The following is a 72,089-nucleotide window of genomic DNA, read 5'->3' as shown; positions in this document are numbered from 1 at the left end:
ATCCAAAATCATATCCCTCTTCTAACTGTATAACCAAAAATCTGAGTCTTTGGTCAAAGCTAAAAAGAAATTCGGGTTACTGATAATCAGGAGACAAAAATAAAATACTTTTGAGAATGATGGTAAAGCAACAAATAGTTTTGTATTTCAATAAGTTCCCAATAGTATTCCGTGTCCTTACAAATGATGATACTTCTTCCTTTTATAGGTAATTCTAGGTAAAGGAATGAAGCCTCACCTTTAATGATATAATTATGAGTAATAAATGATATTAAATAAGCCGTTATACAATCATTCCTATTAAATACCAATTTTCTAACGTATCAGGTATTTAATAATGAATTTGGACTCCTTTCTGTCATCAGATCTTTGTCTTTAATGCCTTCTAATCCGTTGGCTTTAAATGACTTGAATTGGACATGAGACTCGTATCTGCACTTCGTCTCGTGCCTATTTAAATTCCTTTTCCCGTGGCTGTCTCCATTCGTGCCTCTTAGTCAATTGTTGCGCTTTGACCATTTAACCAAACCACGTGTCATGCCACGTCATCTTTAATATAAACTCAGTTTTTTTCCAATACAGATAGTCCCCCCACTTTCCATTTATTTATCAATTAAATAATTGGGAAGTGGATCTTCATAAAAAGGAATTTTCGCCACAATTAATGCTTATGACAGTATTAACGCCTCAGTTGTCTTTTCCATTTAATGTTCTGCCCATGTGTCATTTTCTGATTGATTCTGCTATTTACACCCCTTTTCAAGACTTCTTCATTCTCACTATTCACGAAGTGATAGTTGCCTTTATTATAGGCTTTCCATCATTACACTTCTAAGTTTGATGGTTCCCATTATATACATAACTTTTTCTTCCTTTGTCTTCTTCACAAATCTTCAGCAAACATTTTCTTCTTTATTTCTACTTTCTTTCGACTTATCCTTCCTAACAATGTCATCTTCAAACCCTAACCGTAAAAAAGTTCCGATTCTAGACCAATTCCCCAACGCCCCTGTTAGACACAGAAGAGGCGGAGGAGGTAGGCTTCGAACAGGGTTAGAATCTACTCGAGGCGGCTCCTCTGGTTCTTCTTCAAGGAGTTCTATCCCAAAGGCCCCCTCTTCTAGAAGTAAGAGAAATTCTTGATTCTTCTCAAGAACCCTTAGTTGATGAGATAGTTCCCAGCGATTTGTCTTTTGAAAGTGACAAAACGTCTCTTCAAAAGCAAATTGCAAATTTGGAAAAAGCCGATACTTATCCTACAATAGTAACCGAGCTTACAATCCCCACCATAAGAAGAGATTGTAACTGGAAGGATAGTCTTCGAATGTCAATTCCTTCCCCAAATCAGAGAATTTCCTCCTTTAGAAGTGGGTATTCTTTTGTTTATACTTACCCCTTCACTTTAGGTTTTAATCCTCCGATTGACCCAGTTATTCTTGATTTTTGCCGTTTCTTTACAATTTGTTTGGCCCAAATCGGTCCCCTAGTGTGGAGAACCGTGGCTTGTTTGAGATACTTATCTTCCAAAGCCAATATCAATTTCACCTTCTCTCACCTCATTCATTTATACCACCCTAACTTAATACGCCATGGGGTTTTTACCTTAACTGCAAGGAGCAAAAAAGTTCTGGTAAATCCTGAAGATGACAAAGATCGTGGATGGTATATCCGTTACGTTGCTGTTCGTACGGTGGACTTGATTGGCGAAACAAATACTCCCTTCCCTGAGAAGTGGAATTTTGCACGTAGGTTTCCTTTTACTTACCGTACCTACTCTTGAGAATTTCAAAAGAAATTTATTTTTAACCTCGTCTCTTCTTGGTTTTTTATAGCAACCATGGGAAATGTGGAACCTATTCCCAACTTCCGTGGTTGGGTAGACTCAATTTTGAAGATTGCTTCTAGGGAGCAAAGAACTTGGAAATCGATTTCTTCCTTACATGGCTGGAATGTGAAAACACATGGTATGCCCCTTTTTATATGTTTTTTACATGTTAAGCATTTTTTCCTCAATTTTGATCATGTATATCCTTCCTTTAATCAGGATTTGGCGTTAGAGGAATGCCGGCTGAAGTAGCTATGGCCATTCGCATGTCTGCTAATGCTGCTCTTGATTTGGATAAGGCTCGAGCCTTGCTGCCAAAAAGAAAGCTATAAAAGAAAGTTCTGAGGAAGAGGAGGGTACCTCCCTAATTACCAGGCCAAGGGTCAGGAGGTGAATAATCATTGATGATGAAATTGAAGACACTCCTGCTCAAACCTCAACCACCGAGCCTGTTTTGATTCATTCTGACGAGGACACCGAACCAAGAGATAGTAATGAGTCAATTCAGCATCTTTTTGATAGTGGTTTCGAGAGTGGCGAGCTCGACCCTATTTTTGATGAAAATCCTCTTTCCTCATTCGTTCCTATTTCCTCCATTCCACTGCCAACCGTAAGTATTTCTTTACTAGTTTTGACCACTTCCGTTCTTTTGCCAGTTTCTACTGCACTTGCTTCTGTTCCTGCGTTGGTTTCTATATCTTCTCCTTCCATTCCTTCCATTGCTCCTCTTCCCTCTGTTCATCATACAGAGACGGGTTCTAGCAGTGGAAGTATGACTATGAGAAGTGTTACTCTTGAAGTTCCTGCCAACCATAGCCTCTTGAGAAAGACTGGTAGAGCCGATGTTTGGCTCGAGCCCCTAATTGGAGATATTGAGAAGAAGAAGATGGAGAGCCATAGCTGCTTGACTCTGATGAATGACATAGTTCATTCTACTTTGAAGGTATTTTTCCTCTTCTTACCAACAAGTTTTTTTATTATCTTCAATCCCTCATTTCTATGAGTTGTCTCTGTAGGCTAACCTCATTGGTACGGAATTAATGGGAAGAATTTCCCTTCTGGAAAGAAAAGCCCGTGAGTCTGAAAAAACTGTCCACGAGGCCGAAGAAATAGCCAGGAGAGCCCAGCTTGAAGCAGCCAATTGGAAAGAACAGTTTGAGAATGCTCAAGGGACCATAGAGGAATTGCAAGAAAATAAAAACTTCCTGGAGTAGCAGAACCGTGGTTTGACTTCTGAACTGGCAACTGCCAAGGCTTCTTCAAGCCAATTTAAAAGAGACAAAGAGCTTTTGGAATGCTCTTTGTCAGAACAATTATCAAAGGCTAGTGAAGAAGTTAGGGAGCTTAAGGCACTTTTGGCTAAGAAAGAAGAGTATGCAGGAGAGTTAGTGCAAAGCTTGACTCAAGCTCAAGCTGACTTACAGACCTCCTCTGACGAGATTCATGCTTTGAAGAGTTCTCATGCCTCTCTTGAAGCTTCCCTTGATTCCCATTTAGCTGAGCACCAAATCTTGAAAAACGATCTTGCTACGTGGGAAAAGGAATATGGAATTCTGGAGGAGAACTTCAACATAGAGGTGAGTTGGGCTTTCCTAAAATCTCGCCGTGATGCTTTGATGGAAGCTGCTCAGGAAGGCTTTGACTTGCAGTCTGAACTGGCCAAAGTCGTAGATACTATCGAGAAAAGTCAACAATCTACTGATACTCCTTCTCCTGTACTTGAAGCTCCTGGAACGGAAGAGCTTTTAAATGAAGAAGTGGCTACTGCAGCAATTGGGGTTGCAATTCCTGCTCCCGAGGGTGAAACTTCTGATGTTCCAAACCCTTCAATGACTAGCTGAAAATGAAATTGTTGTTTTTGTTTTTATTACTTGGTGGAGTTATCCCTTGGCAACTTTAAGGGATCTTTTGACGAAGTCCCCAGTTATCATAATGGGGCATTTGTGAAAAATAAATATTTTTCTAACTAAGTTTGTACTTAGTCTTTTATATTAAGAAGTTTTTATTGGTACTTCCATATATTTTATTCTTGCCCATTTATCTAGGACTTATAGAATAGCTTAGCATTTTTATTCTTTTAAAATGCTTTATGATTCTTCTCATGGACTATCAACATGAGGCTTATAAAAGAGGGCCCTTTTATTTTATTGACACTTAATGAAGAAGACGTCTCAACTTCATAATGGTGTTATAATACGATGAAAGAAATAGGAATACACATGTTTTGTATGAAACAACTTTGGCAAGTTCTTATTCATAAACTTTAACAAGTGTTTGACTATTACATGTATTACAATACATCTACAACTTTCTCGTAACTGTTTTTTGTGTAACAGATTTGTACATAACATAGAATAAACAAGGTTTTTCTTCATAACCTGTTTTAGTACATAGTCATGACCCTATCTTTATATATTAAGAAGGGTTTGAGAGGTGACTTTGTTTATGAGTTTTGAGAGATGATTCTGTTATTCTCATGAATGTTGAAGACTTCGTAACTTTTACTCAACACTTGTCTCTTTGTGGCCGACTTTTGTTCGATATTCGTATCTGTTTCTCTACACATATCTGTGTACAATATGTAGTCCCCCAAGTGTTTGAGCGGTGAAGTATGAAGCCTTGAGCACTTGTTTATTTCTTTTACTTTGGCCCTTTTCCTGAAACAGAAAGATATACGGGACCCGGAGGTGCGATTATAGATGAAGACTGCCTAACTTGTGTGTATTTCCATCAGATTAATTGTAACCCTGGGCTAGGAATTTAAGAATACTCCATTTTGCCTTGCAGGTCGTGACTCATCATTTGGCACGAGTTAGGGTTTTTTGCCTAGCATCTAAAATCGTTAGTAAAACATTAATAATTCAAGAGAAATTTTAACATGGTGATACCTGACCGTGGGTACTTTCTCAGAAGTAATATCTTTTTAAATGGACGGTGTAGACGCGTGATTTTTGACCCTCCCCGGGAATTTCCACATTTTTAGCGTAAATATTTAATTTAGGTCTAATATAGCTATTTTGACAATTTTTACTTTATTTCGTCGCAAAAGGAAAAAATTACAAAAAATATATATATAAATTTTAGTTTATGTATTCCTCATAAACTTGAAAAAATACAAAAATTGTACTTTATTTTTGTACTTTATATAATTTCGAAAATTACCAAAAAAAATATAGTTCTATTAATGTTTTGTAGTCATTTTAATTTTGAAAAAAATACAAAAATATTACTTTATATTTTATCTTTATATAAAAACAAAAATTACAAAAAAATAGTTTTATTAATATTTTGTAGCTATTTTAATCTTGAAAAAATATTAAAAAAAGATATAGTTTTGTTTTAAATATTAGTCTTATTTTGGTAGTTATTTTGCTTACATAGGATTAGTTGAGCAACGTCGTGTTCTTATTCTCGGGTCCGGGCAAAAGAATAATATTCGGGTTCAAACTACCCGTTTTTAGGCCTAATTTTCGGACCTAACCCATAATAATCCGAGTACACCACACATGGGGGACACGCGCGGGGAACACGGACGGAACACCGTACACGGGGAACCCCACCGCGCATGGGGGACACAAATCTTGGACCCCTACACATGTGGGGTCCATTTTTCTTAGCAAGAGCTACAAATGCACGGGGAAAACACAGGAGGAGGGGGATTGGATTTTGAAAAGGCTGAGCACTGTTCATCTTCTTCCAAAAGAAGAAGGAACAAGATAAAACCCTAACGACCCTACTGTCCAAACGCCATAACCATCATCGACCACCTGCGTCCGACTCCCTCTCCGTCTCACGACCACCATCAACAAAGCCCGCCACCAGCCCCCTCCGTAAAATCACCATTGCTGCCCGCTACGAGCTCCAGCTCCACCCAAACCAACCTGCTGCTGCGTCGCCCAACTCGCCCATCGGCTGCCTCACTAGCTGAACCCGCAAACGACCCCCCACGCCTCAGCTGCTATCAAGCAGCAGCTGCTGCTGCTTCCTCGTCGGAACCACTACAGCATCGACGACCCACAAACACTGCTCCATCTTTTCTGTCCAAATAGCCCGCCACCAGCACCCTTCATAGCTGCTACTTCCTCAAGCCAAACGACCACCGGAGCCCCGTCGAGCAGCAGTTGTTGCTGCTGCATCGTCACTGTCCCTCGACCCCACTCCCTTGCGTCCAAATGCCACCGCCAAACAGTAACTTCCGTTCAGCCCCCTCGCGTTCAAAGGACCTCTCGAAAAAACCAATAGCATCCACGATTCATCCTCAGCTCGTTCGCGTTCGAATTTCTGGCGCGAGCTGTTCCGTTTGAGTTTTGATGACTATTTCCATGGGTTCCCGTTCGAGGTTATCCGTTGAGGCCGAGGTTGAGGGCTGGTCCATGGCTCCATCCGTTTCTGTTTTGTTCAGGTTAGTAAACCTCAAGTGTTAGATAAGGAAAGGTTACGTTAAATGTTCGAAAATGTAATATAGAAATTGGTATGATAATTTTCTGCTTATGTCTTCACCGTATGCATTTTTGTCCATTTTTGCGTTATGTATTGTTGGTTATTTGATGTCATTTGATTAAGTTGTATTACGTGTTCTATGACACAGTTTGACGTTAATTGGTTCGTCCCTTCTTTTACTTAGTGCATTTAGACAAAATTAATATTAGTACATGCTGTTACTACTCCCGAAACACTCATTCGCTAAACTCCTTTTATTAAATTTCTAACAAGTTATGAGATTTTAGTTGTAAAGGGGCTGTAAGGTTTAGTATTGTTAAAGGCATAAAAATGGCATCCTTTTAAAGTAAAAAATAAAAAAAACGAGACAAGCTTCGCCAAATAAAAAATGTACAGATTGCGGAGGCCTCACAAAAATATATGTGTTAAATACTTAGATTCCGGGACGGGCCGTTTAGCGAATTTCACGGCCCTACCCAAAATAACAATACGCTAGTTGCTTTAGGCGCGCCTTTAATAATTTATTCTCCTTAACTCGGGTGCACATTTATGTGACCCAAATCCAAATCTCAACGGAATCGAAATGTGTCTCTAATCACAGGTATATTGATTGTGGCGTGGTCTGAGATGCATTTCCATGACGTTGCAAATTCCTTTTAAAAATAATGAATGAGACGAGCCTCGACAAACAAAAAATGCACAAGTTGCGGGGCCCTCTAAATGTATATATTAAAATACTTAGAATTCGGGACAGGCTGTTTAGCGAATTTCACGGCCTTTCCCAAAATAACAATACGCTAGTTGCTTTAGGCGCGTATTTAATAATGTTATCTTCCTAAACTCGGGTGCACATTTATATGACCCAAATCCCAATCTCAACAGAGTTGAAACGTAGCTCTAACCACGGGTACAGTGATTGTAACGTGGTTCGAGGTGTGTTTTCCACGATGTTGCAATTCTTGATAAAAATAACAGTAAATGATAAAAGCGGTTAAAAGATAAAATTTGCACATAAGTTCATATTTGTATAAAATCAGATAATCAAGCCAAATATAACAGTTGAGCGACCGTGCTAGAACCACGGAACTCGGGAATGCCTAACACCTTCTCCCGGGTTAACAAAATTCCTTATCCGGATTTCTGGTACGCAGACTGTAATATGGAGTCATTCTTTTCCTCGATTCGGGATTAAAATTGGTGACTTGGGACACCCTAAATCTCCCAAGTGGCGACTCTGAAATAAATAAATAAATCCCGTTTCGATTGTCCTTTAATTGGAAAAAACTCCTACGCCCTTCGCGGGGTCGGAAAAAGGAGGTGTGACAGCTCTGGCAACTCTGCTGGGGACTAATGACCCAGAACCACTGGTTCAGGGTTAGAAATTCGAGCTTAGATAAATTGTTATATTTGGTTTTATCTGAATTTTACATGTTTGAGCCTAATGTGCTAAATGCTGCTTTTACTGCTTTGATATTATTTGAACTGTACATATAAACTGTGCCGAAACCCTTCTCTTCTTACCTCCGGGGAGAAGCTCGCTGGTCGAGACTCCCTATTCTGTTAGTGTCAATACCTGAAATAAGAAAGAGGCCGGATAAGTTACAAAGCCGGACGATCCCGCGGGTCCGCGGTACGTAGCCCCCTCCTCGACTCGAGTTGTCCGCTCGGGTACACAGTCTAGAACAAATACCCATGTTTGAACCTAGAATAACTCAGCTTCATGCCAGATCCCTAGTAGGAACGTTTATTTGGATATGTGCATTTGACTTAGGGGACTCAACACAGGGGTTGGGTCCGTCTAGGACCAGCAACCTAAAAATAATAGACCATTTTTTGGCATCCTATGTGCTACCTGTTGTATTTATTCAAGGGTGAATGAGTCATTTGGCGGACCAATGATAGTTGAGGACAAAAGGCACTCCTTATCATGCTGATCACGTTAAATAAGAAAGTTGCACGATTTTTTAGATAAGCATGCTATTATGTTAATTAAGCACATGGGGAACATTGTGGAGTTCAAGAATCCTTGGTATTCCACATATCCCTCACGCCTCATTTTTGGGGAAAAGCACATGGGGACCATTTGTGGAATCCAAGAAGTCTTGGAATTCCCCATGTCCTCCACGCTTCATTTTTGGGAAAAAGCACATGGGGAACATTTGTGGAATCCAAGAAGTCTTGGAATTCCCTATGTCCCCCATGCCACATTTTTGAAAATAATAACAAAATAATAATAAATAAAAAAGAGCACTGAAAAATTCAAAAAGATTTTGTATGTTGTCATCATTTTCCACAAATTAGAAAATCGTGAAAAAGAGGAGAAATAACAGTGTAGAGATATAACTACTTATTTTTAGAAAAAAAAACCAATGTCCAAGTAGTGTCGAAACTCTACCGAAATTTTGAAAAAAAGAAAAAGGAAAAGGGTCTTCTCAAAAATAGTTTGTTTGATTGTTGTGAAAAAATAGAAAAAGGAAAAGGGTCTTCTAAAAAATAGTTTATTTGCCCGAACTACGCGGGTTTGATTCTCACCGGATGTGAGATACGTAGGCAACCCTCATCGGGTCCAACACCCCATTTTGCTAAAATAGCCAAAAACAAACAAATAATAATAAAAAGAAAAAAACATGTCAAAATTTTAATTCTGTCATAAAGAAGTCGGGTGACGTTGTTTTGTCAAAACATAGCCGAATGTTCCCGAAAGGGACGCCGGAAAGCTGACTTTGCATAAACAACCACCTTTTGGGTCATGTTTAGGATTTTTGGTCTAGTTGACCCACACAGCCTTATAAATCTTCGTCCCCGAGGCGCTGAAGGGCCGTGTTTGCAACACCAGGTTTTTATTGTAATTTAAAAAAAAAAAAAAACAAAGAGTCAGCGGTCAGGTGAATACCGCCTTTTGTCAAAATAAGCCAAGCTAGCTTCGGCCGGGTCTTAAACCGTTCTTGCCGAAATAGCCTTAGAGTATCTTTCAGTTGTCGAAAGGCTATTTTCGTAAAAGAACGGACAAGTTTGTAAAGTGTCATAAAATAATCCTCCCTGGCCTCAAAATTCATGTGGAATTTGGAAGGGGCCACGTTTGCAAAAATAACCATTTGATTGCATTTGTCGAACAGGGAAAGGGAGCTAGCCTTTTGTTTTTGAGTTTATAAATCTCTTGATTAGAATATATGGGTTGTTTGATTTTCGAGTTTGTAGGTCATCTTTAAACCTTTGAAACCCAGTTTGTTTTACTATGAAAATTGAAAAAAGGTGTTTAGTATTGTTTATCTTTTGTTGGTCCGAACTACGCAAGGTCTGATTCATGCGGGGTCATGATACGTAGGCAATCTCCATAAGATTCGACCACAACAAAAAAAAAGCAAAAAGAGAATGGAAAAGAAAAAGAAAAAAAAATGAAAAAAAAATCGAAAAAATGAAAAATGAAAAAATCGAAAAAGAAAAAAAAAAGAGAAAAAAAAAGAAAAGAAAAAATGTAATGAAAAAAAAAATCGAAAAAAGGAAAAATGAAAAAAAGAGAAGAAAAATGTTGCTAATAATGAGGACCGACTGAGTCCATTCTAACCTATTTTGTTTTGAATCGCAAGAAAGCTAAGGTGGTTGGTTTGTGGTTAGCCGGAAACACAAGATCCAGGAAACCCTGATTGTGATCCAAAACAATGACACCCAGAATATCGCGCAGAATCCTTTACCTGCACATCATGATACACACTTTGCGGGGATAAGGCCTGATAATAGAAGCACTCAAATCCTATTGGGGACTTGCTGACTAAGGTTGATGATATTGAAGTTGGCAATGGTCTGGGCAATACTGATGCGAAGCTCAGTGGCTAAGATGCCAGTTTTGATAAAGTGAGAGGACGCTCCGTTCCTTGGTTAGCAAGAGAGAAGCTTGTGGTGGCTTATTTTGTTGTCATTTCTGTTGTCCGGATTATTCTTAGGGTTGTAATCCGAATATTGTCTTGTGTCAAACCTTCTTATCTTTCCATTTTTGTCGTATCAGTTTGTTTAAGTCTCGTTGATGTTGTGTTAAGATTTTATTCTGGTTGTTTTGTTTGTTTTTCTAACCATTTCGCCGGAAGTCTAATACAAAAGCCGGTCTTTTATTATTTCCAGTCATCTTTTTATTTAGTCCTTTTGTCATTTTCGTTCAATGCCGATTCTAGGGACATGACATGCGCACACAGTTTGGGCCTAGTCTATAAAGTTAATCATAAAACCCTGGGAAGGTGATCAAAGCATTTAAAGGAAATAAGAACGGTTTGAGATTATTTGAAGCCCGAGTCATGTGGAACTGGGGCAAGTAAAACATAAAGAAAACCGTTAAATGCAAGATTCGCCAAATTGGCATGAGGGTCGTTCATGAGAGTGAGAGTGTCGCCCAGCAGTGCTTTAGAAATGACAAATGAAAAAGCAAGTGTTTAACATAATTGTCAAGTCCAGCACCATCGGAAGAGACTATAAATCTATGTTCAATTGTGTTGTTTGCACTTGGCATGTTTTGAAGACTGGAATGACGAAGGCATTTTGTTCTGCTACCTAAACACTTTATCCTTCGTTACCCCTTTTGAGCCTTATTTATTTTCTTTCATACCCCTCGTTCGGAATCAGTAGCAACGACTGGAAAACGCAAGCATGGCAGGTAAACAAAAAGAAAAAAAAAGAAAAGAAAACAACAAAACGAAAAAAAAAACGAAAAAAGAAAAGAAAAATGATAACAAAAACAAAAGAAAGTCAGAAGAAAAAGAGGAATTGGGAACTACGTTTGACCTGATTCCTCAAAGAGGATACGTAGGCGCTTCACGGCTCGGTCATAGTTTTGAAAAATGAAAAAAAATCAATTAATTAAAATATCCCCAAGCAAGAAACTAGGTCATATGTTGCGTTTGTTGTAAATAAATCTAGTTCTGAAGGTTGTAATTAATAACCCAAAATCGATGCATTTTTGAGCCTTTAATACCCTTCTTTCTAGCCCTATCCAAAACCCACATTACGGTCCAAAGAAAGACCTTCTGATCAGTCTTCAAAAGATGCCAAGTCAGACAAATGGAGAGTCTTACCGGTGAACATAACATTCTGTTCCACAGCAGAAAGGACTCTAATCCCCAGCAGAAAGAGTCATACCGGCGACACTCCAAATCCCCAGCTGGAAAGTGATACAAATGAGAGAGTCTTATCGGTGAAAACCTTCACAGGCACCATAAGGCGATGAAAGCTGAGAGAAAAACCAAAATGAGAGAGGCTTGATAGTGAAAACCCTTCGGGCACTACAAGTCGAATAAGATTGTGAATCAGATGGGGAATCGTCAAGGGAAGGTCTTGAAAGACGATTGACGGCAGAGGATAGGCCACACGTGCATGTCATGATTATTAGAGTCGGTATCGGCGTTTGATAGGTCCCCCTTTTTGTTTATCTTTTTCCTTTCATAGGAAAATTCCCTAGTAGAGTCTGTTTGGTCGGAACCAGTGGGAAATGACTTCAAAATAGGCCATCAACTAGTACATCCAAGTGGTACAAGGAACAGGCGCAAAACCCGTGTCAAGAAGGGTATCCCTATCAAGATGAGATTGATAAAAGGGATGGGCCAGTGTCAGCAATTAATATCATCCCCAGCAAGTTTGATAGCATAATGGAACACAAAGCTGGGAAAGGAGAAAGAGGAAACCATCCCCAACAAGAGTGGCATGACCGCTTACCATGTTTTAAACTAACAAAATTTTCTTTGATTTAGAAACAGGGAAAATGAACGTTATTGATGGCGGAAAGACAAGCCATAAAGAAAATCATCAAACCGGGGCAGAAAATTTTCTCATTGTGAAAATTTTCTTGAAGGCAGGTACCTATTTGGGGAAAAAGAAAGATAAAGGGAGCTGATCTTTGAACCAGTGTTATCCCCAAGTTTTAATAAAGGAAGCTGAATCCCCAACGGACCGAACAAAAAGATTGAAACTTGTGCCTCGAATAGGATATGTCGGGTTCATCCGCCCTCGAATAGGATATGTCGGGTTCATCCGCCCTCGAATAGGATATGTCGGGTTCATCCGCCCTCGAATAGGATATGTCGGGTTCATCCGCCCTCGAATAGGATATGTCGGGTTCATCCGCCCTCGAATAGGATATGTCGGGTTCATCCGCCCTCGAATAGGATATGTCGGGTTCATCCGCCCTCGAATAGGATATGTCGGGTTCATCCGCCCTCGAATAGGATATGTCGGGTTCATCCGCCCTCGAATAGGATATGTCGGGTTCATCCGCCCTCGAATAGGATATGTCGGGTTCATCCGCCCTCGAATAGGATATGTCGGGTTCATCCGCCCTCAAATAGGATATGTCGGGTTCATCCGCCCTCAAATAGGATAGTTCGGGTTCATCCGCCCTCAAACAGGATATGTCGGGCTCATCCGCCCTCAAACAGGATATGTTGGGTTCATCCGTCCTAGAATAGGATATGTTGGGTTCATCCGCCCTCGAATAGGATATGTCGGGTTCATCCGCCCTCGAATAGGATATGTCGGGTTCATCCGCCCTCAAATAGGATAGCTTGGGTTCATCCGCCCTCAAATAGGATAGTTTGGGTTCATCCGCCCTCAAATAGGATATGTTGGGTTCATTCGCCCTCAAATAGGATTTTATTTTGAAAAGTTGATGAAGACAGGCACCCACCTGAATAACGAGAGGAATACTTTTTGTCTGTTCATTTCATATTTCAGTCACCCACCTGTATAACAAGGGAATACATTTCATGTCTTTACCATTAGGCGCCCACCTGTATAACAAGGGAATACATTCCACGCCTTTACCAATAGGAGACGCACTTCCTAAGTCTAGTTTTGCCAATAGGAGACGCACTTCCTAAGTTTATTTTTACCCATAGGAGATGCATTTCCTCCTAAGTTTAGTTTCACCCATAGGAGATGCATTTCCTCCTAAAGTTTATTTTTACCAATAGGAGACGCACTTCCTAAGTTAAGTTTTACCAATAGGAGACGCACTTCCTAAGAATAGTTTCACCAATAGGAGACGCACTTCCTAAGTTAAGTTTCACGAAGAGGAGACGCACGTCCTAAATTAAGTTTCACCAAGAGGAGACGCACTTCCTAAGAATAGTTTCACCAACAGGAGACGCATTTCCTAAGTTAAGTTTCACCAAGAGGAGACGCACTTCCTAAGAATAGTTTCACCAATAGGAGACGCACTTCCTAAGTTTATTTCACCCAATAGGAGACACACTTCCTAAGTATAGTTGTACCCATAGGAGACGCACTTCCTAAGTTTAGTCTTACCAATAGGAGACGCACTTCCTAAATTATTTTCATTCGTAGGAGACGCACTTCCTAGTTCAAAATCGTTAAAATTTCGCCCATAGGAGACGCACTTCCTAAGTTTATTTTACCCCTAGGAGACGCACTTCCTAAGTTTAATTTCATGCATAGGAAACACACTTCCTGAATTGAGATTTTATTCATAGGAGACGCACTTCCTAGTTCGAAATCATTAGAATTCCACCCATAGGAGATGCACTTCCTAGTTTGGGTCGTTCAGGTTATATTTATGCTTTAGGAGACGCACTTCCTAGTCTGGTTCATTTAAGATTTCATTCGTAGGAGACACATTTCCTAGTTTGAGTCATTGAGATTTTACCCATAGGCACACTTCCTAGGATTGATAGTTCATTTATAGGAGACGCACTTCCTAGTTTGGCTTTTTCAGGTTATATTTTATTTCAGGAGACGCACTTCCGGAATTGAGATTTCACCCTTAGGAGATGCACTTCCTAGTTTGATCCATTTTAAGTTCGACCATAGGAGACGAACTTCCTAGTCTAGTTTATTGAAGTTTTACCTGTAGGAGACGCACCTCCCAATCAAGGTCTTTCAAGTTTTTTAGGAGACGCACTTCCTAAATTGAGATTTTATTCATAGGAGACACACTTCCTAGTTTTAGTCACCAAAGTTTTCACCCCTAGGAGACGCACTTCCTAGTTTAGTTCATTCCGATTCAACCATAGGAGACGCACCTCCTAGTTTGAGTCATTGAGGTTTTAGTTTAGCAGACACATTTGCTAGCAAGAGTTTTTGGTTTTACTCGTAGGAGATGCACATCCTAGTCTAGTCTTTAGTTTACTCTCATCATTGCATCAGTAGTATAAGTGTGTTACAGTTTTGCTAACGACTCACAAATCTTCCCAGTGCAAACTGGGTTAGGAAATTTTCGTTTGTTTTGTTTGTTTTGGTTGTCAGGAGCCTGCCTGTAGAGCGGAGGTTGTTGTATGTCGAAGATTGAAGAAGTCAGGAGTCCGCCTGTAGAACAGAGGATAAAGCAGTAACCCACTGGAAGGCAGAAGGCTACAACAGAAATCTCCAGCATTCAATCCAAGTTGTAAACGGTAGAAGCTCACCTCAAGAATGCGAGTCAACAATCTAAGATGATCAACAGAAGCTAGTCACGAAAAAAAAAGAAAAAAAGAAAAGGAATCCAAAGTATGGAAGTGGAGAACATATGTGGTCTGCTCAAGAACTAGCGCCTACAACTATCAAGTATTAAGGTTCAAATCCAAAGTCTGTATGAAGCACCATTCAAGACTCAAGATCAAGTTTCAGAAGACTTATAGATAAGAATCCTTGTAACTAGTGGCTGATATGCTTAGTTAGTCTTTTTCAGTTTTCATTTTTGATGTAATGACAGGACCGCGGACCGGAACCTCAACGGATTGGCACCTCGATCGGCTCTTCACCTCGGTACACTCTACCATCTCTCTCAGCTTCGAACTACACGTGGCCTGATTCCTTTATAACCAAGGATATGTAGGCAGCTCAGATACCAGGGCTCGGTCACATTCCCTTCCTTTCCTTAGTGTAGTCCCTCCAAATAATGGTCGGGTCAAAAACATGTCTAGTCGTTCTTTGTCGGAAAACTCTTCGTGTTTCCAGTCAAAGAGGGGCAGCTGTAGACGCGTGATTTTTGACCCTCCCCGGGAATTTCCACATTTTTAGCGTAAATATTTAATTTAGGTCTAATATAACTATTTTGACTATTTTTACTTTATTTCGTCGCAAAAGAAAAAAATTACAAAAAATATATATATAAATTTTAGTTTATGTATTCCTCATAAACTTGAAAAAATACAAAAATTGTACTTTATTTTTGTACTTTATATAATTTCGAAAATTACCAAAAAAAAATAAAGTTCTATTAATGTTTTGTAGTCATTTTAATTTTGAAAAAAATACAAAAATATTACTTTATATTTTATCTTTATATAAAAACGAAAATTACAAAAAAATAGTTTTATTAATATTTTGTAGCTATTTTAATCTTGAAAAAATATTTAAAAAGATATAGTTTTGTCTTAAATATTAGTCTTATTTTGGTAGTTATTTTGCTTACATAGGATTAGTTGAGCAACGTCGTGTTCTTATTCTCGGGTTCGGGCAAAAGAATAATATTCGGGTTCAAACTACCCGTTTTTAGGCCTAATTTTTGGACCTAGCCCATAATAATCCGAGTACACCACACATGGGGGACACGCGCGGGGAACACGGACGGAACACCGTACACGGGGAACCCCACCGCGCATGGGGGACACAAATCTTGGACCCCTACACACGTGGGGTCCATTTTTCTTAGCAAGAGCTACAAATGCACGGGGAAAACACAGGAGGAGGGGGATTGGATTTTGAAAAGGCTGAGCACTGTTCATCTTCTTCCAAAAGAAGAAGGAACAAGAGAAAACCCTAACGACCCTACTGTCCAAACGCCATAACCATCGTCGACCACCTGCGTCCGACTCCCTCTCCGTCTCACGACCACCATCAACAAAGCCCGCCACCAGCTCCCTCCGTGAAATCACCATTGCTGCCCGCTACGAGCTCCAGCTCCACCCAAACCAACCTGCTGCTGCGTCGCCCAACTCCCCCATCGGCTGCCTCACTAGCTGAACCCGCAAACGACCCCCCACGCCTCAGCTGCTATCAAACAGCAGCTGCTGCTGCTTCCTCGTCGGAACCACTACAGCATCGACGACCCACAAACACTGCTCCATCTTTTCTTTCCAAATAGCCCGCCACCAGCACCCTCCATAGCTGCTACTTCCTCAAGCCAAACGACCACCGGAGCCCCGTCGAGCAGCAGCTGTTGCTGCTGCGTCGTCACTGTCCCTCGACCCCACTCCCTTGCGTCCAAACGCCACCGCCAAACAGTAACTTCCGTTCAGCCCCCTCGCGTTCAAAGGACCTCTCGAAAAAACCAATAGCATCCACGATTCATCCTCAGCCCGTTCGCGTTCGAATTTCTGGCGCGAGCTGTTCCGTTTGAGTTTTGATGACTATTTCCATGGGTTCCCGTTCGAGGTTATCCATTGAGGCCGAGGTTGAGGGTTGGTCCATGGCTCCATCCGTTTCTGTTTTGTTCAGGTTAGTAAACCTCAAGTGTTAGATAAGGAAATGTTACGTTAAATGTTCGAAAATGTAATATAGAAATTGGTATGATAATTTTCTGCTTATGTCTTCACCGTATGCATTTTTGTCCATTTTTGCATTATGTATTGTTGTTTATTTGATGTCATTTGATTAAGTTGTATTACGTGTTCTATGATACAGTTTGACGTTAATTGGTTCGTCCCTTCTTTTACTTAGTGCATTTAGACAAAATTAATATTAGTACATGCTGTTACTACTCCCGAAACACTCATTCGCTAAACTCCTTTTATTAAATTTCTAACAAGTTATGAGATTTTAGTTGTAAAGGGGCTGTAAGGTTTAGTATTGTTAAAGGCATAAAAATGGCATCCTTTTAAAGTAAAAAATAAAAAAAACGAGACAAGCTTCGCCAAATAAAAAATGTACAGATTGCGGAGGCCTCACAAAAATATATGTGTTAAATACTTAGATTCCGGGACGGGCCGTTTAGCGAATTTCACGGCCCTACCCAAAATAACAATACGCTAGTTGCTTTAGGCGCGCCTTTAATAATTTATTCTCCTTAACTCGGGTGCACATTTATGTGACCCAAATCCAAATCTCAACGGAATCGAAATGTGTCTCTAATCACGGGTATATTGATTGTGGCGTGGTCTGAGATGCATTTCCATGACGTTGCAAATTCCTTTTAAAAATAATGAATGAGACGAGCCTCGACAAACAAAAAATGCACAAGCTGCGGGGCCCTCTAAATGTATATATTAAAATACTTAGAATTCGGGACATGCTGTTTAGCGAATTTCACGGCCTTTCCCAAAATAACAATACGCTAGTTGCTTTAGGCGCGTATTTAATAATGTTATCTTCCTAAACTCGGGTGCACATTTATATGACCCAAATCCCAATCTCAACATAGTTGAAACGTAGCTCTAACCACGGGTACAGTGATTGTAACGTGGTTCGAGGTGTGTTTTCCACGATGTTGCAATTCTTGATAAAAATAACAGTAAATGATAAAAGCGGTTAAAAGATAAAATTTGCACATAAGTTCATATTTGTATAAAATCAGATAATCAAGCCGAATATAACAGTTGAGCGACCGTGCTAGAACCACGGAACTCGGGAATGCCTAACACCTTCTCCCGGGTTAACAGAATTCCTTATCCGGATTTCTGGTACGCAGACTGTAATATGGAGTCATTCTTTTCCTCGATTCGGGATTAAAATTGGTGACTTGGGACACCCTAAAACCTCCCAAGTGGCGACTCTGAAATAATTAAACAAATCCCGTTTTGATTGTCCTTTATTTGGAAAAAACTCCCTACGCCCCTCGCGGGGGCGGAAAAAGGAGGTGTGACAGACAGCATTCCAATGTGAGGGTAAAACTTTGCCGTCCATTGTCTCCAACTGGTATGCTCCTTTTCCCGTAATGTTACGGACTTTGTACGGTCCTTCCCATGTTGGACTTAGCTTTCCTGAGTTAGCAGCCTTTGCAGATTGGAACACCTTTTTAAGCACGAAGTCCCCAATTTTGAAAAATCTAAGGCGTGCTTTCCTATTGTAATATTGTTCAATTACTTGCTTTTGTACTGCCATCCTTATCAATGCAGCTTCTCTTCTTCCTTCAAGTAAATCAAGGTTGACCCGCATCTCTTCATCATTAGATTCCTCCATTGCTTGATCGTACCGTGTGCTTGGCTCACCTATTTCAACTGGAATTAAGGCTTCCGCACCATAAACCATTGAAAATGGTGTTTCTCCAGTGCCTGTTTTGGTCGTTGTACGATAAGCCCATAATACTCCAGGTAACACCTCAGGCCAATTACCTTTTGAACCCTGTAACCTCTTCTTCAAGTTGTTGATAATAACTTTGTTAATAGATTCCGCTTGTCCATTACCTACTGGATGGTATGGCGTAGACGTTATCCTTTTGATCTGCCAACTTTGAAGAAATTTTGTGATTTGAGCTCCAATGAATTGTGGTCCATTGTCACACACGATCTCCTTTGGTGCTCCAAAGCGGCATATTATATTTCGCCATATGAAGTCTTTAACTTCCTTCTCTCGTACCTGTTTAAATGCCCCTGCTTCTACCCATTTAGTGAAATAATCTGTAAGTACAAGTAGAAACTTTACCTGACCTTTTGCTTGTGGAAGTGGACCTACGATATCCATTCCCTATTTCATAAAGGGCCACGGGGCTATAACAGGATGTAGTAACTCAGCTGGTCTGTGCATATTGTTGCCGTACCTTTGACATTTATCACATTTGGACACGAAACTGGTTGCTTCTTCTTCCATCTTAGGCCAATAATATCCTGTGCGAATTAATGTTCTTACCAATGACCGTCCCCCTGCGTGATTCCCACAATGTCCTCGTGCACTTCTCTCATCACATATTCTGTTTGAGAGGGTCCGAGACACCTTGCTAGTGGTCCATCGAACATCTTTCGATAAAGATTTCCTTGATATAAACAATATCGAGCAGTTTTTTTGCGAAGCGCGTGAGCCTTTCCTTTGTCATTAGGCACGGTACCATGCTGTAAAAAGGCAACAATTTTGTTTCTCCAATCCCATGTTAAATGATTAAAATTTACCTCGTTTTTATCAGATTCGAGAATGGAATGAAATAAATGTATGACTGAAGCATTTGTATCATTTGCTACGTCTGCTGCAGATGCGAGATTTGCTAAAGCATCTGCCTCTACATTCTCATCTCTTGGGATCTGCACTACTTTCCAAGTTTGGAATTGCTTTATTAACTCCCGTACCTTTGCGAGGTATTCTTGCATTCGTGTCTCTCTGGCTGTATAAGTCCCCAGCATTTGATTGACCACGAGTTGAGAATCACTCTTGATTATAATCTGTGTTATGCCGAGTTCTCGTGCCAATTCTAAACCTGCAATTACAGCCTCATACTCTGCTTCATTGTTAGTTATAGAATGACATTTTATAGCCTGTCTAATAGTCTCACCCGCAGGTGGTACGAGGACTATCCCTAGGCCTGCCCCTTTTACATTAGATGAACCATCAGTGAATAAAACCCAAGTCCCCGGGTTTGCACCATTAAAAACTAGTAATTCTTTTTCTGCTTCTAAATGCATCCCCTGGCTAAAATCAGTCACGAAATCAGCTAGTACTTGAGATTTTATAGCGGTCCTGGGTTGATAAACAACTTCATATTCACTTAGTTCTATAGCCCATTTTGCTAATCTTCCTGAAAGTTCGTGTTTATGCAAAATATTTCGAAGCGGAAAAGCAGTAACTACATTAATGGGATGACATTGAAAATAAGGTCTTAATTTTCTAGATGCCATGATCAAAGCTAATGCTAATTTTTCTAGCTGTGGGTATCGTGTCTCAGCTTCCAATAAGGACTTACTTACATAATAAATAGGAGATTGTTTACCTTGTTCCTCACGGACTAAAACAGCACTCACCGCGACTTCAGATATGGCCAAATAGATGAGAAATATGATCATGAGATCGCTGGGTTTTGACGAGCATATCGTCTATATATACCTCCATTGTTTTCCCTAAATGTTCTTGGAACATTTTGGTGACCAACCTTTGATAGGTTGCCCCAGCATTTTTGAGACCAAAGGGCATTACTTTATAACAGTAAGTCCCCCTGTCTGTGATGAAAGAAGTTTTTTCTTCATCACCAGGATCCATTTTAATTTGATTATATCCCGAGTATGCATCTAAAAAACTTAAAAGTTCATGACCTGCGGTTGCATCAATTAGTTGGTCTATATGCGGTAAGGGAAAGGAATCTTTTGGACAGGCTTTATTTAAATCGGTATAATCCACACAAACACGCCACTTACCATTTTTCTTGGGTACGACCACCGTGTTAGCTAACCAATTAGGATACTTTACCTCACGGATCGATCCGATTTTTAATAATTTTTGGACCTCATCCTGAATCACCTGGTTCTTGAAAGCACCTTGCTTTCTTTTCTTTTGCTTTATTGGTGTGAAAGAAGGGTCCTCATTGAGTTTGTGAGTCATCACATCCGGTGGTATCCCTGTCATATCAGCGTGGGACCAAGCAAAGCAGTCTAAGTTAGCTTTTAAAAATTCGATTATCATACCTCGCATGTTTAAGCTTAAATTGGCCCCGACATAAACCTTCCGTTCAGGCCATTGCTCAAATAATATCACTGCCTCGAGCTCTTCAATTGTCGTTTTGATGCTTTCATTTTCTTCAGGTTCCTGAATTGTGTCAGGCCTTGAGTCCAAATCTGTCTTTTCTTGTTCAGCTGAAGTTTGATCTTTTTTACCTTCAACTGTTTCCTGTAATTGCTATTTTTCTTTATTTACGGTGCTTGTACTTGTTACAGCATTGACACTTCTAGCCATCTGCTGATCCCCACGAATTTGGAAAATTCCCCATGGTGATGGGAATTTAATAACTTGATGTAAAGTTGATGGACAGCATCCATATCGTGTATCCATAGTCTCCCCATGATCATATTGTAGGCCATTTCCATATCAACTACCTGAAATTTAGTTTCTTTAACAACACCCGTAGCAAAAGTTGTTAGAATTACCTCTTCTTTTGTTACTACACTTGAATTGTCGAAGCCTGACAAGGTGTGCACTTTGGGTATCATTTTGTCTTCAGCTTGCATTTCACGTAATACCCTTAGTAATATAATATTTACAGAACTCCCTGGATCAATCAAAACTCGTTTTACATTAGTATCATGTACAAGTAAAGATATTACTAGTGCGTCATTATGTGGAGTTGTCACTCATTCGGTATCTGCGTCATCGAACAAAATACTTTCATTTTCTAGGACCTGCCGCACCCGTTTCCCGTGTGTAATTGTTACCTTAGAAACCTTGTTGGAGGCTGTGTAGGTTATGCCGTGAATATCTTCTCCCCCGCTTATGACATTCACTGTCCTCTTGGGTGAAGGAGGTTGTGGTGGCTCTTGCCTGTTTTTCATATAAGCTTGTTTGCCTTTCTCGCTAAATAACTCAGTGAGGTACCCTTGCTTTAATAGATGATCCATTTCACTCTGCAAGAATCTACATTCTGAAGTTTTGTGCCCGTGATCATTGTGGAATTCGCACCAATGATCTAGATTGCGTCTATTTGGATTTGACCGCATCTTTTTTGGCCACCGTACCTTATCTCCCATGCTTCTTAAAACAACTACGAGCTCGGAGGTAGAGACATTAAAATTATATCCGCCGAATCGTGCCTTTAAACTTCTGTCATCATCTCGTGATTCTTGTCTGTTCCGATCATTCCTGAACTTTGAAGAAGAACCAGAGTCCCTGTTCCTCGATTTTTGATCATATTGCTGGCTATCTTGTTTCGACCGTGGGTCTTTTCCTGCAGGTCCCATATATGGATCGTACCTGTTTTTACCTGATCTTTTTTCGGTTTCTGATCTTCGGGGACCACCCCTTTCTTCATGATGAAACTTAGGTACGGTATCTTCTTCAATTCGCAAGCTTCGTACTATACCTGTTGTAAACATCATTCCACGTGGTTGCAGGAAATTCTCGAAGGCTTTCTTTGAGTCGTCTCGTGGCTTCAGAACTTTTGTCATTTAAATTACTTGCAAAGGCTATTGCAGCCCAATTGTCAGGCACACGAGGTAGAGTCATTCTTTCCACGCTGGAATCTATCAACAAAATTTCTAAGCAACTCCGAATCCCCTTGTTTGATTTTGAAAATATCTTCCATTCTTTTCTCAACCTTTTGTGCTCCCGAATGTGCTTTAATAAAAGAATCTGCAAGCTCAGCAAAAGAATTAATAGAATTTTCAGATAAAAGAGAATACCAGGTTAATGCACCCTTGGTGAGTGTTTCTCCAAATTTCTTGACCAGTACTGATTCAATTTCTTGTTTGGTCAAGTCGTTGCCTTTCACGCCTGTTGTAAATGCAGTCACGTGGTCACGTGGGTCTGTAGTACCATCATATTTCGGGATGTCAGGCATTTTGAACTTTTTCGGAATTGGAAGGGGAGCAGCACTTGGCTTCCATGGTTGTTGTGAGTATTTGTCCATGTCTACTCCTTTTATTACAGGCGGAACTCCAGGGATTTGTTCAATACGCTCAATTTGTTCCTTAATCTATTTCTGCAAGGTTAGTACTAAATTTTGCAAATATGAATTATTTGAATTACCTGGTCCCCCTTCCTGTGGTTCACTGGGGGTTGCTCCGTTTCCAGAATTATCAAGACCAGAACGGGGATTCTCCAATGTATTATTATTAGGAGTTGGTGTGGGTGGTGCAGCAGGCAATCGACTAACAAGTGCCTGAAGAGCTTTGCCGACCTGTGCATCAATTAGCTTTTGTAAAGCTTCAGTTGTAACTCCTTCAAAGTGTTCAGATTGTTCTTGTTGATCAGCACGGGATTCAGTAACAGGAGTGCCTTCACGAGATTGACGTGGTGAATCTGGAGGGGAGGGAACCACGTCATCTTGATTTTGATGTATTTGATTCTCATGGTTTCCCAATGTGTTATTACTATTATTGTCGGTGTTGTTGTTTGACATGGTGACGACAATGGACAAGATATAGCTTAAAAGAAAAGATTATCAGATTCCCGGTAACGGAACCAATTTGTATAACCAAAAATCTGAGTCTTTGGTCAAAGCTAAAAAGAAATTTGGGTTACTGATAATCAGGAGACGAAAATAAAATACTTTTGAGAATGATGGTAAAGCAGCAAATAGTTTTGTATTTCAATAAGTTCCCAATAGTATTCCGTGTCCTTACAAATGATGATACTTCTTCCTTTTATAGGTAATTCTAGGTAAAGGAATGAAGCCTCAGCTTTAATGATATAATTATGAGTAATAAATGATATTAAATAAGCCGTTATACAATCATTCCTATTAAATACCAATTTTCTAACGTATCAGGTATTTAATAATGAATTTGGACTCCTTTCTGTCATCAGATCTTTGTCTTTAATGCCTTCTAATCCGTTGGCTTTAAATGACTTGAATTGGTACGAGACTCGTATCTGCACTTCGTCTCGTGCCTATTTAAATTTCTCTTCCCGTGGCTGTCTCCATCCGTGCCTCTTAGTCAATTATTGCGCTTTGACCATTTAACCAAACCACGTGTCATGCCACGTCATCTTTAATATAAACTCAGTTTTTTCCCAATAGACTAACCATGAAGTGATTCTATAAACCAAGTATTGAATCTGTTTCTTCTATAAGTTCCCCTTTACATCAAAATTAAAAGGACAAAGTACACTAGAACTTGATATTTTGGATAGAGTTGAACTTAATCTTCAAAGCATCTAGCATTTCTTTCACATCAAACAGTCCACCAGAATGCATGCAGGAGCAGTGTACCACCACTTAGTTCTTCATTTTTCCTTGCCAACATCTCAAACGGGCAATGATTGTCCCAGGAATGGCCCATTTGGTGCCAGCAAACTTTAGAAACAACTGGCACATTTATGCGACAGAGCAGAGCAAAAACAAGTAGTCGGGGGCCTCTGTAATCCACAAAGGTAAATCTACTGCATTACCTCATTCCTCTCTTCTGAAGATTATCATGAGTTAGGCAAGCCTCTTTGGCTACTATCTCTGAGAATGCACGGAAGAATTATATTATTGATTAATATTGACAATGATACAATGAACCCTATATATATATATAAGTCTTAGAGTACGCGTTTTGCGCGCGTTTCCTATATCAATAAATATACCGTCTTAAAAAACTAAAATAAATAGCAAACAAAGTGTTTGAGATACAAAAAAAAAAGTGAAAACCTAAAAATTGATAGAATATTAGTTACGCTTTAGCTAGTTCAATAAAAGAAGTTATTATGCATCATAGAAGTCTTTAAAATTATGTGTATCTTATAAAAAATGTTATTATTTTTGTATCTAATATCGGGGGGGGGGGGGGGATGGTAACACAAAAATACTTACCACAATTCATCAAAGATTTTGGCAAATAACACAAATATATAAATATAAGCTCTTGGTCTTTTTGAGATTTGGGAATGATAGATTTGCCCAATAACTCTTAAGAAAAAAAGGTAGATATGACTAAAATTTAAGAATGATTAATTTTAAATTAATATTTTACAACAAACAATTAAATGCATTAAAAATATACAGGGATTTCAATTTGTAGGAATATTTTTTTTGGGTAACTAACAATTTTATTAATCACCAGTAAAGCTTTACATATCCATAGCATGCTTATGCCTCGGCAACTATAATCTTACAAGTTCCAAAAACCTACATAACTATTTCTATGAAAACATGAAATGTTGTACCAAACTACTAATCCCAGTGGTGGCTCTCACGTTACAAATGTAGGCTACTTCTCGTGCAATACTATCGGCTCCTCTGCTTCTCTTTTCAAATAGCCTCAGGTTCCTTTCAATCCAAATGACATGAGTTATCTCAGCATATGCCATCCTGTAGAGTTGAGCTCTCTGTGTCCTGCCCTTAGCCCATTTTGTCACCCATTGCATATGTTGGTCCCAGTTATCTTTCACAACATCCTGTCTTTGCATCCAATGAAGGATTCTCTACCATACTTCCTTTGTAAAGCGACAGTTCACAAACAAATGTTCCATGGTCTCATCGTGATTTTGATTTTGTAAGAATGTTTTAAAAAATTTAACAATTATTATTGGCAACTCATATAGAATATAATTTAGCTTTTACGTTTTCATCTTTATTGTTTCAAATTTGTATTTTACCGATTTGACTCTTAATATTACAAAATAACTGATTTTACTTAATTTTTTTATTTTTCACTGTTAATGCACTTCTTATGGAACAAATATATGTATCCTAGGAGTTTTTTCCATTTGAAAAATACTTTTACTTATACGATATTTTTTTGGGAAAATTGAATTGCATTCTTTTGCTACTTAGCTAATTTAATTATTTAATTATTTATTTTAAGATTAAAGAAAGTGATTCTATTTATAACACAAACTTCTATTGTGGTTGAAAATTACGCTTACCTCTCTTATTTTTATTTTTTATAATGAAACAAAATTCACATGACAATATATAATAACATCTATGTAATGTTTCAAATTGCCCTTCAACGGCATTATATATTAAATACTAAATTTAGTAACACAAAAGTCTTTACAAGAGTACAAAATAAAAGTATGTGCATTTCCAAAAATGATAAAAACATGGATTACAGCTCTTTCATCTCACGCTTGAATTTTAACCTATTACATGGTTCATGTTGCATATTTATTTACCTAAACTGAATATTGATCTTTAGAAATGAGATAAAATTAATCTTTATATTCGGTTATTCCTATAAATTTATTTATTAATATTATAAAATTATTAAGGCAGAATACATAAAATGACACCTGAACTTGTACTCCAAATCCCTGTTACACACCTGTTGACCACGAAAATATTTTCAAACACTCAATCTTTCAAAAGTGTATCAATTACACACCACTTTCATGCTTTACCAGCTTCACAAAATGTGTGTGTATCACGCACCAATATGCTCCTGACATGTGTCATTAATTTTAAAAAAATAAAAATACACTTAAAATTACATATATACCCCCTTCATCTTTCCCACCATGTCTTCCACTATCATTGTTCGTGAGAAAAATTTCCAGCAAGACCCAAAAAAACAATAATTTAGAATCAAAGGACAAAAAAAAGAACTTTAAAACCCTTTGTAATTACTATTCCTTTCTGGATCGAGTCACAAACGGGAAGAAATTATCAAGTAGCGTTTTAATTGGATTTTCAACATTCTGCCACAAATTGGAAGAGATTGCCAAGTAACCTTAACTAGTCAATCAAAATTGAGTTACAAGTTCAGTTCAAAAATCCAAAATTGACAAGATCCAGTTGAATTTTCAAGCTTTTTCAATAGCTCAACAATGGTGTTTTCTGAATTTTTCACCCAGCTTTCGCAAAACCTGTGATAAACTTTAAAATCTAGCACAATTAAATAATTTTAAAAAACCCAGTTGGGTATGGCTGCTGCATTACTTCGACGATGGAAGACGAGATGGGCGAGGGGGTTAGCTATAGGACGGGCTCTCGCGAGTTGTGTGTATGTGATTGAGGATGTTTTTGGGTAAGAGACCCATGTCCTTTTTGTATATATTTCATAGCTGAATTGATGCAATTAGATAGAGTTAGACAATTTGGGGGGGGGGGGGGGTATGGTTTGGGACAGGGAAGAAGACGAGAGTGAGAGGGGTTTTTTTTCCTTCTTAAATTGGTGTAAAATGGAAATAGTAAAAAGAGAAAAAAATAAATTTTTTTGTAAAGCTTCTACATTATATTTTTTGCATTCACGAGCCTATGGTATGTGAAGAACACGTGGGTGCCACGTAGTTAAAATGGTGTGTAATAGACACACTTTTAAAAGATTTAGTGTATAAAATTATTTTCATAATGAACATGTGTGTAACAGGGTTTTGACTACAAGGTCAGGTGGCATTTTATGTATTTTGCCAATTATTAATGTATGATGAAAATTTATACTCCTAATTTTACTGTGGTAATGTATATTAAAAATCTAAATACCTAAACCGTGTCATGTTATAAAAGACATTAGAAGGAAAATAGGCCAAAATAGTTAAAAAGAAACGAAAGCAAATATTTCAAACTCAATTTTAAAATTGGCTCCTTCGTTTTACGTATAACATGTAAAAAAATTACTTAGACAAACTTGGCCAAAAAATAAATTAGATAATATATCATTTAAGTATTCTAGAGAAAATTCAATTAACGAAAAAAATTATAACTATTGTTCTTTAACTTTTATTAATAATTTGATGTTGCTTTTAATTTTGCCAAATATAATGAGTATTTTATTTTATGTTATATATATAGCTTACGTGTGCCTTCTTTTAGTAGCTTCAAAAGTAGGGGTAATCTGAGTATTTGACGGAAAAAAGGTAGTATAGGTACGTTTTTTTAATCTCTAAGTTTTGAATGATAAAAAAATATTATAGTTTACTACAACTTCAATATTGATGGGCTTTAAATTAAAAATATTTATATTAAATAAAAATTTAATTGCTTTTAGAATCCTGAATATTAGGATTCTCTACATAATTCAAATATAGAAAAATTTAATAATCAGGACTATAGTTGATTTTAATGTCCCATCTATTAGGAAAATAATTAAATGACTATTCTTACATATTAGGAAAATATTTAAATTACTATTTTGTCCAATATGAACTCTATTTTTAAAGGACAAAAAAGGCGAACGACATTTCGCTAAGGGCCTTCGTGCTTTTAATATAGTATATATATATATATATATATAATACATGTCCTACTCCTAATACATATATGATTAGGGTTATTTACTACTATTTAACTATCAAACTAACACTCTCCTCAAGTTGGTGCATATAAATCATATGTACCGAGCTTGTTACATATATAACTAATACGAGGACCAGTGAGGGACTTGGTGAAAATATCAGTAAGCTGATCATTCGACTTCACAAATTTTGTTGCAATATCTCCTGAGAGTATCTTTTCTCTAACAAAACGACAGTCAATCTCGATGTGTTTAGCTCTCTCATGGAACACTGGATTTGACGCAATATGAAGAGCAGCTTGATTATCACACATAAGTCCCATCTGACTAATCTCACCAAATTTCAACTTCTTGAGCAACTGTTTGATCCAAATTAGCTCACATGTCGCCACAACCATTGCTCGATATTCTGCTTCTACACTAGACCGAGCAACCACATTTTGTTTCTTGCTCTTCCAAGACGCCAAATTTCCTCCTTACTAAGACACAATATCTAGATGTAAAACGTCTATCAGAAGGTGATCCTGCCCAATCAACATCTGAGTATCCAACGATCTGCTCATGGCCTCGATCCTCAAACAATAAGCCTTTGTCTGGAGCTGATTTTATATACCGAATTATGCGGACAACTGCATCCCAATGACTATCACATGGAGAATCCATAAACTGACTCACAACACTCACAGGAAAGGAAATGTCAGGTCTAGTCACTGTGAGACTATTTAATTTACCAACCAACCGCCTATATCTTGCAGGATCGCTAAGATGCTCCCCTATCCTGTCAGAAGTTTAGAATTCGGATCCATCGGAGTGTCAACAGGTCTACAACCTGTCATTCCTGTCTCCTCAAGAATGTCTAAGGTATAATTCCGTTGTGAGATCACAATACCTGAGCTAGACTGAGCGACCTCAATACCTAGAAAATACTTTAATCTGCCCAGATCCTTATTCTGAAAGTGCTGAAAGAGATGTTGCTTCAACTTACTAATACCATCCTGATCATTGCCGGTAATAACAATATCGTCAACATAAACAACCAGATAAATATAGAGATTTGAAGCAGAATGTCGATAAAATACAGAGTGATCAGCTTCACTACGAGTCATGCCAAACTCCTAAATAACTGTGCTGAACTTACCAAACCAGGCTTGAGGAGACTGCTTTAGACCATAGAAGGACCAGCGCAACCGACATACAAGGTCACTAGACTCCCCCTGAGCAACAAAACCAAGTGATTTCTCCATATAAACCTCATCCTCAAGGTCACCGTGAAGAAAAGCATTCTTAATGTCAACTGATAGAGAGGCCAATGGCGAACATGAGCCATAGATAGAAAAAGGCAGACTGATGCAATTTTAGCCACGGGAGAGAAAATATAACTGTAATCGAGTCCAAATATCTGAGTATATCCTTTGGCAATCAACCTGGCCATCTGGACCAACTTTGACTGCATACACCCAACGACAACCAACCGTCGATTTACCCGAAGGAAGAGGAACAAGCTCCCAAGTACCACTCATATGTAAAGCAGACATCTCATCAATCATAGCATGTCTCCATCCGGGATGAAATAGTGCTTCATCTGTAGACTTAGAGATGGAAATAGAGGATAAAGATGACATAAATGCACAATGGGATGATGACAAACGATGGTAGCTTAAACTGACATAATAAGGATTAGGATTAAATGTGGACCGTGTACCTTTTCGTAGTGCAATTGGTTGATTAAGGGGAGACAAGTCCGCAGTATTAGCAGGGTCAGGTGAAGGACGTGAATCAGATGAGTCTAATGTTGGGCGCGGACGACGATGATAAGTCAGGAGTAGTGGAGCTGTAGAAGGTTGAACTGGACTAGGTAGTGGCACTGGAGCTATAGTTGGTGGAACTAGACTCGGTGGTGGCACTGGAACTATAGGTAGTGGAGCTGCAACTGGAACTGTAGGTGGTGGAGCTGCAACTGGAACTGTAGGTGGTGAAGCTATGGAGGAAGATGAATAGGAGATAGAGACTAAATTTCCAAAAGAAGGAACTGGTAGCACCTCAGAAATATCTAAGTGATTAACTGGACCTGTGAAGTATGATTGAGTTTCAAAGAAGGTAACATCAGCAGACATAAGAAATCGCTAAAGGTCAGGAGAATAACATCGATATTCCTTTTGCGTTCTCGAGTAACCCAGAAATATGCACTCAAGAGCACGGGGAACTAACTTATCTTTTCCTGGAGTAAGGTCATGAACAAAGCACGTACTCCCAAAGACACGGGGTGGAAGAGAGAACAAAGGTAAGTGGTGAAACAGGACAGAAAATGGAACTTTATTTTGGATAGCTGAAGATGACATACGATTAATAAGATAACAAAATGTAAGAACTGATCCCCCAAAAACGCAGCAGAACATGAGATTGTATGAGTAGGGTACGAGCAATTTCAATAAGATGTCTATTCTTTCTTTCAGCTACCCCATTTTGTTGAGATGTGTATGGACAAGATGTTTGATGAATAATCCCATGGGAGTTCATAAAATGCTGAAATGGGGAAGACAAATACTCTAGTAGTATTATCACTACGAAATGTGCGGATAGAAACCCCAAATTGATTTTGAATTTCAACGTGGAAAGTCTGGAAAATAGAAAACAACTCAGATCGATTTTTCATCAAAAATATCCAAATGCTTCTGGAATAATCATCAATGAAACTGACAAAGTAGCGAAATCCCAAGGTAGAACTAACCCGACTAGGACCTCAAACATCTGAATGGACTAAAGTAAAAGGTGACTCTGCTCGATTATCAAGACACCGGGGGAAATGGGAGCGGGTATACTTACCGAGCTGATATGACTCACACTCTAGAGTGGACAAGTGAGATAAGCCAAATACTATTTTTTGAAGTTTTGACAAACTGAGATGCCCTAACCGTTTATGTAATAAATCTGGTGAATCAGTAACATAACAAGTTATTGGAGGAAGACAAGATGCGAGTCCATGTGATTTTGCAAGGATAAGGTAATACAATCCATCTGATTCACGTCTGGTACTAATGATCCGCCCTGCGTTCCTGTATAAAAACAAGGTCATCAAGAAATAAAACAACAGATTTAAGTGATTTGGCTAAGCGACTAACGGTTATAAGATTAAAAGGACTATCAGGAACATAAAGAACTGAGTCTAAAGGTAAGGAAGGAAGTGAACTTGCTTGACCTATTGCAGTTGCCATGGCTTGAGACCCATTAGCCATTGTGACTGTTGGAAGAGATTGAGAATATGAAATACTAGTGAAAAGAAATTTGTTACCAGAAATATGATCAGATGCACCTGAATCAATGACCCAAGACTCAGAGGTTGAAGGTTGGGAGACACAAGTCACGCTACTATCTGTTTGAACAACGGAAGCTATCCCTGAAGATGTCTGTTTACATGCTTTGTACTGAAGGAACTCAACATAATCCGGAAAAGAAACCATCTGGATTGGATTCAATGCATTGGATCCAACGGATTGTGAGTTAAAAGCTTCAAATACGAATGCCATTATAATGTTGCACCGGAAAAAACAGTTTTTTTCTTCTGAAAATTACTGTTCACGCCGGAAAAATCACTATTCACAACGAAAAAAATATAAAAGTGGTCTTAAATTGATTTAAATTGGATGGGTAGACTCGGATTTGCGAGGAGAATATACTGCCCTGAAGAGGTTTCTACAAAAATTGGCCGGAAACACTTACGTGCCGGCGCGTGGGCGTTAGAGCTTTGCCGGAAAATTTCTTCCGGCAGCGCGTGGGGGTGACGGAGAATTTTTTATGGGTTGGTCGTCGAGACCGATCTACTTCGTGGTGGTGTTGGTTTTTGCACAACACTGACGAAAAGTGGCTTTTTCTTGCGGCAGACCTGTGTTTGCCGGAAAAAGATCTCCGGTTAACTCATTTTTTTCTTCCCGAAGTCGCTGGAATTTATGCACAGCGATAAATCTCTCACGATTGCTCTGATACCATGTGAGAATGCACGGGAGAGTTATATTATTAATTAATATTGACAATGATACAATAAACCTTATATATATATATATATATATATATATATATATATATATAATACATGTCCTACTCCTAATACATATGATATTAGGGTTATTTACTACTATTTAACTATCAAACTAACACTATCCAAGAAAAACATGCCATGTTTTACGGTTTGTTTTCCAGATCTGCTTCCAGGGCCAAGGCTTCAAGTGTAATTCTTTTCGTGATATCTATAGCATGACTTGACTGAAAACATCCCTTTGCTACTCTTCTTCCTGTCACCATGGATCTTTCGAGAGTGCAGATTGCCTAGGATTGAATGATTATCAAATAGATTAAAGGCACTGAGCAAAAAAATTAAGAGCAACTGTTTTTTCTTTTTCAATAAGCTCCTTTGCACCCTCAACCCCAACCACAAGAAAGAAGTCACTAGAGATATTGGAACTCAAATGTACATTTGTGAACTGAAAACCTGGGAATGTAATGTTCTAAACACGGTCTCGACAGAAGTAAAATCAATGTCAAAACCATAACTATTCCCTCCATACTGCAAATAAAGGTAACCTTTGGAAGACAAAGGTGGAGGTAAAATTTGAGATATCTCTAAAAACTCTACTGTTGTAGGAGGCATAGGTGTCTCTATCTTCTTCGAGTAATAAACATCAGCTAGAAGGAGCCAAATAAGATCAGGATCGATCGAAGCGAGTCCAGCAAGGGCATTCACAGATGCATCTCGAAGGCCTACAACACCGCTACATGCTATCCCAACAACGAGACCGCTGATCTTCTTCAGAACTGCTTCCAGTGCTGAAGCACTATGTTTATTCCGAGCCAGATCCGCAAGCATGCTGAGCACTGCGGCCTGGACTTTTAGATCAGAAATCTCAGCTACTGGATCTCCTGAAGATGCAGAATCACCTCGGTATGGAAGCTTCAAGTGAGCCTCCTCTAAATGTGGAGCCCTCTTTTGAAATGGGGAAGTACTTAAAAGGCTCCAGAAGTGTTTCCCATCTGTATGGAAACGCCGAGTAAAGAAGTCACCTCCACATATTTGCACAATATTACTAATTGTATGCGCACATCTTCGAACAGCCTGCTTATTATTGAACAGAAAAACCAATAGTCAGAAAGCTGATTTACTGACGATACTACTACCTTTGAAACAAACTTATAAGTTCAATTTTGCTCGACAAGTTCTTTTTCCTTCATGGGTGAGGGTCGGCAAGGGAAGCAAAGACCAAACAATGGTAAAACCAGGAAAAAGAAATGGTAGGGATGTTTCTCAAGTCCCTCCCAATCAGACAAAATTCTCTTTACCTTGTCCTACTAAAGATTTCATTGTCAGAATGATAACCAAGTTTCACCTCCAGATATCTTAAGGACTCTAATGGTAATCATTAAAGAATGTAAAAGTACTCATGAAACAAAGATAACAGTGAAATCATGAGTTTTTGGTCAATTACATCCCTAAATATATCTGTAATTTAACTACATCCTTAAAATATCTCAGCACACATTTTAAACATCCTTCAAGTTTATCGAAATGAGCAGGTTTCATTCTTCTGTTATTCATGGTTACAGAACTAACAGAATCCCTCAAAATCACGTGCAGCACATGTCATATACTCCAAACACCCTGCTTTACAACCCCCTTGCCCAACTCTGAAGTAAAAACAAAAAGTTATGGTACAAACAGAGTTGTTTGAAGTCTGTACTCATAACACTGGTAGAACCACTTAGACAGTGGCGGAGGCAGGATCTCCACGAAGGGGGTTCAAAAAAAAAATTGTATCTAGTGGGAATTGAACTCATGACCTTATGTAGATTTTGATCCCCCTTGACCACTAAACTACACTTTTGGATTGTGTTAAGGGGGTTCAAAACTAAATATATAGAGGTAAAAAACAGATTTTGCCTTATATATACAGTGTATTTTTTCGGCGAAGGGGGTTCGGGAACCCCCTTGCGCCCCCCTAAATCCGCCCCTGCACTTAGACATGCTTCTGGGTGATGCTTATCACTAGTTATAAGTTGTAAGACGAAGCATGATCAAGAGGAGATTTCAAGGAATTAATTTTTCAAATTGTTTTGTAGAACCATCCAATCATCCTTTTCCACTCTAGACATGTACAATTAGAACATGAAGCATAACTGCAGCATAACCAGGAAAAGATTTCCATCTTTTTTCATCCTTTTCCCCATATTCATCAAAGGAAAAAAAAAATGTTAAAACCCAATTCATCGTCTCACCATTATTGTTCACCAATAAAGATTCGCGGTTAAACCAGAAACACTAATTTTGGAAGTTCTGTCACAAGCTTCCACCAGATCCCATCCTAAAAACAATCAATTGGTACTCCAGAAGTGAAAAAGTGCAGCAGAAGTGCAAAACTAGAAATGCATAAAATGCTAAAAAAACATGCAGTTTTAGAAAACAGAAATGCTGAAACTCCAGAGACCCGAATATGGAGAAATCAAAAACTCCAAAAACAAGAAAATCTGAGATATCACAGAAACGAGAAAATTACCCGAAATACTATTTCATATATACAACTGTATTTCCTTCAGTACAAAAAGTGTGCCTTGACGATCAGGGATGGAGAAGCAGGAGATGTTTTGGGCAGATGTCATGTCACGTGTGGTTTTGTAGGGGTCCGTTAGTTTGTAACAATGGGTAACAGAAGGATGAAACTTGCTCACTTTGGAAAACATTAAGGATATTTTTATTCGCAAAGATACTTCAAGGATGTAATTTAAGTTATAAAATAAACTTTAGGGATGTTTTTGGCCCAAAATTCGTGAAATCTTAGCCACTGACCACTGGACACAGATTTGGCTATTGCTTCCAGTGTCCAATCTATTGCATGATCGCTCAAACTGGACATGCATGTTCTCGTCCCGCTCACTATGGATTCAGTTATTTCACGGTAACTGCTTATTATCAGCATCCTAGAATCCAAACCATATATTAGGAACTTCTAAATTCTATTAGTTTCCAATCGTACTTCCCCCAGCACATCTCATAATTATAGTTGCCATAAAATTGAAAATAGTCAAATATCTATTTAAATTTAAAAAGATACAGAAATGATTAGCAAGTTTCCAAAAAAATGTTAAAAAGCCACTCACCAATGGACTCTTATTTCGAATACAAGCAACCAAAAAAGGCCATACTTTATTGGCTGCAGGGAGCAGTCTGTTCTCAGTAGATTCATCAGCATCAGCATCTAAAGCATCCTTAAGACTATAGAATGAACACATTTCAGCCACATGTTCAATTGCCTCTTTGATTTCCTTCTCATGCTTGTAGGCCTCCTCCACTTTGGCAATTGTCAAAAATCCATCCTAAAGACGTTTGAAAATAAGTGAATCAAAGCAATCTTCCAGGTGCAATATTTCAGTAAGTAAATAAGTTTGTTCCTTCAAGGAATTTGCATAGATGCAGCATTTAATAAATATGAGGGTGGATAAATGATCAACCATAGCAAAAAGAGACAAAAGTGTATGATGGATCCTCAACTTAGATTTTTTCTTTTTTTGATTAGGAATCCTCAACTTACATCTTCTGTCAGAAGAATAAAACGTATCTACAAAAACAAGACTGGCCGACTAAGACAAGCTTTTACATGAGAAAAGGAAAGTGGTATATAAGAGGGACTGCGGCAGTAAGGTGATCCTATCATGAATAGGCATGAACTTATTTTTACTGAGCAGGAACAAAATGAAGTTAGGGATTTCCAAAGACCCATGCTATCCTAACTGCGTATGCATATAATTTATTTTGTATTAGGATAGAAGGTTCAGCATTTAAACACTTTAATTTCATTGTGAAATTACTTAATTGCGACAGAATAAAGCTCAAAACCATACATCAACTATATCAAGTGCTACCAGGGATGCTGCTTGTTTTGCTGAAGCAAGTAATGGAGTTGCAGCTGTTAAACATGAACCTGCAATAGATCCAACTGTTCGTCTAATCCTTCTGAAGTCACTCATTTTGAACATCATAGTCTCCCACTCCATTTGCGTATGAACATCATTGGCGAAGATCCGCATCCCTATTAATAGAAGAATACCATCAGATGGCCAATGCAATCAATCGGGTATGATACTCAATATTATATACGAGTGTTCCTTAAAATATGATTCAACACCAAAAGAAAATTTGATACTCAAGAATAAGATATCACCATACTTCATGTCAGCATCATGGAGTTGAACACAAATTTCTAATATTATTATGTTGTCAGTGCTTGCAATTGGTATTTTCATGAGTAACTCTTTAAGAGTGTCTCCCAAGGTGGAACTAGTGAAAGCATCTTTATCCCAATGATCTCAAAATTTTATTATACATGCAACTGTTTAAGCCTTCCACCAATAAGCATTATTCTAAAATATTTTTCTAGATGCAACAAACTAAAACCTTTTATTATCTCCTTTTTCAGTATACTTTTGTGACAGCAGAAAACTTTGTGTTATCTTTTCTCAAAGTTCCCCTTGTTGTCATCGAGTGCCTGATCTGCATGATTCCTGGAGCCACAAACAGAGCTGTGAAGACAATCTGGCCAGACAAGCACAACTAGACACCCAGTGCACCAGAAAGTTGACTGAGCCAGAGTGATAATTGGAATGGACAGGATAAAATCATGTTGGAGTTAATAAAAAAGACCATCTTACACTGGAAACAGAAAATTGTGAGCACCACAGCCACGAAAGCAAGCTATTGTCTTTGTGATATTGTCCTAATTATATTCATACAAACAGCACATAGCATGATTGACATTTAATATTGCATATAAAAACATCTCTACTATGTTTTTTTTACGGTTTTCTACTGGCATGCTTTCAAGCTATAAAGAAGCTTTCATATTGCCTAAGCTTTTAAGCTTAAAAAAAGAACACTATTGAAAGGTTCAAAAGTAGTTGATGCATACTGACTATGAAAATGTACTGTACTTGGTTTCTTTAAAGAGATTCGACTTAATAACTAGAAACAATAATTGTGCATAATATGCAGGATGATAAATCAAAATAGTAATGTTATTAAAGCTCGGCTGAGGTGCACTTAAACCCTAAAGTTAGATGCCGCACTAGCGGTGCACTGTGCCTCACATACATAGCACTTCAATTCAAGCATAAATGTGCTTATGGTGTGTGCCTCATCGCCCATGGCTGTATCTTGAACAGCGGGAGATAAACAATATGTAGTAATAACCATCTAAGGATAAAATGATACCATACCAACACTAGTACTACTGAACTAAGGGAGACAAAGGGAAAACACTCGACTACCTACTAATGTTCTACCCTAATTCTCAACCTCCACACCTTCCTATCAAGGGTCATGTCCTCGGATAGCTCAAAGCTGCGATATGTCCCACCTAATCACCTCTCCCTAAGACAGCTTGCGCACACCTCGAGTAATTCCATACATGCTACCTCCCACTGATTTTGCAACTATATTTTGTTTCTTAATCTTCTAAGATACCAGATTGCCTCCAACCAGAACACAGCATCCATAAGTAGATCATTTGTCAGAGAGTGAACCTGCCCAATCTGCATCTATATACCCAACAATCTGATGTCGTCAATCCTCATAAAGCAATCCTTCCTGGACCTGCCACAATAGGTCTACAATCTTTCGTCCCTATCTCCTCAAGAATATACTTCCTTTAATACATCACAATACCTGATGCGGATTGAGCAACTTCAATACCTAGGAAGTTGATACTTGGTCTCGAAATGAAGTGTTTCCTCTTATTAACACCCTCTTAATCATTACAATATGATAACTATATCATCAATGTAAACCATCATATACATGCACAGTTTTGAAGCAGAATGTAGATCGAACACAAATAATCAATTCCATAGTGGATCATGCCAAATTCCTGAACAACTTTGTTTAACTTACCAAACCATGCACAAGGTGAACTATTTCAAGACCACGAAGTGATCGATGTAATCGCCATTCCTAGCAACTGGACTCCCCTGGCAACAAAGCCTAGTGGTTACTCTATAGGCATATATACCTAACTAGTCCTATAAATTCATGTGTAGTCAAGCCCAATGTATTACATCCAGAAAGCACTTCTAAGCTGGGATTTAGAGGATGAGGTATGCATGGAGCAATTGCTAGGCTTTGTTGCCCTGAAGGACTCCAATAGTCTGGTATGCCAATTACATTGATCCCTATATGGATTGAAGTAGTCCTCTCGAGCATGCTTTGATAAGTTCCAAGAGATGATACAAGATTTTGCATGACCAGAAGTGAAGTATGATCAATGTGTTTACCACCAGGGATTGCCAGAAAAAGCCATCGGAAACATCCAACATTAACCAGAAAGTTCTAACTTGCTAGAAAAACGCAAACGTAGTTGGAGAAAATATTAATAATAGATAGGTAGGGTAGCGCTGCTCGACTCCCAATATTCTAAAGACACCAAACAGAGCTTGTTGTAAGTCAGAAATTCACTCATCAGCAATAACTGTTTCTTCAGAATGTAAGGTTAACTCGTCACTCATCACTAGAAAAAAATTGGAACCAAGATGGGTTGATTCAGAACACCACTATTGAAGTGTGTGACCATCTCATCTAAAAGCTTAAGCGGTTAGAGAGAGCACACTTTTGTTTACTTAATTATGTTTTCAACACGCCCTCTCACACGCGGCTTTATTCTTTTTGATGAGTCAAACACATGCAAATTCTTTTTCATATTAGGTGGCAGTGAGACTCGAACCCAGGACCTCTGCGTGCTCTGATACCATGTTTTCAACACGCCCTCTCACACGAGGCTTTATTCTTTTTGATGAGTCAAACACATGCAAATTCTTTTTCACATTAGGTGGCAGTGAGACTCGAACCCAGGACCTCTGCCTGCTCTGATACCATGTTGAAGTGTATGATCATCTCATCTAAAAGTTTAAGTTGTTAGAGAGAGCACACTTTTATTTACTTAATTACGTCTTCAACAACCACATTGTCCCAAATGGACTTAAAGCGGACAACTACGATGTGCCATGTGTTGTGGTACACGAGTCGAATAAATAGGTTTGAATCATTAAGATCTTATATATTAAAATCATTAAACGTCAACCTAAAGAATTCCGTGAATGTGAGTTATTATCATTACTCTATCCATTACAACAGCACCACCACCACCGCCAGCCACCACCCCCACCACCAACCACCACTGCGACCACTATCAATCATGTTCACCATCAACCTCCACTGCAAAATCACCAACTCTCCACCATGAAAAAAACTTTCACTACAATAACCAACTATCTCTACCACCAACCGCCACCGTTGCCGCCAACCTACACCACTTGCCACAACCGTTAACCACCTCTATTTCTAGCCACCACTTCATAACCATCACTTCAGACCACCGTTGCACAACCACCACCGAATAACCATCACTTGCACAACCACCGCTACTAGCCACCTCCACCATCAATAGCCACCAACTCGCAACTACCATCGTCGTTGCCATCACCTAGACTTTTGAATGTGCCTTCATTGAAAAAACAGTTTTCACAACACCATATAAATTCAGATTTTTTTAAAATACTTTTTGATATCATATTTATTTACTCCCTCCATTTCAATTTATGTGACATAGTTTAACTCGATAGGGGGGTGTGGAGGTCGAGGATTAGGGTTGTGGGTTGACAGGTAGTCGAGAGTCTCTTCTAGTCATACTAGTAGTATTAGTACTAGTCTTGTATTCTCCTATTCCGAGTTACTTCTTGTTAGATGATGTGGCATTATTTTCGGTCTTTTACCATGTCAGCCACATCTCATTTAGTCGATCTTGATAGTCCGAATACTCTAGTGTCTTAATCTAGACACTCTCCAAGTTGATAGGATCCAAATGGAAAAAGGAAATACAATGGTAGGATTTGCCATCTTTCTTATTAAGTAATTAAAAACCAATTGATCGGGAAAGGTGTTGTTCATGGTGGTAAGCAAGGAGGGATTGAGTAAAGGGATAATGCGGCTTTTTACTAATATAGTCCCGAGTTGGTAATTAGAGTTAGAAGCTTCACAACTTCCTCCACTCTCCTCCACGGGCGAAGATAGTCTACTAGACTCCTTCTTGGCTAGTCTAGTAGACTATATTCTAGGTCATTCGGAAGGGCTCCGTATAGTTTTGGGGTGTAACGTTGTGGTTGTTCCCTCTCCTTTCAGTCGAGAAGTTTTCGCACTTCTCTTATAGCTTCGTATTCCTAGTTTCTTTGCTATCGCATGCTGTGCTATTTGTTTCTGTTCTCTTATTTCCTTGACATTGTTACTGTTTGTTTATTGTGTGCTTTTCATTGTTCTTGAATCGAGGGTCTATCGGAAACAACATCTCTTCCTTCATAGGGTAGGGGTAATATCTGTGTACACATTACCCTCCCCAGACCCCACGTGTGGGATTGCACTGGGTTTGTTGTTGTTGTTGTTTAGTTTGACTCGGCATGGAATTTAGAAAAGAAAGGAAGACTTTTGAAACTTGTGGCCTCCGTCCCAATATATATGGCGGTGTTTGACTCGACATGAAGTTTAAGACAAAAATGAAGATTTTTGAAAACTTGTGATCTAAAATTAGACATATATATTTATGTGGCAATAAATCATCTCATTAAGGGTAAAGTGAAAAGTTCAATGTTAAATTATTTCTAAATAAGCATGACATTCTTTCTAGGGCTGATTAAAAAGGAAAGAGTGCCACATAAATTGGGATGGAGTAAGTATAACATTTGTGTGATTATAAGTGGGCGTTTGGACATAAGAATTGTAAAATTTCAAAATAGGGTGAAAAAGTTTTTCAAGTGAAAATGGTATTTGAAATTTAGAGTTATGTTTGACATGAATATAATTTTAGGTTGTGTTTGAAGTTTTATGAGTGCAAATTTTGAAAAACAACTTTTTGGAGTTTTTCAAATTTTCGAAAATTTCCAAAATGCATCTTCAAGTGAAAATTGGAAATTTTATGAACAAACGCTGATTTCGAAAAAAAGTGAAACATTTTTGGAAAAAAGGAAAAAATTTCTTCCAAACGGGCCCTAAGACATTTGAAACTTGTGGCCTTTAACATGCCATAACATTTGTGTGATTATAAGACTTTTGAAACTTGTAATTTTACACATGTCATACAGTGTGTGGTTATAAAAGCTTCTCAATAAGGATAAAGCGGAAAATTTAAAGTTAAATTAATTCCAAATACAGAAATGTGTCGTTCTTTCTTAAATTAACTAATAAGGAAATAGTGTACCATAAATTGAAATTGAGGGAGTTTTAGTTTTTCTTTTTTAAATCTCAATATTTTATTTCTAGATCAAGAAAAATTATAGACATTCGAATGTTGAGGAAACATAAGCCTTAACTTCTCATTGTTCACATTTAGAGACAAGAATCTTAACAATCAGATATTTATTTGAATTTGAACATCTTACTATTAAAAAAATAAACGAGGCTTTGACATCTTTAACACTTCTTATTCCTGTTTCCAACTCGGAGCTACTAGGTCTATATCACTGAATATAATAACAGAGGAAGCATGAGAGAACTTTTGCTTGAAAAAAAGATTGACTTATGTGACAGACTTATGCAGCCAAAATTAGAGCACAAGACAAGAAAGCCTACTACTTAATAAAGCCTATGTCAAATAAAATAAAGTCCAACTCACCAAAAGGAAAAGCCTAGAATAACTACTTCATTTTTAGGTGAAATAAAACACACACACACACTCTCTCTCTCTATATATATATAGAGAAATATATTTAGGATACGTGCGATGCGCGTGTACCCTATAGCAATGAGTGTAAAATTTCAAAAATTATACAAATATTCAAACAATGTGTTTGAGTTTTAAAAATAAAATTTTAAAATATAAACTCTTGAAAATGATGAATATTGAACTTATTTAGTCAACAAAGTTGCAGATGATTTAGCTAAGCATGAAAACAACCTAGAAATTTTTGAAGGCTTAGTGGTCTGTGTATCTCTTTCTTTTGTTTTAACTTTGTTTGAAAATGATTATCATGGTACAATGAAATCTAAACATGTCAATTACAAAAAATAAGAAATTAGCGATGGTAAATTATGTAGCTAAACATTAAAAACTCATCGCTACTCCTATTTAGCAACAAATTAGTGACAGATTACCAAAAAATCCTACTAAGAATTTCTTAGATAATTCTTAATTTTTAGTCAAATGATGTAATAAACTTTCTTAATAATATTAATTTCTTTTATATCAAAAAATTAAAGTCCTTTTCCATTTAGTTAACTGGATTATGCAACAGTAATTTAGGTATTGCATAGAAAACAACGTGTTTAATACAATATTTTTGAATAATGTGTTCTTTTCTTACTATATTTTAACATGGTGAATTAATTCCAATTAACTTCTTTCCAGAATAAAATAAAAATTCGATTGTACAAGGTCACAAAATTCTTGGAAATAAGTGAAAATCACCGTTAAGATCAAGATTTAAAAATATTAGTTTATATAAAATTTAAATATTAAATTCTTAATCGATTTCGAGGTATATATATATATACTAACCAAATATAGAAAAATTAGAGATTTTATTTTGAATAACTTGTAACAATATTGCTAAATTTACTTATTATCGCCATTAATTTGTAACATGAAATAAGAATTAAAAAAATTGGTAAAAGTTGGTTAGTTTAAACAGGAGCAAAAAAGTAGAAATGTCGCGAAAGAAATTATTTTGGAGACTTTTCCGGTTTTCCAACACTACCTTACGTTTTTAGATGCTTGGTATAGTTCATTTAATGTAGGAAAAAAAGAAGAAGCAATCCTAAATATCTTAGGCTTATTAGATAGTAGTATATGATTATATATATATATATATATATATATATATATATATGACAAGATACGGGAAGCAAGGCTCAGGTGGTTCGGGCACGTTCAGCGGAGAAGCCCAGATGCTCCGGTAAGGAGCTGCGAACGGCTGGTTGCAGAGGGCCTGAGAAGAGGTAGAGGGCGGCCTAAGAAGTATTGGGGGGAGGTGATTAGGCAGGATATGGCGATGCTTCATATTTCCGAGGACATGGCACTCGATAGGAACATGTGGAGGTCGAGTATTAGGGTTGTAGGTTAAGAGGTAGTTGAGTCTTGTCTTATGCCATAACTTTGTGAGACTAGTTTGGTAGGGACATTATTTTGCTTTTGCTTTGTATCATTCTTCTTGATTTTATGTTGTTCTTATTTTTCATATATATATATATATATATTCTTCCATATTATTTCTGCGGTGTTACTAATATTGTCTTCTTTTGTCTTTTTGAGCCGAGGGTCTTTCGGAAACAGTCTCTCTACTCCTTCCGGGTAGGGGTAAGGTCTGCGTACACAATATCCTCCCCAGACCCCACTAGTGGGATTTCACTGGGTTGTTGTTGTTGTTGTTGTTGTATATATATATATATATATATATATATATTAGGCCTATTAATAATGATTTATGCAGGTGGTATCCTAATTGATCTTATGTTAGTAATATATAGTGTAAATAAGTAAAGATTCAATAGTTAAAATTTTATTTATATTTGAAAAACAATTGAATGACAATTCCGTAGACCCCGAGGGATTACTCAAAATTCACATTCCACCACTTGTAATTTGACCACAATTGAAAAAGAATTCTAGAAGTGAATTCTAATTTTTTAAATTTGGGTTAGTCAAGTTGTAAAGCCCCAGAAAATTTTGCTTAGTAATTTAAGATTTCGTGGTGCCAAGGTAGGCCAAATATTTTACCTTGCGTGCAAATGAGGATTAAGGAGATTATGGATATCAATTGGATATGTTAATAAGTGTATAAGTCATAGTAGAAGTGAATTGGGGTCTAAAGAGAGGCCTAAGTCTAAGCCAAGTTGGAAAATTTCATAAGAGACGAAAGTTGCAAATGAGTGCGCACAAGACCTCACTTTGGACAATCATATCTCTAGTTATATAAGGATTTGTGTGATGCACAACCTATCAAATAAAAGGTCTTTGAGTCTAGTTTCCAACGCTTCAAACCGTTCGTCATTCGGACACTCCTATCAAAAGTTATGACCAAATTACCAAAAGCAGCGCAGAATTTTACACTACTGGGGCGGCGCGGCTGTGTAAATTATCAGAGCACCTCCAGTTTCGTTTCTAAACACATTTTTCATTACCACGCCGCCCCATGCGGCGCGGCTGTGCAAAAATCGGGTTTTTGTTATAAAACGACCTCATTTCGTCAAATAGATTCAAGGGACCATTTCTTGAGCAAAAATCAGATATTTTTAGAGTGAGAGAGTGCCCTAGAGTGAGAAAGTACCCCTCATCAATTCTTCTACAACTCTTGCTCAAATCTTAAAGGATTAACAAGGAAAACCACACTAACCCTTCATCCTTGAGGTAAGATTCTATACCTTAACCTTTAATTTTGAATCTAGCTAAAGATGGGTAATTATAAAGAATGTTTGTGGGTATTGGAGTTGTTATCTTGCTTGCATGTGTTGTCAAAGGTTGTAAAAACATTGTTGAGCTAAAGATGGTAAAGTATGGGTTGTGGGTTGATGAAATCCTCTATAAAAGGACCATAAAGATTTAACGCACATATGGTGTTTGATAAAATGCTCGAATGAGCTATAATTATGAATATCTTCCTAATTTGTGTTCAATTTTGTTATGTCTCGAAGTAGATTGGCATTGCTAGAATTTCCGGAACGTTGTAGTAACTTAAGGAAAAGCTCTTTGAGGTATGTATGACTCACTTTAACTCTTGTAGAATCCCCTTGTTGTGACGAGCATACGGTATGTGTACCTTGTATGAAAATATGTGTATTTGTCTTAGTTGATTTCCACACCACCGTGTTATATGTGATTGTGAAAAGTGATTTAATGTGCCTACCTTATTATGTGCTAAGCTTGTAAATGCTTGAGGATGACGATATGGGAGTATGTGTTAACGAATGAAAGAACGTTAATGTGTCCAAATGTGGGAATGTGTATAATGGCCCTGCGTGGTAAGTAATGAAAGATGGTATTGGGAAATGACGTAAATGAGTTGAACGATTACGACAACACCTTGCACATGAATTACTGCTTGGTGACATCTATGAATTGTTGATATGAACTTGTGCTTCCTTGAAATGATGATTCTTGTGATTAATATGCTTTGAACGTTGTTGGTTAAGTCTCGCGATATAATGGTGTAAGTAAATGGCAACAAACCAAGTGTGTGTGTGTGAATGTGTTCATATGGTAAGAACTGTGTAACAAATGATGGAAAGAAATCGTAATTGATGCAATTGAAACAACTGTGGTAATATCATACGTGACTTGTCGCGGGCAATTATCGTTGTGACTTAAATTGTATACGGGTTGTTGCATATGATGGAAATGGTACTGATGCTATGAAAATTCTTTGTGAATTATTGTTGTTGTCGTGTGAAATTTGATTGTCCGGTGGGATCGGGTTGCGCGCCGCAACACGAAGTTATAAGGTGTGGGTTGTGGTGATAAGGGTGGCCGAGGTAATAAGGGTGGAAAAGTGATCGAAATCACTATTGAAATGAAAATATGTGAAAGTTGTGAAACCATTGATGTGATGAAATAATGTTGAAAGGGGAAAAGGAGAGATTGTGGAACTTGTTTGGCTTTGGTTGTTCCTTTCATGTGCATTGGATTGTTGATTCTATTACTGTTTGTTACCTGTGTATTTCTTGATTTTACTTGGGGTAAAGTTAGTTCATACATACCAGTACAATTCAAATGTACTGACGTCCCTTTTGCCGGGGGCGCTACATTCGTGTTATGATTGTAGGTGGTTCTATAGTAGGTACTCCAGTCCACCAACAGTAGCACTCCTTCACTTTCCGTTAGCTGTATTGGTGAGCCACTTTTTCCTCTCGGGGCCCTGCGTGGCTCATGCCGCTTTTCCTCCCGGAAATCTTATTTTGGTATTTGCGTAAGGTATAGCCGGAGCCTTGTTACCGGCAAGTATTGTAACACTCTTTTGTATCCCTAGACGCTCCGTAGACAGGAAATGTGGGTTATGTACTTATGTATTTTGTATTTGGGCAGTGTAACTCGTAAACTACGCTAAGTAACCATGTATATTATGTAAATCTCGTAGGAATGTTTTTAAATCATAAATGGCTATTTCACTTGGTTAACGGATAATGAAAACGCGGGGTAACACGTGGGATAGGAAAGGCACCCAGGTCCGCTCGACTGGGGCTACCCGGTAGAGCGCCGGTCGCGCCCCTCGGTTTTGGGGTGTGACACAAGTGCTCCTTAATAGGCGTATCAGGTAAAAAAAGTTCAGGAGTTTTCGTTATGGTCAATTTATTTATTTATGTTAGAATTAACATAATATAAATATTAAAAAATTATTATAAAAGATATTGTAGTTATGATATGTAGAACCAATAAAAAATTATATAAGGTAAAGTTTTAATGAACCTCAAAATCCTAAATCATTGGACTTCCTACGCAAAACGAATAGGAAAAGATTTAATAACCATAATTTTAGCTAATTTAAAACTCCTAAATATTACAAGATCAATTAAATGACTATTTTGTTCGGTGTGAACTCTATTATAAAAAGGTAAAAACGGCGAACAACATTTCGCTAAGGGCCTTCGTGCTTTTAATATAATATATAAATATATATTCAATTGTCGCATGATTTAATGGATACATACCAGATTCAGACCACTCCTTGCCAACATTGTCATCATTATATGAACCTGAATCATCAATAATCTTTGCTGTCCCCTTCTGCAGATTCAGCTTTCTAGATTCCACATCCTCATAATATGACTTTGCTTGATCCACCAGAGCACTAGCCTCATGCTTTGATGCCTTAACTATTTCTGCCATTGCCTGAAGAGTGGAGGAAGATTATAACCAAGTAACTGAATAGAGAAGAGCACCACATCCAATAGTCAGAATCTAAAGAAATTTAACGATAGCTCAATAAATCACAACAAAAGGTCTGATGCAGAGATACATGAATTAAGTGAGCTTTCTTTCCAGGCAAGACATAACAGACAGAGAAATGCACTTTCTAATTTTAAGACACAGAATATGACTAAGAGAACTGATTGTTCTCCTCCAGCTATATCTATCAGTAAGTGCATATCAAATTAGACTACAGTAAGCAAATGTCAGAAATCACCTTCAAGAAGGGAATGGTCAAGCCAGGGTTTTGATGCCTGCCAAGAATTTCAAGCTCCATGGAAACAGAACGCATCTGCAGAAATCACAAAATCATTCTGAACATATCGCAACTTAAACTAAAAACTATACATACACACACACACACACACACATAGAGGCAGACATAATAAAACAGACGACAGGACCTACAACAACATATGCCTCATTTCCAAACTAGTTGCATTTGGAGACAACAAAACAGAACGAGAAGTTAGAAAAAAGTTTTTTGTTGATTCCAATTTTCAGGATATCAAAGTTGAGACATACTGGCTCCTCCAACAGAGGAAATATACTGTGTGCCACTCCTATGTACGAAAGCATGGCAGCAAGTACATTTGGTACATCAGGGTTAAGCTCAAGAGAGCGCAGCTGCCTGCATATTGAATCAATTATATAATCTGAATTTGCTATAACCAAGTGTCCAACCTGCAAGAAGTTTTATAATTAGTGTCAGTAACCTTCAAAGACACAGCAAGAAAGAAATCCATAGCTGCTGCTTACTGTTGGATAGTCATGCATAGCAGCAACAATGTGCAATACAGCATCAGATGCACTACTGATTTGGAAGCAAGAGCAACTAAGATTGTGAAGCAACATATAAAGAGATGTATGAAGAAATCCCGACGAAGAAAAATCTTTCCCAAGGCACATTGAAAAGATGCCAGTTCCATCAATAATAACCTGTTTGATAATAGCAAAACTAACATCAATATGACAAGCATTATTTGAGCCGCTAGAAAAGACATTGATAAGATTGAAACCACAATCACAACAAGAGATGGAAAAGAAAATTTCCTGCTGCAACATCACGTTGTCATTAAAGAAATGCGAGCTAATGTTCGTATCCTCACAATCAGATTGTTGTAAAGCAGTCGTAAGTTCAACGGGCAGACTCCATATTTCAGGGGCTAGGTATTCATGTAATATGCTGCCAATGCAGTCAACTAAATGATTCCTTTCTCCCTTAACTTGGCAAATCTTCCAAATAGATCCCTCTGGTGCAGATTGTTCAATTTTGCAATGTTGACTCTCATCTTCTTGACACTTCTTATTTTCTTGCGGTGCCATTACATATGCTCTAAACATTCTGGTAAAGTCATCAATTGCTTGATCTGACAAACCAAATATCAACTCATTCAGGACACACACAGCTGTACTGGCCTGTCGTACTAATTGTCCTGAAGTAATCCTGTTGTACCAAGATTGCCAACTTTCTTCACTGTATTCCTTCATCCGTATTTCAGAAATCAATTTCCGCAGGTTCTCCAATGGAAGGTCAATGATAACAGAGAGAGACCCCTCAGTTCGAGAATCTAGTCAAAGCAACAAAAGGAAAATGTCATAACGTTAGGTCAGGAAAGAAGTAAATATACGGTTAAAAAGTTCAGAAGGGAAAAACAACCTGCAAATAAAGATAAACCTACAAGTCGAAGGATCCCAGCTAGAGAATGGTACAGCTTCTGACTGCCAACATAAACAAACCAAGGTGGCATGCGCGGCAGCTGATGCTCATTTTTTACACTTTCTGTGGCATGTACTCTTCTATTTTGATTCTCTCTACTTCCCAGATTGTCAAAGCCAGCAGCTCTAACAGCTCTTATCTCTGCTAGGGAATGCATGAACCCTGATGAGGAAGGCTTTGCTATAACATTCTTCTCAAGGGAACCAGAAAAAACTGAATTTTGACTCAGACAGAGGGCTAAAACATCCAAGAATTGAGCAGATCTCACCTACACATTCCACTGAAAGGCATTAAAAAGATGAAAGGCGTTGCACTTTAAGTAGTGTGACCTGAATGAGGTATGATGCTAAGGAAAAAGAAAAAAGAATAAATTCTGTAACAATTAAATATATGTAAGAAATAGCAGCTCCACAAGTGTCCAGTGGCAAGTAAGCAAGCAGGTGGGAGAGTTTACGTTCATCCACTCAACCCCGCCTCTCCAAGCAAAAGAGAACCATAAAAGAAAAGAACAATGACCCCAAAGTTAAGAATTGATAGCTCAGAATTGCTTAAAAGGATACAAACAAAGAAAACGCTAGGCCTGTTGCACCTACAGGAGACTGAAGGAGGTAGTCTGCCACGAGCCAAGGCCCTGAAAAATAGATCAGTACGAGTAGTTTCTGGGCATGTGCAATTGCATATGATTCATCAGCTCCAAGGACCACCTTTGGAAGCTTTTCAACAAGCCTGTGAAGAGGATGTAAAGTCCATTAGATCACTTCTAGTGCATAGGCCGCTACCAAATATATATGTTTCAACAGAGAAAAGATTAGGACTACAAAGACCTGTTAAAAACTTCCCTAACATCATCTTTTATTTGATGCTTTCCATGTGAAGTGAGCAGATACCCAAAGAACAACTGTGAAGCTGAAGACACCTCCTCGGAGTCATCACATGCCAAGACACATAGACTTTCCTGCATTTTACAAGAGCCAAGAATAGATTCAGAATAAAATATTTGGTTAGTGAAAAATGAAAAATACCTGTACCAAAATCTTGCACTTCAAAGAAGCTTCAAGACTGCTAATAAAGGACCCAATAGCACCAAAAAGAAAAAAAAAAAGAAATGCAATTCACTTATATACAAGAGTATGTCAATAAATTCCGACTTTCATATTTACAATTGTACCAATTCATCGAAAACCATGGCATCGCAAGCTTGCAAGTATTACCGAACGAAGATTTAAAAAGGGGCAGATATTTATCAGAAAACTAAACTAAGTGTCAAGTGCCAATTACAGTCTCCTCACACAGTCAAAGTCTAAGGTAAAGAAATGTGTTTGTTGCAATAGTGGTTTATGCACCCTTTTGACAGACTGTAGCAGCAATCACTAGAAACATTATGGAGTATTGAGTTCCATGAAAGGAAAGCACAAGAGAAACAGGTATAGCACAATAGATTATGCAAGTGGCTCAGCCACACGGATACAATCCACAGCATCTGTTAGAATATTATGTCTTAATATTAGAATGTTATAACTGTTTTGTTAAGTTAGAGTTGGTCAACTCAGATATTTGTCCCACAATGTAAAAATAATGAGTATTCCAGACCTATGAATAACTGTGGCTTGTATTCAATTCTAATCAAGTCACTAATACATATCTTCTTTTTCGTATTTTTGACATGGTGTCAGAACCTCTATGATCTTGGAAAAAATCAACTTCCAAATATCGAAGGTCGGCCCTATGCTGCCCACCTGAACAAGTGTTTCACTTTTCATAATTTTACTATTCTTGCATCATTTCGATGATCATTCAGTAGTATCTCTCCTATTTTAGTGCTCATTCCAACAGCACCATGCCCAGTTCTAATAATCGTTCCAAGGTACCATGCCTCTTTTCCAGTACTCCTTCCTGTGGCACTATGACTAGTTTGTAACTTTTCAAGTGGCATCGCGCCTCTTTTCCCGTGACCATTCTGGCAGCACAGCCTCTATCTGGCCAATATTCCAACCATTTCTCCAGCACCATATCTGACAAGATTCCAGCAACTTCCAGCAAGTTTTCCCACAACTGTTCCCGCAACAATAATAGCAATTTTACAGTACATTCACTAATCTGAAAATTGTTCACTTTTTTGTATTTTCAAAATAAATAAAGTTAGTGGTTCTTCCCATTTGAGTTTGAGAAGGCCTGTTATATTAAGTGTTAGTATTAAAAGTAAAGGGAAAATGTAAGAAATGTTTAGTAAGTTAGAAATTGTCCCACAGCGGAAAATTTCCAGATGTGTAGTGTGTGTCTTTTAATTGATATTAATTGTAAATACATCTCTTATTCTTGCCGCATGCCACGGGTTCGAACCCTCCCACAGATAAAGCCTAGTATTTAAGCCGAGAAAAGTGGAGGGACGGGCCAATTATCTAGCGAGTTTCAAACCTTGTGCCACTAGTCCTCGGGCATTTGGTTATAAGAAAGAAAAAATATTTCATCCCTACTCTCCGATATGTCTTACAATGTCAATATTTGTGAATCAATATGGCTATGAGCTAGCCCTTCTCAAAAAAAAAATATGGCTATGAGCCAGCAGCGTATGGACATGCCAACAAGAATTTGGAAGTCCGGATAATTTCATAATATTGGAATGGCTACTGGATGTTTGATATCTCAATGTATAGCACTATGAAATTCCACTTCCAAGGGCAATATGACAGAAAGAGCCAGTTTAAACCTACTACATAAGACCAAAGTGCTAATAGAATGGGTCCACAACGCCAGCTAATAAACAAGTCTTGCTTTAATTTTATTTTCTCTTTTAAGACATGTGATGTCTGAATGGTATGCAACAGATTTCTACATACTAATAGGCAGAATATAACATGAAAGCATATTACTTCTCAAAAGAATAAAATATGGAAGCATATTAGCAGGAACTTTATTTCACAATTAATAATCTCATCCAGCCAAATCAGCTAGAGCAACAACAACAACAACAAAAAACCCAATGTAATCCCGCAAGTGGGGTCTGGGTAGGGTAGTGTGTACTCAGGCCTTACCCTCACCTTGAAGGTAGAGAAATTTGTTCCGATAGACCCTCGGCTCACGAAAGACGAGAAGAAAAACAATAGCACCAAGCAATAACAACAACAAGATACTAAAAAAACGAAATGAGAGGAACAACAAGTAATAAATCTAACAGTAACAAAATACAGGTCTAACACTAATACTCTCGACTACCTACTAGCCGTCTATCTTGATTCTCGACTTCCACATCTTCCTATCAAGGGTCATGTCCTCGGTAAGTTGAAGTAACGTCATGTCCTGCCTAATCACATCTCCTCAACACTTCTTCCGCCTACCTCTACCTCTTCTCAACCCATCCCGCGTCAACCTCTCACACCTCCTTACCGGGGCATCTCTGTTTCTCCTTTTCACATGACCAAACCATCTAAGCCTAGCTTCCCGCATCTTATCCTCCACCGGAAAGGTGGAGACACTCCCACTCTGGCCCGCATATCTTCATTCGTAATCCTATCCATCCTGCTATGCCCACACATCCATCTCAACATCCTCATCTCTGCTACTTTCATCTTCTGGACATGCAAGTTCTTGACTAGCCAACACTCAGTCCCATACAACATAGTCGGTCTAACTACCACTCTGCAAAACTTGCCTTTAAGTTTAGGCGGCACATTCTTATCACATAAAACACGGATGCTAGCCTCCACTTCACCCACCCCACTCCAATACGATGTGTAACATCCTCGTCTATCTTTCCATTTCATTGGATAATAGACCCAAGGTACTTCAAACTCTCTCCCTTAGGGATAACTTGTATATCAAGCCTCACATCTCTATCCGCTTCACTGAACCGATCACTAAACTTGCACTCCAAGTATTCTGTCTTGGTCCTACTCAACTTGAACCCTTTAGATTCTAGGGTCTGTCTTCAAACCTTCAGTCTCTAATTTACACTGCCTCGCGTCTCGTCAACCAGTACAATTTCATGTGCAAATAACATACACCATGACATCTCCCCTTGAATGTGGCGCATCAGTGTGTCCATAAACGGGCTGAGAGCTGAACCCTGGTGCAACCCCATCACAACTAGGAAGTGGTCTGAAAGAGCCAGTTTAAATCTCAAGGTATAGCACTATGAAATTCCACTTCCAAGGGCAATATGACAGAAAGAGCCAGTTTAAACCTACTACATAAGACCAAAGTGCTAATAGAATGGGTCCACAACGCCAGCTAATAAACAAGTCTTGCTTTAATCTTATTTTCTCTTTTAAGACATGTGATGTCTGAATGGTATGCAACAGATTTCTACATACTAATAGGCAGAATATAACATGAAAGCATATTACTTCTCAAAAGAATAAAATATGGAAGCATATTAGCAGGAACTTTATTTCACAATTAATAATCTCATCCAGCCAAATCAGCTAGAGCAACAACAACAACAAAAAACCCAATATAATCCCGCAAGTGGGGTCTGGGGAGGGTAGTGTGTACTCAGGCCTTACCCTCACCTTGAAGGTAGAGAAATTTGTTCCGATAGACCCTCGGCTCACGAAAGACGAGAAGAAAAACAATAGCACCAAGCAATAACAACAACAAGATACTAAAAAAGCGAAATGAGAGGAACAACAAGTAATAAATCTAACAGTAACAGAATACAGGTCTAACACTAATACTCCTAGCCGTTTATCTTGATTCTCGACTTCCACATCTTCCTATCAAGGGTCATGTCCTCGGTAAGCTGAAGTAATGTCATGTCCTGCCTAATCACATCTCCTCAACACTTCTTCCGCCTACCTCTACCTCTTCTCAACCCATCCCGTGTCAACCTCTCACACCTCCTTACCGGGGCATCTCTGTTTCTCCTTTTCACATGACCAAACCATCTAAGCCTAGCTTCCCGCATCTTATCCTCCACCGGAAAGGCGGAGACACTCCCACTCTGGCCCGCATATCTTCATTCCTAATCCTATCCATCCTGCTATGCCCACACATCCATCTCAACATCCTCATCTCTGCTACTTTCATCTTCTGGACATGCAAGTTCTTGACTAGCCAGCACTCAGTCCCATACAACATAGTCGGTCTAACCACCACTCTGCAAAACTTGCCTTTAAGTTTAGGCGGCACATTCTTATCACATAAAACACGGATGCTAGCCTCCACTTCACCCACCCCACTCCAATACGATGTGTAACATCCTCGTCTATCTTTCCATTTCATTGGATAATAGACCCAAGGTACTTCAAACTCTCTCCCTTAGGGATAACTTGTATATCAAGCCTCACATCTCTATCCGCTTCACTGAACCTATCACTAAACTTGCACTCCAAGTATTCTGTCTTGGTCCTACTCAACTTGAACCCTTTAGATTCTAGGGTCTGTCTTCAAACCTTTAGTCTCGCATTTACACCGCCTCGCGTCTTGTCAACCAGTACAATTTCATGTGCAAATAACATACACCATGGCATTTCCCCTTGAATGTGGCGCATCAGTGTGTCCATAAACGGGCTGAGAGCTGAACCCTGGTGCAACCCCATCACAACTAGGAAGTGGTCTGAACCCCCCCCCCCCAACTATCGTCACCCGAGTCTTGACTGGAGCAACTGCAATTTAAAAAAGCACTACCATAGGCACAATAACTTTGACTCCCTCAATCCCAAAATGGACAGTCTTACTTTACTTTTGTTTTTCTGTTTGAAAATGGTATACTTCTCTTAAGAGGGAATTCTCTTCACTACTCGAAAGCCCATTGATCCTATGTCTATTCTCATAAATGTTGATCTTATCAAACGGAGATCTCTCTACCTACATTGACCCACTATTTAAGCTACAGTTCAAAATCAATGCTACTCTGAGAGTTCGAGCAGACATAGAGCATCTTAGTTTTGACACAATTTTTTTTTTTAAAAAAAAAAAGAGGAATAAGGAAAGAGAAAAGGAAACTTGTTATGAAAGAGAAATCTTTCTTGGGCTGATCAAATCCCATTGTACATTAACTATTAGATATACAAATATTATAGGATATAAGTTCCAGTTTGGACCTCACCAAAAGTATCAAGCTGCTTCCCTTCAACACACAACTGGTTTTTAATAAGAGTCCCTGTATTGCCGCCAAGAGTCCTTGTCTTACTTTTCTGCTTGGATGCATGCAAAGCTGAGAACACAAATGCAATTATTAATTTAAACTGTTTGTCAAAAAACATGGAACTATCAATTTTAATTGACTTGATAAAAAATCTTCTAAACTCAAGTGCCAGTGAGAAACTTGTTATAACCTACATGGGGATAAGTTGCGCATAACAGCTTATCAACATGCGACGAGGTATCAACAATCCAGTCTTTTGTACGAATTACACGCAAAGATCCATTCACGTTTCTAGGACTGACACTTTCCCTCTCTGTAGAGCTAAGTACAAGGGTGCCTCTGTCAACAGCCTCACTCAAATTTTGATCATGCATAGTGGAGGGCAAATGACGAAGTGCCTCCAGAAACGCCAATGGTGATTTCTCTTTCTTGACATCGTCAAGTGACGGATCAAGAAAAGGCAAGTTAGAATCGTCATCGAGAACTATCATAAGAAATTCTGCCAAGCTTCTAATCGCTTGGTCCAAAGCTTCTGCATTCCCAGCAGCCCCACTAATGAACGTTTTCGACATATGCAAAACTTTGCCAATTTGACTAACAACTCCAGGCAAAAAAAAGGCTAAAGCATCTGCAGTGCCAACCTGCCAGACATCATACAAAATCGTAAAGATGTGACTTATATGAACAATGCTGCCTAGGACTGAGCACTAGAATAACAAACTGATAGTAGTAAAATTAACAAAATCTGACAAGATTCTAGGTAATGAACATGTATATTTTGATAAACAACACCTGGAGATATACTATTGTATCACGAAGAGAAGAGACACCTTGTCTACAATGAATCTTAATCATAATTTTCATGTATTTCTACTTTGCTTGACGACTTCTCAGTCATTTTATGGGAAAAATTCTAGCATTAAATGGAGTAAAGAAGTTAAATCATGTTAAAGGCATGGTCTCGCATGAGTAAACTCCATTGAACCTATGAAGGAATAACTGAGAATTCGAAAAGCCAATAATAAAGCTTACAAGAGAGGAAAAGCAGCTTGGAAAGGAGAAAAAAGGAACCTTAGCAACAAGTATTTGCAGAGTGGAAAAAGCTTCTATCCGAAGGCTTGCGCTGCCTTGCTGCCCCCGTGCTGCCTCAGCATCTGCTGCCTGAGAAAGCCATAAATACTCTCAAAAGTAATACTAGAGAAATACTATGAAGAATGGCTAAAGAATATATTTTCCTCGAGGTGACCAAAATTATACCTTCAGCAGAAGTGATAGCCAATTTCCAACAGCAATTGAAGCAGTTTCAGACTGTAGAAATGCAACTAAACACTCTTCATCCTTGAATTTAAGTTTTGAGACAGGTGGAGAATCCAAATTTTTTCTTTCCAGAAGCAAAGGCCAACCACTGATTTGTTTGCATGAGCAGGACTCACTGGAACAGCAACGCAGATTAAGCAACAGTGCTTTGAAACACCTTATCACTCCTTCACGGAACTCTTCTGAAGCCTCCAGAGGAGAAAGTGACGCCCCGCGACTCAATTTCTTTGTTAGTTCAATGAACTGCAAAAGCAAATTATGGATTCTTGAGAACAGTACCAATCAAACATCAACGGCTATATTTTTTACTTCTGCACAGGTAGGTTATCAAACCCAAGTGTTAAAATCTTAGACAAAGGAGATGTGAACCCTCAAATAGTTCATCCACTACTGGTACTTCTCGAAAGAAGATAAAAGTTTATCTACTATTGGTAGTGCGAATTTCGAATTGACGTTATAACCAAAGGTTTTTCAAGCTTAGAAATAATGCTAAAAGCATGGCATGGCATGAAAGGTAGCAAAAATTTTCTTCAATTATCAGTAATCATGCTACTGCACTTAAACAGAAAGTCTAAATACCTGATCCACGGACCCCAAACAACACTTCTTCAGAAGTTCCTCTAGACAATGAAGAGCATCTTCCATCACGATATCACTCACTGTCTGTGGTATCACGTTAGAATCAATGTGTGATGATCTGCTATCAACGGCGGCATTCAGTAGAAGCAGCAACGGTAACAATGTAAAGCTGAAAAAAAAAAATCAATCAGAAATCTGCCTGTCACTGAATTAAGAGACTAAAAAATGAAAGAGAAAAATGTATATCAAACATCAAAAGCAATTTTCTCCAGAGTCTGTTCTTCATGCAGTCTTACAAGCAGACCAATAGTTGGCACATCGCTAAACATCTTTTTTTCTTCCTTTTCTTTTCTTATGTAACAACATGAGACAGAAATGGATAACACACATCCGCTTTATTTTCAATAAAAAAAATAAAGAATCTATTGTAAAAATTTGAGCTTAAGTGCACCCAAAGGTGTAACCTAGTGATCAATGAGGTGAGCTGAGAACCATAAGTTGTCAGGGAAAAAAGACTAGGTGATTTCTTCCTAGCTGTTCAAGCCAGTTACCTGATACATGTGCTCTGGTGTAAGACAGCAGGTATCCAGGTTCGGGCAGGCTGGCCCAGACACCACGTTTATAAAATAAAATTGAGTTATAAGTTTTGTGCTCTGACACTGTATAAGCGTTTTAAACTATCAAGTAAAATTGACCAACAACAATAGGTAACTCAGTATGGTACCCTGGAAAATAGAGTGATAACCTGCTATAATCAGTTAAATTGAACTAATAGTGTAAGAATTCTTTGTATTTTCACGATATAAAACTTAAATCCAAAAAAGTTAAGCTTACATAGTAAAATTTAAGGATTGAGATAGCAGGGGGAAAAAGTTGATTAAATAGAAAGGAACATACTCGAAGAAGGGCTGGAGAGAAACAGGAGAGGAGCGGCGAAGAAGTTGAAGCAGATGAGAGAGAGTTGAGGAGTTTTTCTTAGGGTTTAAGCGGAGTTCCAGTAGTTCTATGCAGTAATGTTTGAGTTCAGAAAATATGGCGCTGCTTCCACCTTCTTCGTCGTCATTACGTCCTTCCATTTTCTTCCTACCAATTGCAGCAAACACACCAGTTTTACAGGTATATACTTTGGTCAAATAAAGGGTCGGAGCGGGTCGGATTGTTTCCAACGCAAACATCCGTAAGTAGTACCACAAAAGTACATTCCTCAAATATACGTGTTTACAGAAACTATCCTTAAACTTTGAAATACCTGACAGGTTTAGTCCACTAATACCATATGTATTTATTTTTAATCCACTGTTTAAAATATCTTTAGTCTTTAACTACTGCTTTAATAAACTTTAACTTCCCGGACGAAAATACTCTTCTGCTCATGTCCTTAACTTTTGAACTTAACTTCAGGACATTAGGATTACATGTCTTAACTTTTGAACTTGTAACCCTAAGTTCAAGACTTCAGGATTACATGTCCTTAACTTTTGAATTTGGAACTCTAAGTTAAGGACTTCAGGACTACATGTCCTTAACTTTTGAACTTAACTTCAGGACTTCAAGACTACATGTCCTTAACTTTTGAACTTAACTTCAGGACTTTAGCACTACATGTCCTTAACTTTTCAACTTGTAACTGTAAGTTCTAGATGAAGTGTCCTTAACTTTTGAGCTTGTTAGTCTAAGTTCAGGATCTATTGTCCTTAACTTTTGGGCTTCTTAGCCTAACTTCAGGATCTATTGTCCTCAACTTTTGAGCTTGTTAGTCTAAGTTTAGGACTTCAGGACCTATTGTCCTTAATTTTTTAACTTGTAACTGTAAGTTCAGGACTTATTGTCCTTAGCTTTTGGGCTTCTTAGCCTAAGTTTAGGACCTATTGTCCTTAACTTTTGAGCTTGTTAGTCTAAGTTCAGGACTTTAGGACCTATTGTCCTTAACTTTTGAACTTGTAACTGTAAGTTCAGGACCTATTGTCCTTAACTTTTGAACTTTTGAACATATAACCCTAAGTTCAGGACTACATGTCCTTAACTTTTGAACTTGATTTGTGTTGGTGCTCCAAGCAAAGCCCTACCAGCACCAGCAGCCATTTGTCTTCTACCCAAACCAAAAATTTAAAAATCCCCCAAAAATTGAGACAGAGATCAAACAAGCCTTAGGATAAACCAAAAGTTAGGTTGAAACCAACTTACCCTACGAGACGGAAAGCCATTAGCGACACGACAATCTTCCTTTGAAACAAAACGAACAAACTCTAAACAGCCATTGTCGGGGCTCCGGTTCTATGGAAGAAAGGGTAAAAATGTCTTTTCATATTAATTTTAGTAGAGTAGTGGCTATTTTTGCTCAACATTAGAATTGCTGGATAAAAAATAAATATCACCTTAAATAGTAGTTATCTCACGCCATTTTCACTCGAATTAGCTAGATGTAGAAGAAAATTAAAACTTAAATAGAAAAAGCTCATTCGGTCCTTTCCTTGAAATTAGTTAATTTATCCGCGATTCACGTATTCGTAAAAAGAGAATCAAAATATGGATAATTAATTATTGCTAGAATTTTTATAATAAAATTTCTTTGTATACTAATCAAAAAGGTATTCTAGGAGAGATAAATATAATTTTTAACCTCATGGTATTGAGATAGTCCATCCAGTGTCTCAAAGACAACATATTAAAACAACATAAATAAAAAAAAAGAATTTACCTCCAAAACAAAAGCCAGAAGTAAAATCGCATCTCATGAAAGTTTTACCATGGAGGCTGAATTTATAGCCTTAGATAAAGTCGGTGAAGAAGTTGAATGGCTCCGGAATTTTTTGGAAGATATTCTATTTTGGCCTAAATCGTTGGCACCAGTATGCATACATTGCGATAGTCAAGCGGCAATTGGAAGAGCTGGGAGCATTATGTATAACGGTAAATATTGTCATACACGACGAAGACATAAAACCGTTAGGCAACTATTTTCTAGGGGGATCATCACAATTGACTATGTAAAGTCAAGTGACAATCTGTCGGATCCACTTATAAAAGGCCTAACTAGAGAGGTAATTGAAAGATCATCGAAGGAATCGGACTATGGTAGAGGACAAGTCATTGTGGCGGTAACTCTACCTAGAAAACTGGAGATCCTAAGATCTAGGTTCAAGGAGATCAAATAAAGTCATTAATGACGATTCAACATTGTCAATTAAAACATTTGGTTCATTCTCGTGATGAGACAATGTTCAGTACCAAGGATAAAACATTAAGGCTTTTTAATGGTTTCTAAATTTGATACAGGAAGAGTGTATCTACGGGATGACACATTTAGGAATCACCTATGTAAGTGTGAATTGTTAGCCGCTTCAAGGAGAATTTTGCAAGGTCAGTTCTCTACGCATTTATGAAACCAGACAGTGTTCATGGCTGAAACAAATACAACAATGAGAACAAAAGACGGTTAAGGGTTGATTGTGTGACTTATGGTTGTCTAGGTATACACACAAGTTTGAAGGTTCAAAGATATCCAATCTACCGATTGATCGAGTATATCCGACATAAGTTCACTATGAAAAGTTCAAAAGGAAACCTACTTATCTAGATGCAATTAATTCTTGCTTGTAAATCATACAGTTTTTCATACATAGTTCTATGATTAGCTATTTCCCATTCATGTGGGGGATTGTTGGGTTTAAGCTTCTTAGAGCTTAAAATATAGTGAATGAGAAAAGACGAAAAATGAAATTTTTTGAATTTGCCTCTTTGACAAAGGGACATTCTCCCATATTGGAGGAGGAAAAGAGTTTTGATGGGTATATATACAATTGCACTTCTTCTAGCTTTTAAAGAGTTGAGAAGAAAGCAAGCCTCGCATCGTCGTTATCGTTGCTCACTCGGCTCGGCTTCAGCTTCTGATTCGAATTTGGTCAAATGATTTGATTGATTAAATGTTTGGACCAAATTTATTTGTTAATATTAATGCAATATTAATTAATCCAAATTAGACCGTTTCTATAACGATAATTCAATTTTCCTCTGTTTTAATTTTTCCGTTATAATTTGAATTTGGCACTTTGCATAAATGGTCGTTTTGTAAAATAGCCATTTTGAGTTGCAACTTTACATGAAGAGTTGTAACTCTTCAATATTACCCAACGTTTTAGCTATAATACATGAAGTACCGCTACACTAGTGAAGGTAATCTGTTCTATCCTAGGAGGAAATAATCCTAAACCTCGGGTACTAGTAGGGGATTAAATCACAATTGTTCTTTGAGTTTGTTGTCACTGGGGTTTGAAGTACCACTACACTAGTGAGGGCAATCCGTTCTATCCTGAGAGGAAATAATCTTATATCTCGGGTAATAGAAGCGGATTAAGTTCCTTAAGGAAACACTGTGAATTCAGTGGGCTCGGAAAAATTCTGTTCTTCTACATTTCTGGTTTTATATCATTTTTATTTTTGAATATATTTTTGAATACAAGAATATAACAAGCTTAAGGAACTAAATTTGTTTTAGCTTTCTGTAGTCATCTTATAATCGGTTTGTGGGAGACTAGATCCTAGTGATTTCTACTCTAAGTTTGGAGACTAAAATCTTCAGATTTTCTACTCCTTGGTTGACATTATGAGATTAAAATCTTTGTGATTTTCTATTTATTTTGTATTTTGTTTGAAGAAATAAAATCTTCACCGTGGTATTTAATGTGTTTATGTTAAAGTTATTCGGTTTGGAGATTTTAAATACTTCATCGTTAATTAATTTTGTTTGTGTTTTGTGATTAACAGAAATGACAGAAACAGGAACCCCCGTGGTTGGCTCTACGAGTAATGTTGCTACTTCCAGTCGTTCTGTGCCACCACCAGCTCCGACGAAAAAGCCCGAAAATTTTCCAGAATTGATTTCAAACGTTGGCAACAAAAGATGTTTTTCTATTTGACTACTTTGAGTCTATAGAAGTTCATCAAGGAGGACGTTCCGGTTCTGCCGAAATCAACTCCTGATAATGAACGTTTTGTTGTGATTGAGGCATGGAAGCACTTAGATTTCTTGTGCAAGAATTACATTCTTAGCAGACTGGAGGATGATCTTTGCAACGTCTATAGTAATGCAGAAACTTCTAAAGAACTATGGAATGAGTTGGAAAGAAGTATAAAACCGAGGATGCCGGTTTGAAGAAGTTTGTTGCAGCCAAATTTTTGGACTACAAGATGGTAGACAACAAGCCTATCATTATCCAAGTTCAAGAGCTGCAAGTTATAATCCATGATCTCCTTGCTGAAGGTATAATTCGAATTAATGTTTCTGTTGAAAGTATTAATTTAGTTATTAATTACGAATTTTTTATTGAAGGTTTGGTCATCAATGAGGCATTTCAAATTGTAGCAATGATTGAGAAGTTGCCTCCTTTATGGAGAAACTTTAAGAACTACTTGAAACATAAGCTCAAGGAGATGAAACTCGAAGGTCTCATTGTTCGATTGAGGATCGAAGAGGACAATAAAGCTGCAGAAAAGAAGACACATGGGAACTCAACAATTATAGGAGCAAATATTGTTGAGACTGCTCCAACTAATCCAAAAAAGAGGAAGAAGTCTTCTGGACCAAACAGCTATCCCAGCAAGAAGAAATTCAAAGGAAACTGCCACAACTATGGAAAGGTTGGACACAAAGCTGCAGAATGTCGTGCTCCAAAGAAAAAGAAGAAAAAGGGTCAAGCAAGTATGGTTGAAACAAATGATAATATTGATGACTTGTGCGCTATGCTGTATGAATGAAACTTAGTGGGAAATCCTTAGGAGTGGTAGATTGATTCTAGAGCCACCTGCCATATTTGTGCTATTAGAGAAGCATTTGCTTCATATGCTCCTGCTAGACCCGATGAACAATTTTTATGAGAAATTCTGCAACAGTTAAAATTGAGTGTTATGGAAAAATATTCTTGAAGATGACCTCTGGTAAAGTGGTGACTTTGAACAACGTTTGTCATGTTCTTGAAATAAGGAAGAACTTAGTTTCTATTTCACTTCTCGTCAAGAACGGGTTTAAGTGTGTTTTTGTTTCTGACAAAGTTGTAATAAGTAAGAACATGGTGTACTTAGGAAAAGATTATCTTACTGAAGGACTTTTTAAGCTGAATGTAATGGTTGTTGACAATAATAAAATTTCAGCTTCTTCATACTTACTTGAGTCAAATGATTTATGGCATATACGTTTGGGACATGTCAATTATAAAACCTTGCGAAAAATAATTAATTTGGAACTATTCCCTAAGTTTGAATGCGGCAAATCAAAATGTCAAATATGTGCAGAATCTAAGTATGTTAAACATCCTTATAAGTCAGTTGAAAGGAATTCAAATCCTTTAGACTTAATTCACACAGATATTTGCGACATAAAATCAATACCATCTCACGATGGAAAGAAGTATTTCATAACTTTTATTGATGACAATACTCGATATTGCTATGTTTACTTACTTAATAGTAAAGATAAAGCAATAGATGCATTCAAGCAATATAAAAATAAAGTTGAAATGCAACTTAACAAGAAAATCAAAATGATAAGAAGTGATAGGGTGGTGAATATGAATCTCCTTTTGAACAGATATGTTTAGAATCTGGAATTATTCATCAAACAACGGCCCCTTACATGGCCCAATCCAATGGGATTGCGAAAAGAAAGAATCGATCATTAAAGGAAATGATGAACACTCTATTGATAAGTTCTAGTTTGCCACAGAATTGTGGGGGGGGGGGGGAAGCCATTCTTACAGGTAACCGGATATTAAACCGAGTACCCCATTGCAAAGCGTAGTCCATTCTATATGAAAAATAGAAATGAAAGAAACCCAACTTGAATTATTTTAAAATGTGGGGGTGTTTGACGAAAGTGCAAGTTCCTAAACCCCAAAGGGTAAAGATAAGACCAAAAACCGTTGATTGTGTTTTCATAGGATATGCAACAAATAGTAAAGCATATCGATTTGTAGTTCATAAGTCAGAAAATCCCGACAGTCATAATAATACGGTTATAGAATCAGATAATGCTGAATTTTTCGAAAATATATATCACCTATAAATAAAATGTGAGTCGATTGGTGAAGGATATAAACGACTTCGAGAAGAAAAAAAAAGAAAGCACGTATAATCAGGAGGATCCAAGACGTAGTAAACGTCAAAGAACGTCTACTTCATTTGGACCAGATTTTATGACTTTCTTATTGAAAAATGAGCCTCGAACATTTAAAGAAGCTATGACTTCTTCCGAATCATTATTTTGGAAAGAGGCAGTCAATAGTGAAATAGAATCCATACTGAACAAGCATACATGAGAATTGGTTGATCTTAGGGTTCTAAATGGATTTTTAAGAGAAAAATGAAAGATGATGGTACTATTGACAAATATAAGGCAAGACTTGTGGTAAAAGGATACATACAACGAGAAGTTCTTGACTATTTTGATACATACTCTCCAATTACAAGAATTACATCCATACGACCACTAGTAGCATTAGTTGCGGTATATGGTCTTGAAATTCATCAAATAGACGTTAAAACGGTCTTCTTAAATGGAGATTTGGAGAAATATATTTACATGGAACAACCCAGAGGGCTTGTGGTTCCAGGTAAAGAAAAGAAGGTATGTAGACTTATTAAGTTGTTTTACGGACTAAAATAGTACCCAAATAATGACATGCGAAATTTGACCAAACAATGTTGTCAAATGGTTTTAAGATAAATGAATGTGATAAATATGTGTACATTAAAAATATTACAAATTACATAGTGATTGTTTGCCTATATATGGATGATATGCTGATAATGAGTAATGACATTGCCAACATAAATGTGACCAAGCATATGTTAACTAGCAAGCTTGATATGAAAGACTTTGGAGTTGGCGATTTAATTCTGGGTATTAAGATCCATAAGACTCCTCAAGGTCTGGCTTTGTCGCAATCTCATTACATACAAAAAGTACTTAAAAAATTCAAGTACTTAGATTTTAAAGTTGCAAAGACTCCAATTGACGTGAATCTTGCACTTGCAAAGAACAAAGGTCAAAACATATCACAATTGGATTATGATCGTATGTTGGGATGTTTAATGTATATCATAAATTGTACTCGACTAGATATAGCTTGTGCTATAAGTAAATTGAATCGATACACAAATAATCTAGGTCAATCGCATTGGATGGGGATGAAACGAGTTTTGGGATATTTAAATCATACCCAAGACTTTGCTTTGCACTATAGTAATTATCTTGTAGTGATTGAGGGATACTGTGATGCAAGTTTGATCACCGGTTCAACTGATTCTAAGTCCACAGGTGGATATGTATTCACTATTGGTGGAGGAGCAGTATCTTGGAAGTCACCCAAACAAATGAGTATGGCCTGCTCTACAATGGAGGCTGAATTTATAGCCTTAGATAAAGCCGGTGAAGAATCTGAATGACTCCGGAATTTCTTGGAAGATATTCCATTTTAGCCCAAACTGTTGGCACCAATATGCATACATTGCGATAGTCAAGCGGTAATTGGAAGGGCTGGGAGCATTATGCATAATGGTAAATCTCGTCATATACGACAAAGACATAAAACCGTTAGGCAACTACTCTCTAGGGGGATCATCACAATTGACTACGTAAAGTCAAGAGACAATATGTTGGATCCACTTACAAAAGGCCTAACTAAAGAGGTAGTTGAAAGATCATCGAGGGGAATTGGACTATGGATGAGGACAAGTCACTGTGGCGGTAACTCCACCTAGAAGACTGGATATCCCAAGATCTAGGTTCGTGGAGATCAAACAAAGTCATTAATGACGATTCAACATTGTCAACTAAAATTTTTGGTCCATTCTCGTGATGAGACAATGTTCAGTACCAAGGATAAAACATTAAGGCTTTTTAATGGTTTCTAAATTTGATACCGGGTATATAAAAGAGTGTATCTACGGAATGACACATTTAGGAATCACCTATGTAAGTGTGAAGTGTTAACCGCTTCAAGGAGAATTTTGCAAGGCCAGAATTCTACGCACTTATGAAACCAGGTGGCGTTCATGGCTGAAACGAACACAACACTGAGAACCAAAGACGATCAAGGGTTAGTTTTATGACTTATGGTTGTCTAGGTATACACCAAAGTTCGACGGTTCAAAGATATCAAATCTACCAATTGATCGAGTATATCCGACATAAGTCACTACAGAAAGTTCAAAGAGAAACATACTTATCTAGATGCGATTAATCCTTACTTGTAAATCACATAGTTTTTCATGCATATTTAAGTTATATAGCCATTCCCCATTCATGTGTGGGATTGTTGTGTTTAAGCTTCTTAGAGTTTAAAATAGAATGAATAGGAAATGGAGGAAAAATAAAAAATTTTGAATTTCCCTCTTTGACAAAGGGACATTCTCCCATATTGGGGGAGGAAAAGAGTTTTGATGGGTATATATATAATTGTACTTATTCTAGCTCTTAAAGAGTTGAGAAGAAGACAAGCCTCGCGCCATCATCTTCGCTCACTCGCTCGGCTCAGCTTCAGCTTCGGCTTTGGAGTTTGAGTTGATTTTGGATTTGGATTTGGTCAAATGATTTGATTGATTGATTAATTTTTTGGACCAAATTTATTTGTTAATATTAACACAATATTAATTAATCTAAATCAGACCATTTTTGTAACGGTAAATTTTCCTCCGTCTTAATTTTTTCGTTATAGTTTGAATTTGGCACTTTGCATAAATGGCCGTTTTATAAAACAACCATTTTGAGTTTCAACCTTACATGAAGAGTTGTAACTCTTCAATATTACCTAATGTTTTGGCTATACATTAATGAACTCTCCCTCAGATTTTCCTAACGAAAATTCTGATTTCTCCTTCTTCTTTCTGCATTGTTTTAACAGAAAAGAAAGCATTAAGTATGATTTACTACTAATCTTTGAGTTCGTTGTCACTGGGGTTTAAAGTATCGCTACACAAGTTATGCGGGTAATCCGTTCTATCCTGGGAGGAAATAATCCTAAACCTCAACTACTAGGAGGGGATTATATCGCAATTGTTCTTTGAGTTCGTTGTCACTGGGTGTTTGAAGTACCGCTACACCAGTGAGGGTAATTCGTTATATCCTAGGAGGAAATAATCCTAAACCTTAGGTACTAGGAGGGGATTAAGCTCCTTAAGGAAACACTATGAATTCAGTGGACTCAGAATAATTCTGTTCTTCTATATTTCTGGTTTTATATCGTTTTTGTTTTTGAATATATTTTCGAATACAGAATATAACAATAATTACATGTTAACCAAATCACATAAGCTAGTATTTACACGTAAAAAGATAAAACTAAAAGTTAGAAGTAAGACTTGCTTTCCTGTCAGAGTGTGAACTTATATGGACCTACATGAAAAATAGTAATGAAATAAGTTATTTAACCATTTTAAATTTAGCGTGAAAAAAAAGCTTTAAATTAGGACAAAATGTGAAGGTAAAACTCTAGAGAGCAACTCAAAACTGCAATTGATAAGAGCTAATTTTCTCCTATTGCATAGGAGCATTAGAAAACGCATCTCGGGCATAAGAACAACATCAATGAGTCAAAGTATATTAGTGCAGAATCAAACAAACAGGAAAATGCATGTTTCTACATATAAAGAGGGACACAAACTATTAAATTAAATTCTTATGATTGATATTGTGTACGGGTAAAATAGGGTATAAATTTACCCCCGATTTGGCAAAGAAAAGAGAGGAAAGCACGATCTGACATGACCTCGAGTAAAGCCGAGGGGTTCCATGTTTCAGAGCCCGAGGAGGACAAATGGTGTAACGGGGACAAGGATACGGCTGAGCATCAAGTCCGAGCAGAGTAAAGGGCCGAGACTACGGGAAAAGACGGTTAGACACGATAAGCTGGAAGCTGTAATATCCTCCCTCGGTACGAATCTCGCCCGATATCAATTGCAGATTGACATTTACTAGAAATAGAAGATTTTTACCTTATTTATACTTGCACTAGGATTGAAACTTTCCTACTATATAAAGGGGAGAAATTTCATTTTAAAACCATAATTGGCACGCATATGAAGGCAATAAACTTAATTTTTGTCCTTTCACTATTGTTCAAAGTGTTCTTCAGCTATATGTTTATTAAGTTATAACCGAGCTCGTACAAAGGGCTAAATCAAAACCAAGTTATAGATGTCCAAAGCAAAGCTGAACTTTTTCATCCATTACATTTGGTTTGATCGCTCTAATTTTCTTTAATTCAATTATTTATTGTGCTTAGTTCATTCGTGTTAAATTAAATCATATATTATTTAACCGCGTATAAATTCAATTGTTACTCATTTTAAGGGTAAACAGTTTGGTGTCTATTATAGGGCTAAGGATAATAGTGGTAATCTAATACAAATCTTCATAGCACACGCTATTTTACACTTACTCTTTGAAGTTTTATTTCAGGTTTATCTAAAAATGTCAAATTCTCAGTCTGCTCACTTGAACGTTGACGCTGAGTTAGGCCACTACGGTGAGAACAACAATGTAGTGCCGAGTAATGATGTACCTCTTATTGATCCTAATGGTGTGCCAATTGCTGACCCGATCGATGCTACCTTACAAGTATCTGTCAATATCAACCTGCCAACTGATGCCGAAAATAGCATTCGCGGGACACCCCGGCCACCGGCTCGAGAAACACCCGAAGGGGAAGGTGAAGGAGTTAACTTACGATTGATTTTTGAAATGCTACAAGCTCAGCAAGCGGCAAAAGCACAGCTGCAGACTCAAAATCACACCCAGAACAGGACCGAACCCGAGCGGGTTAGGGAAGAAGCTCAAAGGGATGAACAGTTTATCACAGAACTAGGTGAGTCCGAGCCTAGAGAAACTTCCAAAATAATGAAAATGCTCGAAGCGCTAACAAAGTGGTTGGAGTCTGGTGAGAAAAAGATAGAGGCGAATGACAAGAAGGTGGAAACTTAGCATTCAAGGGTCGATCAGATCCCGGGAGCGCCTCCGATATTGAAAGGGCTGGATTCCAAAAAAATTCATTCAGAAGCCTTTCCCCCCAAGTGCGTCACCGAAGCTAATTCCGAAGAGATTCCGGATGCCCGATATTCCCAAATATAATGAAACTACATATCCAAATGAGCATGTAACTTCCTACATGTGCGCAATAAAAGGCAACGACCTGGAAGATGACGAGATTGAGCCGATGTTGTTGAAGAAGTTTAGGGAAACCTTATCCAAAGGGTCAATGATATAGTACCATAACTTAACCCCCAATTCTATTGATTCATTCGCTATGCTCGCAGATGCCTTCATTAAAGCCTATGTCGTCACTATCAAGGTCTAGACGATGAAATTAGACCTCTTCAAAGTCAATCGAAGTGAGAATGAGATACTTAGGGAGTTTACTCAAGGCATTCATTCACTCAAGGACCCAACCCCGGAGTTCCATTGCTTTTCAACAATTGAAGCAAAAATTGGTGGAGTATCCGGCGGTTACTTGGGCCGACGTCAATAATAGGTATCAGTTGAAGATCAGAGTCGAAGACGACCAGCTGGGCCCCTCGGGGGTCTGTTTACCCTAACAGGGCGAACGACAGATCTAAAATAATTGTGGACCAGGAGCCAAGGTCGTTCCGAGATCAGTATCAACCATACATCTCAGACAGAAGGGGATACGGAACCGGTCGCCACCCAACCAAGAATGATAGGAAAAGTGATCAAGGACCTAGCAATTAGGGTCTGATGAGTAAGAGCGGTTTTGAAAGATCACTTGGGGGTACAGAAGCACCGAGACTATCAGAGTACAACTTCAACGTGGATGCTGCAAGTATAGTGGCGGGCATTGGTCGCATCAAGGAAACCAAATGGACTAGGCCGCTTTAGTCCGATCCCTCATAGAGGGATCACAACGTGATGTGTAATTACCATGGTACTCACGGTCACAGGATCAAAGATTGTCAACGACCAAGGGAGGAAGTGGCTCGACTATTCAATAAAGGGCCTCGTCAGGAATTCTAAGTAAGTAGGCCAAAAGTCATTTCAAAAATAGGGACGCTAACAAAAAAATTGAGCAAGAGGAGCCTCACTACATGATAAACATGATCATTAGGGGAGTGGATGTCCCATAAGGGCCAATGATAAAAAGCACAAAAGCTTCTATCACAAGGGAGAAATGCACCCGGGATTACGTCCCGGAAGGGTCTATCTCATTCAGCGACAAGGATGCCAAAGGTACCATCTAGCCCCACAATGATGCACTGGTAATATTCGTACTTATCAATAAATCTTGAGTTAAACATGTGCTAATTGATCCAGGTAGCTCGACTAACAATATCCGATGGAGGGTCGTAGAGCAATTAGGATTATTAGACCAAACCGTACTGGCAGTACGAGTATTAAACGGGTTCAACATGGCATGCGAGATGACGAAGGGTGAAATAGACCTACCACTAAACACTGTTAGGACCACCTAGGAAACGAAATTCTACGTGATCGAAGGGGATATGAGATACAACGCCTTATTCGAGAGGCCATGGCTTCACAACATGAGAGCAGTATCTTCGACCCTACATCAAGAATTGAATTTTCCTACTTTGGACGGGATCAAAACAATCTACGGGGAACAACTGGCCTTAAAGGAGATATTTTCCATCTAGAAAGTGAACCCCAATGCTCTCGGACACAACATCAAAAAGTAGGGGACCAGTCAAAGAGAAAGAAACTAAATAGCAATTAACGTTCCCGACCCTGACTGGGCCGAGGAAACAGGACGAGCATCCAGCAAATGAGGAGGATGATTACGGTGTCCCGAGATCCTTTATAACACCTGATGATACCGATTCCACCAAATTGATAATCGAGGAATTGGAGAAGATCATACTAATCGAGTACCTATCAGATAGAAAGGTATACCTGGGCACGGGGATAACTCCCGATCTCAGGAAAAAACTTATTGATTTCCTTAGAGCTAATGGAGATTGTTTTGCCTGGTCCCACTTAGATATTATAGGGATTTCACCAGAAGTGACAACTCACAAGCTGAGCTTGGATCCAAAATTCCACCCTGTAAAACAAAATAGGAGGTCGCAGTCCGAGATCAAACACGTATTCATCAAAGACGAGGTATCTAAACTTCTGAAAATAGGTTCCATTCGGGAAGTTAAATACCTGGATTGGCTAGCTAGCATAGTGGTTATGCCTAAAAAAGGAAACAAACTTAGAATGTGTGTAGATTATAAGGACCTAAACAAGGCATGTCCAAATGATTTATTTCCTTTGCCTAACATTAACTAAATGATCGATATTACGGCCCAGCACTAGATACTGAGTTTTCTCGACACCTATTCCGGGTACAACCAAATTTAGATGGACCCGAGCGACCAAGAAAAGACTTCCTTTATAACTAAATTCGGCACCTACTGTTACCACGTAATGCCGTTTGGGCTAAAAAATGTTGATGCCACGTATCAACGCCTAGTTAACCGGATATTAAAAGAACAAATAGGAAAATCAATGGAGGTTTATATTGACGATATGTTAGTTAAGTCTCTGCGAGCAGAGGACCATTTGAAGCATTTGTAGGAAACCTTCAACATGCTGAGAGAATACAACATGAAGCTAAATTCGAAGAAGTGCGCCTTCGAAGTAGGTTCACGCAAGTTCCTCGGTTTCATGGTATCCAATCGGGGAATAGAGATCAAGCCGGACAAGATAAAAGCATAGAGGATATCACCATAGTGGACAATATCAAAGCATTACAAAGATTGACCGGGTGGATAGCCGTATTGAGCTGGTTTATTTTGAGATTGTCCGACAAAAGCCATCGATTTTTCTCACGGTTAAAGAAGAAGAACAACTTCTCTTGGACCTCGGAGAGTTAGCAAGCTTTAGAAGAACTCAAATGATACGTATCGAGCCCTTCTTTATTGCAGACCCCGAAGGCGAACAAGTAACTATACTTGTAATTGGCAGTTTCCGAGGTAGCAGTAAGTGATGTCCTAGTTTGGGAAGAAGAAGGTGTGCAGTTTCCTATTTACTATGTTAGTAGAACCCTAGGCGATGCTGAAACAAGGTATCCACACTTAGAAAAATTAGCACTCACCTTATTGAGCATATCTAGGAAACCGAAACAAGGTATCAACACTTAAAACTTTACTTTCAATGTCACCCCATCTGTGTCGTGACCTCGTACCCGCTGAGGAATGTTATGCATAAACCTGAGGTCTCGAGGCAGCTGGCCAAATGGGACGTAGAGATTAGCAGGTACGATATCGAGTACAAACCCCTAACTGCTATAAAATCTCAGATTTTAGCAGACTCCGTGGCCGACTTTACGCCAGCCTTGATCCCCGAGGTTGAGAAAGAATTGATGCTCACCTCAGGGACTAGCTCGGGGTTTGGACCCTATTCACGGATGATGCTGCTAATGCAAAAGGGTCCGAGCTG

The 72,089-nt window shown here is 38.1% G+C and overlaps 2 protein-coding genes across 2 annotated transcripts; one reads left to right on the top strand and one right to left on the bottom strand.

The window, feature by feature from the left end:
* Positions 1 to 32,337: 32,337 nt before the first annotated feature.
* On the bottom strand, positions 32,338 to 57,744 carry LOC104244719 (uncharacterized). The gene is made up of 17 exons (XM_070150095.1): positions 57,539 to 57,744; positions 56,642 to 56,810; positions 56,003 to 56,305; positions 55,817 to 55,906; positions 54,940 to 55,386; positions 54,707 to 54,814; positions 49,485 to 49,615; positions 49,254 to 49,386; positions 48,601 to 48,928; positions 47,997 to 48,511; positions 47,700 to 47,882; positions 47,466 to 47,624; positions 47,158 to 47,232; positions 46,682 to 46,862; positions 35,851 to 36,038; positions 35,110 to 35,325; positions 32,338 to 33,073 (listed from the first exon to the last, which is right to left on the bottom strand). The coding sequence occupies exons 1-17, from the start codon at positions 57,715 to 57,717 to the stop codon at positions 32,426 to 32,428; spliced, it is 4,053 nt and encodes a 1,350-aa protein (XP_070006196.1). The 5' UTR covers positions 57,718 to 57,744; the 3' UTR covers positions 32,338 to 32,425.
* A 6,679-nt stretch (positions 57,745 to 64,423) lies between these two features.
* Positions 64,424 to 65,080, top strand: LOC138870604 (secreted RxLR effector protein 161-like). The gene has a single exon (XM_070148427.1). It carries the CDS (start codon positions 64,424 to 64,426, stop codon positions 65,078 to 65,080), a length of 657 nt encoding a protein of 218 aa, XP_070004528.1.
* Positions 65,081 to 72,089: the final 7,009 nt, after the last annotated feature.

Source organism: Nicotiana sylvestris, chromosome 6, assembly GCF_000393655.2.
Source record: "Nicotiana sylvestris chromosome 6, ASM39365v2, whole genome shotgun sequence".
NCBI classification, from domain to species: Eukaryota; Viridiplantae; Streptophyta; class Magnoliopsida; order Solanales; family Solanaceae; genus Nicotiana; species Nicotiana sylvestris.
This window is presented reverse-complemented; position numbering and strand designations above follow the sequence as displayed.

Bases quoted from the DNA above. Each gene is read 5' to 3' on its own strand.
- LOC104244719 (XM_070150095.1), bottom strand. From the start codon at position 57,717: ATGGAAGGACGTAATGACGACGAAGAAGGTGGAAGCAGCGCCATATTT. The intron at 56,811-57,538 runs GTATGTTCCTTT...TTTTTTTTTCAG, and splicing joins TCTCTCCAGCCCTTCTTCGA to CTTTACATTGTTACCGTTGC. The intron at 55,907-56,002 runs GTATAATTTTGG...TGGCTTTCTCAG, and splicing joins GGCTATCACTTCTGCTGAAG to GCAGCAGATGCTGAGGCAGC.
- LOC138870604 (XM_070148427.1), top strand. From the start codon at position 64,424: ATGGATGATATGCTGATAATGAGTAATGACATTGCCAACATAAATGTG.